Source organism: Rana temporaria, chromosome 1, assembly GCF_905171775.1.
Source record: "Rana temporaria chromosome 1, aRanTem1.1, whole genome shotgun sequence".
Lineage (NCBI taxonomy): Eukaryota > Metazoa > Chordata > Amphibia > Anura > Ranidae > Rana > Rana temporaria.
In genome coordinates, this window is record NC_053489.1 from 619,072,568 (window position 1) to 619,144,656 (window position 72,089).

The 72,089-nt window shown below is 44.0% G+C and overlaps 1 protein-coding gene across 1 annotated transcript; it reads left to right on the forward strand.

Annotated features, from left to right (window-relative positions):
• The first annotated feature begins 7,103 nt into the window (after window positions 1-7,103).
• Window positions 7,104-41,486, forward strand: LOC120924372 (neuropeptide-like protein C4orf48 homolog). Its single transcript, XM_040335295.1, has 4 exons — window positions 7,104-7,250; window positions 26,946-27,096; window positions 32,194-32,282; window positions 41,177-41,486. The coding sequence occupies exons 2-4, from the start codon at window positions 26,973-26,975 to the stop codon at window positions 41,246-41,248; spliced, it is 285 nt and encodes a 94-aa protein (XP_040191229.1). The 5' UTR covers window positions 7,104-7,250; window positions 26,946-26,972; the 3' UTR covers window positions 41,249-41,486.
• The last annotated feature ends 30,603 nt before the right edge of the window (window positions 41,487-72,089 follow it).

Here is a 72,089-nt window from a genome sequence, read left to right on the forward strand (position 1 = left end):
CACAGTGGCGACAATTGATGGCACAGTGGCTGCGTGTGTTGGCACAGTGGCTGCATGTGATGGCACAGTGATTGCATGTGATGGCACAGTGGCTGCGTGTGATGGCACAGTGGCTGCGTGTGATGGGCACAGTGGCTGCGTGTGATGGGCACATTGGCGACAATTGATGGCACAGTGGCTGCATGTGATGGCACAGTGGCTGGGTTTGGTGGCATAGTGAGGCTGCAATTGATGTTCTTTTTTTTTTTTGCTAGTCAGAGAAGGCAAGAATGGCTCAAAATAACACAAACACTTTTTTTTTATTTGCCGTTTTTTATTAACAAAGTGCTGGTCACCTCAGTCAGCCTCCTCCACCAGCATACTGGTGGCAATTGATCGGGCAAACTGGCAGCACGCTGGCGGCGATTGATGGGCACAGTGGGGAAAACTGGCAACAATTGATGGTTACAGTGGCTGTGTTTGATGGGCACAGTGGCTGGGTTTGATGGGCACAGTGGCTGCGTTTAATGGGTACAGTTGCTGCGTTTAATGGGTACAGTTGCTGCGTTTGATGGGTACAGTGGCTGCGTTTGATGGGCACAGTGGCTGCGTTTGATGGGCACAGTGGCTGCGTTTGATCGGCACAGTGGCTGCGATTGATGGGCAAAGTGGCGAAAATTGACGAGTGGCACAGTGGCTGCGTGTGTTGGCACAGTGGCTGCGTGTGATGGCACAGTGGCTGCATGTGATGGCACAGGGGCTGCATGTGATGGCACAGGGGCTGCATGTGATGGCACAGTGGCTGTGTTTGATGGGCACAGTGGCGACAATTGACGAGTGGCACAGTGGCTGCATGTGTTGGCACAGTGGCTGTGTGTGATGGCACAGTGTCTGCATGTGATTGTACAGTGGCTGCGTAGGAGGGGCACAGTGGCTGCATGTGATGGCAGAGTGGCGACAATTGATGGCACAGTGGCTGAGTGTGTTGGCACAGTGGCTGCGTTAGGTGGCACAGTGGCTGCATGATGGGCATAGTGGCGACAATTGATGGCACAGTGGCTACGGTTGGTGGGCACAGAGTGGCTGCATGTGATGGCACAGTGAGGCTGCAATTAATGTTTTTTTTTTTACAGAAAAGGCAAGCTTAAAATAACACAAAATCATTTCTTTAAACTGCTTTTTTTATTAAAAAAATTATGGTCATCTCAGTCCAATCCCCCCCCCCCCGGGGGGGGGGGGATTGGACTGAGATGACCATAATTTTTTTAATAAAAAAATGAGTTTGTTATTTGTATTAAATTATTTTCTTACTTTTTACAGTCTCTGTGTGAGTAGCAGTTAGTGAAGGCAGGCTCCTCGTGGCTTGTTCTTCACGCGCCGACACAGCTCCCTGTAGGCTGCGCGAGTCCTCCCTCTCTCATCTAACACCGCGCCTCCGGCGTGAGCCGCGTGACGTCACACGGCGCACGCAGGAGGTATCAACCAAATGAATCCTCCATGGGGGGGGGGGGGGCGAGGAAACGCAGAGGAGGAAAAGGAGCCCGAGCCAGGAGCGCAGTCGGCACAAAATTCATAGGGGGAGAGAAGGAGCAGCGCTGACATGGCTGGTGTGGACGGTGTAGTAGGCGGGTGCAGGAGCGCACTCAGCACAGCAAGCACAGCAAGTGGCGCTGGCTAATGTGGTACAGTGAAGCTGTACACTGCTGGCACTTCACCTGCGCCCCCCTCCTGTCTGCAAATGGTAGCGCCCAGGGCACCCGCTCCTTCGGCCCCTGCCTTGTACCGGCCCTGTCCAGCATTGATCACTGAACGCTTTGGATATAAGGATCTGTGTTTTGGAGCACAAGTTTTTTCACTGAACATTTATTCATGATTGTTTATTTTTCATGATTATATGCACTGGGACACTTTGCCAATATCACCTTGTTTTACTTCAACCTCAATTGGTGGATTATTTGAGACATTGTTACCATCTTAATATTGTTTTTTTCACTGGACATTTTTTCACATATAGACTTCATTTTAATGCTCATTGGTGCATGTCATTTAAATTACTTCGGATCACTTTGTATTTTTTGCACTTTAATCATTGCACGCTGCACTTTAATGGATCACTGCCTTTGGTGATTTTAATTATACTGGATTTGTTTTTTCACTATCATCTATGTTCACTATGCTACCAATTAGTAATTTTTGAGTGTATTGATGCAACATTGTGCAGTGGTTTGGCACAGTTGTTCACTGATCATTAGGTACGTATTATTATCTACCACTATTAATACCCTCCACATTTTTTGTTGATGTTGGATGGTATTCCAGGATTGACCCAGAGTGGAACACATTTTATTCACATCCATTGGAGGATTCACCACGAAACTTTCTTAATTATTTTATGGGTCTAGTGATGAGGATTATTTATTGTATTTTAGTTTTTTTTAGTGTTTTTAGCGCCATTACACCTACCATTATTCTTATCTGTCTTGAGTGTGAGAACACTTTCCGTCGTGGCTGCTATTTATTAACTTTAGTTTAGAATACCCTTGATTAGGTTGATTTGCGCATTGGTTCCCCCTCTTACAATGCTTTTTTGTACCTCTGCGTTTTTGGAAAGGATCGGGGCCTTTTATCCTGCAAAAAGCAGCGTTTTGCATGTAATAGAATTCAATGTACCCGCATCCAATGTACCGCGTTTTTACCGCGTTTTGCATTTTGCGTTTTTTTTTTTACCTGTTTATAGCTGGTTGTTAAATAAAATGTAAAAAAATGAAAATTGATGTAAAAAAAATATTAAAATGCAAAACGCAAAATCGCGGTAAAACGCGCAAAAACGCAAGTCAAAAAACGCAGCAAGCACCGCAAAAAGCACTGCAAAAACGCTCAAAAGCAACATGCATAAGTGTGAATCGAGTCTAATGCAATAGGCTGCGCACACCAATGGGCCACACGTTATCTTTTCCATATCCTGGGATTTATAGAAAAGTATAACCAAAGCAGCAAGTACCTGTCCACCCTGACAACTATGCTGTATATAGATTGACCAGCTGCATCAGATGGAAGAACTATCCCATAATGACACACATTTAGTCTGGCTGGATTTGATTCAAATCAAGTCGATTTAAATCTGGATTTAAATCATAATTTAAATCACTAGTAAAAAGTCTTGATTTAAATCATAATTTGCCATAATGGATCTGAAATGACAGGTTCTCTTTAAATGTAAGGACTTATTCTTGTTGGTAGTTAGAATCTTTAATATTTGCAAACAAAATGAAGGTTTCCCATTTAGAATAATAAGCTGTCAGGTTAGTAAATATTCCCAAACTGGGTCTCTTTTACAGCTTGCTGCCATTTTGCCATTTTGCTCCTCAAGGGAGGAATAAAGCACTTCAAGCTATGTGAAGAAAGATCACAAAGTTTATAAGCTGCTTAGAAGATTTCACTTCCATTTGTACTGCTTGCCCTTCCTCCTCACACTTAGAGGTAAAATGCCCAAGGGTGGGCAATGCCCAGGGGTGCCCATGCATTAAGACACCCCTGCACAGTGACACTGACAGCAGTGTGTAGCAGCACAGATGATGATGACACCTCACCGACACGACATGTCCCCTCCTGAGTCACAGTGACAGTCTCTCTCCATGCCAGGGGATCCCTTCAGTCCACTCAAGTCCAAACAGCACTGACAGTCCCGCTCCCGGATTGCCTTGCTCCCATCCCACAGACCTGCATAGTGGCTCCAGCCCCTCCGCTCAGCTCCCTTGCACCATGGCATCACACGACATGCTCAGACACCGCCCCTGCCAGACCCACCCCAACACACTGTGTAGCATGCACTCAGATGGTCTAAGCCAGCTCTGAATGCGCAATTCCGATCCGAACGCCATAGTCATATATTTTTTACTGGCAATCTTTTCCTGTCCCTGGCATTTACTGGCAGGAGAAAAGTGCCCGTTTATTTTAATGTCTGCTAGTAAAAATACTGATAGTTGGCAACACTGACGCCCCATGTGAGCGAGGCCAAAGGTTTTTTTTTCTGCCATAGGACCATGCAGTGGAGTATTACTTGATCCCAGCTTTTAGGCCTCGTACACACGACCGGGTTTCTCAGCAAAAAACAGCAAGAAAACTGCTTCTTGCCGAGATTCCCGTTCGTGTGTACGAGGCATTCAGGTTTCTCGTCTGGAAATCTGGCCAGAACCTGCTCTCTTTTTTCTTGTCGAGATTCTCGTTTGCCTGTTTCCAGACGAGAAACCCGAGAGTGTGTATACTTACCTGTCGCCGTGGAAACCCGCTCATGCTCGAAATGACTTTGACGCATGTGCGGTAGCTTCCACGGCATAAGTATGTTGAAGATGGCGGCGACGGCATCGAATGTGACGAGCGCACGCTCGTCGTACGCGATGACGTCACCGCGTTCTTTCTTTTCAAGAGAACCGCGGTTCTTTTGAAATTAAAGTCAGTATACTCGGGCGGCAAGAGTTTCTTGCCAAGAATCTCGTCAGGGAAAACTACGGGTTTTTCCTGACGAGATTCTCGTCGTGTATATGAGGCCTTAGTCCTGGTTCACACCTATGCAGGTTGCAGCTGATGCATATTCCAGGTGCATTTTGTTTTTAAATACAAGTTTTTGATCCATTGAAGTCTATGGAACCAAAAACACAACCTGCTGGTCCCTGGCCCTTTCCATAAACTGCACAGATGTGAACGAGACCCAGAGGAAACCATGTAACATGGACTGTAGTGTGTTTCTGCAAAACTAAAAATGCACTAAAAAACGTATCGGTGTGAACCAGATCTTATAAAGCAATAAAGTGCATCCACATTCAGGTAAAGAGCGCCCCGCATTGCATTTAATTGGAATTGAAATTTTGAATTCTGTTACATTTAACCACTTCAGCCCCGGACCATTTGGCTGGTCAAAGACCGGGCCACTTTTTGCGATTTGGCACTGCGTTGCTTTAACTGACAATGGCACAGTTGTGCGACTTGACTCCCAAACAAAATTGACGTCCTTTTTTTCCTACAAATAGAGTTTTTTTTTGGTGGTATTTGATCATCTCTGCGGTTTTTATTTTTTTGCGCTATAAACAAAAATGGAGCGACAATTTTGAAAAAAATTCAATATTTTTTTACTTTTTGCTATAATAAATATCCCCAAAAAATCGATAAAAAAATTTTTTTTCCCTCAGTTTAGGCCGATACGTATTCTTCTACATATTTTTGGTAAAAAAAAATCGCAATAAGCGTTCAGTGATTGGTTTGCGCAAAGTTTTTTTGCGTCTAAAAAAAGGGGATTGTTTTATGGCATTTTTATTAATATTTTTTTTACTAGTAATGGGGGCGATCAGCGATTTTTATCGCGACTGCGACATTATGGCGGAACCCATTGGACACTTTTGACACCATTTTGGGACCATTGTCATTTTTACAGTGATCAGTGCTATAAAAATGCACTGATTACTGTAAAAATGACAATGGCAGTGAAGGGGTTAACCTGTAGGGGGCGCTCAAGGGGTTAAGTATGACCTAGGGAGTGCTTCTAACTGTTAGGGGGCGTGGCTTGCCGTGACACGTCACTGATTGTTGTTCCCGATGACAGGGAACACGATCAGTGACAGTGTCACTAGGCAGAACGGGGCGATGTTCTTCAGCCCTGTAACACGATCGCGGGACACCGGCGGACATCGAGTCCGCGTGACCCGCGTGCATGGTCGCGGAGCTTGTGGCAGGGTTGCGACTACACGGCAGGAATTTAAAGGGGACGTATATATATATATATATATATATATATATATATATACGTCCATTTGCGCAGCCGTGCCATTCTGCCGACGTATACGTTTGTGTGGTGGTCGGCAAGCGGTTAATTAGAGTTTATCTTGAATTCTGTGTTTTTACCTAGATGTCTCCTTTAACCGGTTAACGCCCGCCGCATGTATATGTACGTCCACAGAATGGCACGTACAGGCATACATGTACGTCCCTGCCTTTCCGCGGGTCAGGGGGTCCGATCGGGACCCCCCCTGGTACATGCGGCGGTCGGAAACCCGCGGGGAGCGATCCGTGACGAGGGCGCGGCTATTAGTTTCTAGCCGCCCCCTCGCGACCGCTCCCCGGAGCTGAAGAACGGGGAGAGTCGTATGTAAACACGGCTTCCCCGTGCTTCACTGTGGCGGCTGCATCGATCGAGTGATCCCTTATATAGGGAGACTCGATCGATGATGTCAGACCTACAGCCACACCCTCCTACAGTTGTAAACACACACTAGGTGAACCCTAACTCCTTCAGCGCCCCTTGTGGTTAACTCCCAAACTGCAAACTGCAATTTAAATGCATTTTTTGCTGTGAAAATGACAATGGTCCCAAAAATGTGTCAAAATTGTCCGAAGTGTCCACCATAATGTCGCAGTCACGATAAAAATCGCTGATCGCCGCCATTAGTAGTAAAAAAATAATAATTGATAAAAACTATCCCCTATTTTGTAAACGCTATGAATTTTGCGCAAACTAATCGATGAACGCTTATTGCGATTTTTTTTTACCAAAAATAGGTAGAAGAATACGTATCGCCCTAAACTGAGGAAAAAAATGTATATATGTTTTTGGGGGATATTTATTATAGCAAAAAGTAAAAAATATTGCATTTTTTTCAAAATTGTCGCTCTATTTTTGTTTATAGCGCAAAAAATAAAAACCGCAGAGGTGATCAAATACCACCAAAAGAAAGCTCTATTTGTGGGGAAAAAAGGATGTCAATTTTGCTTGGGAGCCACGTCGCACGACCGCACAATTATCTGTTAAAGCGACGCAGTGCCGAATCGCAAAACCTGGCCTGGGCATTTAGCTGCCTAAAGGTCCGGGGCTTTACCGGTTAAGCTGCAAATCTCATATTCTCATGAACGACTTCTATTCTATAGAGCAGGTATGTTGGCAGGTTTATATTCAAATCACATGGCGATCCAATATTAACCATGGAGCTCCCTGCCTGTAGAAGAAACATATTTTAGGACTGCTAATGTGTAACTCCCACCAGAACCCCCCCTCACCCTTCAACATGTCAGATGTCTTTTGGGCACCATTGCAGAGACTGCTCGGTTGCTATGACTGATCACCATGGCAACAAGCATCACCTAATTCACTGCACACACTCACACACACACTCACACAGCACAGGGAGAGAGAGACAGCCCTGGCTCACCAATGCTGGTCTGCTAGCTGAGATTGGAGCAGCCATTTCTGATACCCAGAAGACAAAAGAAAAAGAGAGACACAGGTATTGTGCATGCTGCCACATCCTCTGACCGGCAAGCTGTCCTCTATGGCACAGGTCATCAGCCTTTGCTGGGAAATGATTGCATGCTCCTGGAGGGTAGATTCTATTGGCTTAATGCATCTGCAGGCAAGTCTGTTTTCAGCCTCAAAAACAAAAGCAGATCTTCTATGGAAGCAATAAGCCACATACATGGGCATATTTAATAATGCAAGAGCAAGGAGCGAGTATTTGGGGCAGCAACCAATCACAAATCTGCTTCTATCCATCTGCAGGGTCTAGAAAAAAAAAAAAGGATTTCCATCACCTGCGTTGGATTAGCACTCCTTGCAGCTAAGTACAATCGCTCTTTGCTGTTAAATAATCCCCTCCAGATTTATGGGCTCTTATAATACAAATTAGCGCTCTATTAGGGCATGAGCCTATTTATTATGCATGTGTTGCTTGTATGGGATTTGAAAGGGGTGGTGATGGGGAGGGGGGCTGGGGGAGGGGTTCTGCAGGCCCTGCCAGAAATGAAGTGGTTAATGAGTGATCGGCATTGATTGACTGGCTATGACACTGCAGATAGACGGTTGGCTGTTCTGCTGCATTGGAAGCGGTACGGCGTGCACTTTATACGCTGGGATTTACTGCGCTTCGTTCGTGACATTCCACATTGTTAAAAAGTAACGAGGAGATTGGATCAACGCTATTTATTTTTTTCTCACGGTGTATAGATTTGATGTGTTATATTCTAACTATGTATCATTATATCTCATTCCTCATTCACAAGCTTGACCTGTCCATGCAATGCCCTCTCTTCTTACTTATTAATGCACTTCGGGCAGTAGAGATCATGCTATCATGGGTACTTAAAGTGGCATTAAACCCAAAACCAAAAATGTATTATATTGCATTTAACCAATCATTAGATGTGGTGGCTGCATTCTTTATTTTTCAGACCCCCTTCACACTGGGGCGGTTTTCAGGTGCTTTAGCGCTGGAAATCGCCTCTGCTAAGTGCTGAAAACGCCTCCCATTCATTCAAGTGTGACTTTTCACACTGGGGCGGTACTGTATTTAGTGCTCCCAAAATGCCCTGCCCATTGCAATGAATGGACAGCGCTTCCAAAGCGCCTTAAAAGCATTGCAAAACTGGAGTTTTTAACCCTTTTTTGGGTTTAAGATCGCCCCGCTAGCAGGCGAAAAGTACAGCTAAATCCGCGCTAAAGCATTGCTAAAACGAGCGACGCTTTAGTGCGAATGACGGGTACTGTAAGTGTGAAAGGGGTCAGAGAGACACTAGAGACACTTTTGGACAGCAGCATTGTCAGCCTAGAGGAGTAGAGTGTTAGATGTACTATCAGATTTAGATACACCAACAAATTGAATTGAAACTCCAGCTAATATTTTTTTAAGCAGTTACAGCAACCTTTTTTTTTGTTCCTTTTGGGAGGCTTAAAGGGGTTGTAAACCTTCGTGTTTTTTCACCTTAATGCATTCTTCTATGCATTAAGGTGAAAAAACACCTTGCAGTGTCAGGCCCCCCCCCCCGTTTTTACTTACCCGAACCCCGAATTTCTGTGGGCTCGATCCCACTGTCCCTCTCTCCATGGGTTCTCGGCTCTTCATTGGATAGATTGATAGCAGTGCAGCCATTGGCTCCCATTGCTGTCAATCAAATCCAATGAGGCGGGCGTCCTGGTGGTGGCGCCGAGTCCTGCATTCGGCTGCTATGGACGCCGAATGCTGGACATTGGAGTGCCCCGCAAGGTAATCCCCTTGGGGGAGTGCTTCCCATAGGGGGTTATCTGATGCGGGGAGGAGCCAGGAGAGACGCCGTGGGCCCCCAGAAGAGGACGTTCTGGCCACTCTGTGCAAAACAAGCTGCACAGTGGAGGTAAGTATGACATGTTTTTTTTTTTTATCGAACCTATAGTATCACTTTAACGTTTTACATAGATATAACTGACCATCATAAGCACCCCTATCAGTAAATGGTTTGTCTCAACCCTCCAACTTCTACATCTTCAGGACAGCTAACCCCTTGTTCACACTTATGCGATTTCAGATGTGAATCGGATCGCACTTGATTTCATGACAAGGGAAATAACATTGGTTCCTATGGAGCCTGTTCACATCAATGTAGCGCAGCTGCAATCTGACTTTGGGAAAGGGTTCTATGCTTCTTTGGTTTGATTCAGTGCAATTCTGTGGTCCATAGACTTATTATTATTATTCAGGATTTATATACCGCCAACAGTTTGCACATCGCTTAACAACATGAGGGCAGACAGTACAGTTACAATACAATTCAATACAGGAGGAACCAGAGAGCCCTGCTCATTAGAGCTTACACTCTAGAAGAGAAGGTCAAGTGATACACAAAGTAATAACTGTGGGGAATGAGCTGATGGAGACAATAAAAGTACAGTTGTTAGGTGTGGGTAGGATAAGCTTTTCCGAAGAGAATGGTTTCCAGGGATCATCTAAAAGCTAATAGAGTAGGAGATAGTCGAACAGATTGGGGAAAGGAGTTCCATGGGGTGAGAGAGGCTTGGGGGGAGAAGTCCTGGAGGTGAGCAAATGAGGAGGTGAAAAGGGAGCTACAGAGTTTCCTCTTGATCTTTCCTATTGTCATAAGATTCCAGCAGGTTTTCTTCCACAGCACAGAAATCGCAGCTGTATCCAAATTGTGAATAAAAATCACTGCAGCTGCAATTGGGAATTGTATTCAAAATTGGATCAAAATCGCACTGCACCAGTATGAACCTAGCCTTATTCTGTTGAAAAACGACAGACATAAATAAAAGAAAGAAACCCTAAAAAAAGAAAGTTAATGCAGAAATTACAGAACCCCTGACCTGCAATCTCAGTGACTCAAAGTATTAAGGCAAGGTCAGCATGACAGCCAGGCAACAAGCTTTTTCAGAAGGGGCAAACAGTGGTAGCCTCAATGCTCTGTTATAATGGGCTGTGATTGCTGATCACATTCTGAAAATGCTTTTTGCTTAGAGATTTCTGGTTTAAGCATTTTTTGAATAAGTGACTGATAACAAAAATACAACAAATAAAGTAAAAGTTAGAACTCCGGATTAGACACAATCTTGATTAGGTCAGTGATTTAAAGCACCTAAAACATACACTAGGTCGATAGCCAGGCAACTTGTACTTTCAGAAGAAGTGTAATTACAGCCTTTCATGTCCCCCTTTCATACAAGATCCAGACCTTTTATCACCATAAATTTTACATGATCACTAGCTGGGAAAATAAAGTACCTTGCTCTCAGAACTAATGGTGCCCATACATGCTTAATTTTTTTTTATCTGATCAATGTGCGATTCAATCAATAATGAATCTGCAAACAATTGAATAGCAGTAAATTTCCTACCGATTGATTTATTGTAAGCTTTAACGAGCAGGGCCCTCTGATTCCTCCTGTATTGAATTGTATTGTAATCGTACTGTCTGCCCTCATGTTATAAAGCGCTAAGCAAACTGTTGGCACTATATACAGTAAATCCTATATATTAATATTATTAATAATAATAGTACAAAATTATGGTGGCCATACACACCATGATAAATGATTGACTTCTTTTCTGATTGACTATACATTAGGAATATTCTATCTATAGTTGACAACCCATTTGATTTTCCATATTGCCATGACATTTATTGCCCATTAGAACTATTGTGACCCTATGTATTGGTTAGCTACTAGCAGGTGAAAAGCCTGATTTGCAGTCATAATTTTTGCATGCCTGAGCACCTGAGATGAGAACCCTAAAAAAACAATGCCACACTGACATAAGCAACAACATAAAAGTACACCAACAGTTTGGCTAGGTTCATACTAGCCTGTGCTCTGAAAAGTGATTTGCAGTGAATCGCTTTTTAGAGTGCAGATAAGCACTTGGCTGCCCCCACTTGTGTGCCTGTTTTTTTTTTGCCAAATGCCAAGCATTTGGAATTCAGTTGTACCACAGACACATTGACTTGAATGGCTGAGTCTGAAAGGCGGTGCTGCCTGTCAACTTGACAGGCCATTGCCTGTTACCAGCCCCCTTATGCCGCATACACACCATCACTTTATGTGATGAAAAAAAACAACATTTTTAAAAACGTCAATTTAAATTTAACGCTTTGTGGGGGAAAACGTTGTTTTATGTCTTGTGAAAACGACAAAGAAAAATTGAAGCATGCTTCAATTTTATGTGTCGTTTTTCAAAACATCGTTTTTTGTTTCACAGAAATTGACCGCGTGTAGCAAAAAACGACGTTTAAAACGCAGTTTTTAAACCCGCGCATGCCCAGAAGCTAGTTATGAAGCGAGCTACAATGGAAAAAAGTGGTGAACGTAACCTCGGTTTGCTATAGCAGTGTTAAAAAAACGATGGTGTGTAGGCAACGTCGTTTTTGAAAATTGAAGTTTCAAAAACGTTGTTTTTTACTTCACAGAAAATGTCGTTTTTTTTTCATCACATAAAGTGATGGTGTGTACGCTGCATTAGAGTCTCAAAACAATGCAGTTTAACTACTTGCTGACCAGCCGCCATCATTATACTGCGGCAGGTTGACACAGCTGGTCGAATCGCCATAGGTGTACGTTGGCTGCTTTAAGACCTATTGGGGGCGCGCGCGTGCCCGCGGCGCAACACTGGAACCGATGCTCGTGGCCAGTGATCCATGATCGCTCCTCAGAGAGCCAGAATAGGGATCTGTTAATGTAAACAGACAGATCCCCGTTCTGTCAGGAATTAGAGAGAGATCTGCTGTTCCTAGTGATCAGGAACAGCGATCTCTCTCTACTCCCAGTCAGACCACTGCCCCCACAGTTAGAAACACCTCCCTAGGTAATTCTTACCCCCTTGATTTCCCCCTAGTGTTAATCCCTTCCCTGTTAGTGACACTTATACAGTAATCAGTGGCTATATTTAGCTCTGATCGCGGGAAGTGTCAAAAGACCAGGCTGATCCTCTCCCATGAGCAATAAGACTTGTTGGTTCTTCCCCACGTTTGTTAGAATACACGATGGTTGAGATATTACTTCCAGTTTCTCACGGAGCCAGATGAAATCCAGATGGAACTGTAGCCGTTTGCCTAGGGGCGACTGCTGAGAGGATAACACCCTTGCCCCACGTAGGTTGCCAAATGTAGCAAGGTCCCAGGCCTCCTTTAGTTTGATGAGAACCTCCAGAGCCAGGGACAGCTGACATCCTTCTATATAGCGTGTGTTACAAGGCACGGTGGGTGTAGTTCCAGATAGATTCATGGGAGCCAGACACTTCTTGAATGCAAAGAGATTTATTTTCTCTTGAACAGGCTGTGGGAGAGAGGGTTTAGGGCCAGGGTACCCTTAGGTAGTTGCAGTGTTAATTTGCCTCCAAGCTCCTTCAGGGGTAGTGCTACACGTGGGGGCTCGTCTGGGGTTTGAACCCGGGACCACTCACCACGTGTAGCACTACCCCCGAAGGAGCTGCTGGTTTGTTTTGGGTCTACGCTCTGGTTGTCAACCCCTGAAATTGGCTCAAAACCCTCTCTTGGCACAATTTTTATAGTGGGAATTGTGGACCCCAATAGCTTGCTGGGGGGCACAATATCCTGGCACACCACAGTGAATTATATAAATTAAAGGTTACCTTGAGTTGTATGGATCCTACAGGATGACATAGAGACTATACACAACTTTCAGCTTATCCAATGTAACTCTTTACTTGAAAGGATAAAGCAAAAGAAACATAGGTAAAACGATAAAAGACAGCTTGCAGAGCCCTGCAAGAGTCAGAAACAGAAATAACAAATAAATACACTTTAATTTATAATGGCTATGCAGACCTGTGTAAGCACGCAGCAAGGGGATTCCCCCCAATAAGGTATCCACACTGAAGTACCTCCTTGCCAAGCCTCGCCCAGCTCTCACTACTAACAATACTCACAGTGTAATAGAACCAATTACTCGATCAACGAGTATGAAAATTAATATCAACAGTATGCAACAACTAAATAGGTAGTCTTTGAGTAATATAGCTAACTAACGTGGCTTGGTGGGCCAGGCCAAACCTCGATATAAATGATCTTAACAGTTCGTGCACGTATGCGTTGGCATGCGTTGGCGTGCAAAGGAAAAAAACACAATTTGTAATCAAAGGAGAAAAATAGTAACTGGTGGAAATTTCCTGAACAGTCAAATCACAGTGATGAATATCAACAATCCACCCTCCTGCAAGGCAGTCAGTATGCTTGGGCAGGTCCCCGTCTCCAGGGCCGGATTAACAATGGGGCTGATGGAGCTGAAGCTCCAGGCCCATTTCTCAAGATAGGCCCATTTGCCCCAAAAAAAAAAAAAAAATGTTTTTTTTAATAATTTTTTTTTCTAAGATCGAATTTGGGGGGTTGTAGATCGATGACCAGAGGTCACAGAAACCCTACATTTGGGGGTAGGCATGGGAAGAGCTACCCCACAACTGGTTAAAATATGGGACGGCTATCATTTATGGTTCCGGAGATACAGGCCTGCTTGCACAGCCTGTCAGAAGCTACATACAGAGCGGCCAGTATAAATACAAGCTAACACACTACAGCAGACTGATAGGATCACAGTGCTTATAATAGGTATTTGTATATTACTCATGGTAATTAACCCCTTGCCACCCAGGCCAATTCTGACACTTCTCTACTACATGTAAAAATCATCATTTGTTTTTTGCTAGAAAATTACTCTATGGTGGTCTTTGCACTTTTTATGTTGCAGGGTACAGAGCTGCACGATTCTGGCTAAAATGAGAATTGCAATTTTTTTGCTTAGAAGATAGATCACGATTCTCTCACGATTGTTGCGGCGTAACATCATCTTTCACATTAAAAAAAAAAAAAAATGGGCTAACTTCACTGTTTTGTTTTTATGGTTTTTATTATTCATTGAAGTGGGAAAATGCAGTGTGACATAACATATTGCAGCAATAGCCATTGTATTCCCTAGGGTCTCTGCTAAAATATATATAATGTTTGGCAGTTCCAAGTAATTTTCTAGCAAATAATATTGCTTTCTAACTTAAGAAACAAGTGTTGGACTTTAAGTGGTTTAATTTAGTTACAATGTTAGTTACAATGTTTCATTTTGTTTACAAACTTCGCAGACTGCCCAGATTTGTTCTTTACACACAGAAGTGTATCCCTTTGATCTAAGAAGGAAGTGTCAGTTACAATGTTTCCTGTTAAAAACTTGGCAGACTGCCCAGATATTTTCTTTTGACAGCTGAAAGTCTCTCCACTTGTTATATGAAAGAATCAGCAAACTCTGCATTGAAGATTGTCAGGGGGGTTGAATCGAGATCACGATTTTTTTAACGATTAATTGTGCAGCTCTAGCACGGTATTTGCGCAGCAATTTTTCAAACATGTTTTTTTGGAAAAAACTGTTTCATTCATTAAAAAAAACACTAGTTAGTTAAGTTAGCACAATTTTTTTTGGTATCCTAAGCGATGCTTTACATTTTTTTAGGTTACATGTTTAGAGTTACAGAGGAGGTCTAGTACTAGAATTATTGGGCCAAATTCTCAAAAGAGATACGCAGACTTAACTGCTGTTCAGCCTGCGTATCTCTGTGCCTAACTTTGGAAACGATTCTCAAAAGGCTTTTTCCAAAGTTAGGCAGAAAATCTGACATGTGTAAAACACTTACACGGTCAGATTTTAGGATGCAGTACCGCATCCGCCACTGGGGGCATTTCTCATTGAAATCCAGCTTTGCGTATGCAAATGAGGACTTAAGTAGATTTTCAAAGCATTTCAGCACTTTGATTTCTGCCTAAGTTCCGAATTTGCCGGCGCAAAATTAGGGCTGGTTTTACAATGTGGAAAGTTAGCCAAACCTTGTAAAGGCCCATTCCAGCGACGGCATTTGGTATACATTCCTGAGGGAGAACTCCACGGCAATTTTGAAATTCAAAACCGGCATGGGTTCCCCCCCAGGAGCATACCAGGCCCTTAGGTCTGGTATGGGTTGTAAGGAGACCCCCCCACGCCGAAAAATTGACGTAGGGGGTCCCCCTACAATCCATACCAGACCCGTATCCAAAGCACGCTACCCGGCCGGCCAGGAAGGGAGTGGGGACGAGCGAGCGCCCCCCCCCCTCCTGAGCCGTGCCAGGCCGCATGCCCTCAACATGGGGGGGTTGGGTGCTCTGGGGCAGGGGGGCGCACTGCGGGCCCCCCCACCCCAGAGCACCCTGTCCCCATGTTGATGAGGACAGGACCTCTTCCCGACAACCCTTGCCATTGGTTGTCGGGGTCTGCGGGCGGAGGCTTATCGGAATCTGGGAGTCCCCTTTAATAAGGGGGCCCCCAGATACCGGCCCCCCACCCTAAGTGAATGGATATGGGGTACATCGTACCCCTATCCATTCACCTGTAGGCAAAAAGTAAAAGTTAATAAACACACAACACAAGGCTTTTTAAAATATTTTATTATTCTGCTCCGGAGGCCCCCCCTGTCTTCGTTATTAGCTCAATTACCAGGGGGGGCTTCTTCTTCCGCTCTCCGGGGGTCTTCTCCGCTCTCCGGGGGTCTTCTCCGCTCTCCGGGGGGGCTTCTCCGGACTCCGGGGGGCTTCTTCCATCTTCTCCCCTCTTCCGCTCTTGACTCGGCGAACCCCGGTTCTTCTGCAGCTCTCCGGTGCCTTCTTCTTCAGCGCTGGCTGCCTGCTATGTTTGTGTGTTAGCTCGATTTCAAACAGGCAGCCGGCGCGGTCTTCTGTGACGCCAGGGTCTTCTGGTCTTCTGTTCTTCCGATGTTGCCTCGTCGCCTGTTGTCGCTGTAATGATGGAAGCGCGCCTTGCATCACATTTATATAGGCATCACCGTCCCATCATGCTCCGGCAGGTACCCACGTGGTGGGTGCCTACCCACGTGCACCCACCACGTGGGTACCTACCGGAGCATGATGGGACGGTGATGCCTATATAAATGTGATGCAAGGCGCGCTTCCATCATTACAGCGACAACAGGCGACGAGGCAACATCGGAAGAACAGAAGACCAGAAGACCCTGGCGTCACAGAAGACCGCGCCGGCTGCCTGTTTGAAATCGAGCTAACACACAAACATAGCAGGCAGCCAGCGCTGAAGAAGAAGGCACCGGAGAGCTGCAGAAGAACCGGGGTTCGCCGAGTCAAGAGCGGAAGAGGGGAGAAGATGGAAGAAGCCCCCCGGAGTCCGGAGAAGCCCCCCCGGAGAGCGGAGAAGACCCCCGGAGAGCGGAGAAGACCCTCGGAGAGCGGAAGAAGAAGCCCCCCCTGGTAATTGAGCTAATAACGAAGACAGGGGGGGCCTCCGGAGCAGAATAATAAAATATTTTAAAAAGCCTTGTGTTGTGTGTTTATTAACTTTTACTTTTTGCCTACAGGTGAATGGATAGGGGTACGATGTACCCCATATCCATTCACTTAGGGTGGGGGGCCGGTATCTGGGGGCCCCCTTATTAAAGGGGACTCCCAGATTCCGATAAGCCTCCGCCCGCAGACCCCGACAACCAATGGCAAGGGTTGTCGGGAAGAGGTCCTGTCCTCATCAACATGGGGACAGGGTGCTCTGGGGTGGGGGGGCCCGCAGTGCGCCCCCCTGCCCCAGAGCACCCAACCCCCCCATGTTGAGGGCATGCGGCCTGGCACGGCTCAGGAGGGGGGGGGACGCTCGCTCGTCCCCACTCCCTTCCTGGCCGGCCGGGGTAGCGTGCTTTGGATACGGGTCTGGTATGGATTGTAGGGGGACCCCCTACGTCAATTTTTCGGCGTGGGGGGGTCTCCTTACAACCCATACCAGACCTAAGGGCCTGGTATGCTCCTGGGGGGGGAACCCATGCCGGTTTTTTCTTTGAAAATTGGCATGGAGTTCACCCTCTCAGGAATGCATGCTGAGCGACGCTGTCATTTTTTTTTATAATTAATTGTTTTCCCGGCGCGTCTTTTTTTTTCAGCCGTCGCAACTTTAGTGTCCCGTCGAAATTCTCAAAGCCGACCGGCGTTAATTACGTTCGCGCGCTGCACGTCGGGAAAATGACGTCACACGCATGCGCAGTACGGCCGGCGCGGGAGCGCGCCTCATTTAAATTTTAAACGCCCCCAGGAGAGGAGGACCGCCTTACGACGGCGGCACTTAAGTTACACAGCGTGTAATTTCTACCTAAGTGCTTTGACGATCAGGTACTTAGGTAGAAATTTTAAGTCAGTGTAACTTAACTGCTGAAATTTAAGTTACGCACAGTTTTTGAGAATTTGGCCCATTGTTCTCGCTGTAACGATTGTGGCGTATGTAACCTGTGTGTATCTGGTTCTGATACTACCAGTGCCTACCCAGCCACTGACTAGTATCTCTCCCCAGCCTGTCCCCACACACCCTCTCACCTGCTGACCTGTGGATGGGGGAATCACTTCTGCAGTGTTATTGTGTTCTGCCAGTGAGTACAATGATCAGTGTTGCTAACTTTAGCTGGCAGCACTGATTGTTTTAAGAAAAAAAAAAACAGGCTGGTTGTACTCAAGTTGATTAATAGATTGACTTGTGTAAAACCAGATAGCCCATACATAGATTGACTATGGCTGGTCTCTGCATAATTGGCGTAATTTCAATCCATGTATGACCCGCTTAACCACTACGCAGTCCCTAAATATCCTTCCACTCCTGTACATAGTGCTCACTGTCATACTCTCCACACTCCTCTCCTTTACATAGTGCCCACTGTCATACTCTCCACACTTCTCTCCTATACATAGTGCTCACTGTCATACCCTACACACTCCTCTCCTGTACATAGTGCCCACTCTCATACCCTCCACACTCCTCTCCTATACAGAGCGCCCACTGTCATACCCTTCACACTCCTCTCCTGTACAGAGCGCCCACTGTCATACCCTTCACACTCCTCTCCTGTACATAGTGCCTGCTGTCATACACTTCTCTCCTGTACTTAGTGCCCACTGTCGCACCCTCCACACTCCTCTCCTGTACATACTGCTCACTGTCATACCCTCCACACTCCTCTCCTATACATAGTGCCCACTGTCATACCCTCCACACTCCTCTCCTATACATAGTGTTCACTGTCATACCCTCCACACTCCTCTCCTATACATAGAGCCCACTATCATACCGTCTACATTCCTCTCCTGTACATACTGCCCACTGTCATACCCTCCACACTCCTCTCCTGTACATACTGCCCCATCATACCCTCCACACTTCTCTCTGGTACGTACTACCCTCTGTCATACCCCCTCACTCTTCCTGTACATACTGCCCATTGTCATACCCTTCACACTCCTCTCCTGTACATAGTGCTTTTTTCCGTACCCTTTGTACTCCTCTCCTGTACATAGTGCCCACTGTTAGACCCTCCACATTCCTCTCCCTCACCTGCACATACTTCCCACTTATATACCGTCCATACTCCTCCCCTATGTCGCTTACCCACAAAAACAGTTCTTTAAAATGATACTGAATATCCTCAATGTTACCAGCTCTAGAATGGACACACTTTTGTTAGTTCAACTAAAGGAAGTATCAGTTCTCATATTTGTTCTGCCCCATTATTAGTACTCATTTAATTTTGTGATTACTACTATGATGTATAGAGGAACATCGGGGATCTCAGCTACTCTAAATATACCACAAAAAGTGGCCCTGAAAATATTTTTTAAATGTTGGCAACTGTGCACTTAGGCACTGCCCAAGGGCCACCGCCCACTGGGTCAGTAGAGGGCCCCATGAGAGGCTCCTGGGATCCTGTGATATTAAAGCGGTAGTAAACTTTCCTGACATTACTACTTTTTAGAGGCCCTGTGGTAGGTAATGCCACAATGTACAAGTATGCACAGCATATTAGCACATTAGTGTACACTTACATTTTCAGACTGAGCCCTCCAGTGCTGCGATGAATCAGGCGGGGCCTGGACACTTCCATCTTCACCCGGTCTTCCTTCTGGGTTCTGTGCCATTGGTCACTTGCCTTGGCTGGGCTGCGTTCATGTAATTCCCACGCATTTATTTATTATTTATTACACCCCATTCACACCTCCGCGACAAAACGCCCGACGCCGGCCGCTCGAGGGGAGAATTCCCATTGCTGTCTATGAGATGGTTCACATCTCATAGACGCCGTACACCTGCGGCATGAAAAAAAGTCCCGGACCCTTTTTTTCAGGCGGCATTGGCGTTCGGCCATACAAAGCAATAGGAAGGATTTGTAAAAAAAAAGTTACACTATTCGCGGCAAAATACGCCGCGTACGCGGCGTTACTTGTCGCGGAGGTGTGAATGCAGCCTAAAAGGCCCCACCAAAATCCTCAGCACCAGGCCCATGATGTTCTTAATCTGGCCCTGCCCGTCTCATCTAACCAGTTCAGGCCCTGTCCTAAAGAATCACTCCGTCCACGATCTCCGATCGCAGTCCTTCAAGATGACAGCCTCCGGTTCTCAGACAAGTCGCAGGGGTACTGGAGTCCCGTCCGATCACTCCGTCAGAGGTTCTGTCTCTCCTTCTCAATGGCACTCCGCCGGGGCGTAAATAGGCCGCAATTTCAGCCTAGACTTCCGGGAAGAGACCTCGCACAGGTGTCCTCCTGAGTTGAAGAGGCGGTCCATAGAGAGTGCGCCAAGCAAGTCCTCTCCCTTAAATGGCCGTGCGGGGAGCAAAGCGCTCTGGGATTGTACAGTTGCTCTCTGGGTAATGTAGTCTATAACAAGCCAGGGCAAATGGAGTCTCTTTTCTCCCTGCACTTAATTTCCCAACATTATCTGCAGTATCAGGACAAAAGTAAGCAGCAGGTGGTTATAACACAATTCGGCCACAGGAGGGAGCTGAGATCCTTCTTGATCAGCAGATGGTAGTTTTTTATATCACATAAAAAAGGTGATATCCCGCTACATACAGGTTCCCCCAGCAGGCTAAGAAGTCCAAGAAAACCCCTGCTCATTGGCTGAGAGACCCCATATACTCCTAATCTGTCCTTGCATTGCCCTTGTCTTATCTATTGTCACCAGCGACAGAAGAGAGAAGTGCAACAAATTACAGTCTTAGGGCCCTTTCACTCTGGTGCGTCTTTCCCGCGTTTTTTGCCGTAAAAATAGCGCTATTAAAACGCCCATAAAACGCTTCCCATGCCCCCTCCATTGAAATGAATTAAAAACCGCTGTAAAAACGATTTTACTGCGTTTTTACCGCGTTTTTAATTCATTTCAATGGAGAGGGGCATGGGGAGCGTTTTAATAGCGCTATTTTTACCGCGAAAACGCGGCAAAAACGCACCAGTGTGAAAGGGCCCTTAGGGTGAAATCAATTGATCCCTTACAATTGGCCAAGGCAACTATATCTGGCAGGTAAATTCAGCAGCAACCCTGCCTAAACCTCAGGGTGCTACATATTAATTTAGTCGACCAAAATTAACACTGTTCTGAATGCTGTTCCACCACACTGTATTAACCACTTACCGACCAGCCACAGTATATATACGGCTCTCCTGCGCAATCCGACGTACCCATATCCGCGCATGTTAAAATTCTATGTTCCCCGGCCACCCGCGATTGCAGAACGGGGATCTACCAGTGTAAATAAGGTGGATCCCCGTTCTTTCAGGGGACAACTCTGAGATCTGCTGTTACTAGTGATCAGGAACAGCTATCTCTTTGTTGTCCCAGGCAGCCCAGCCCCCACACAGTTAGATCAAACCCATGGAACACAGTTAACCTATTGATCGCCCCCTAGTGTTAACCCCTTCCCTGCCAGTGTCGTTTATACATTGATCAATGCATTATTTTAGCACTGATAAATGTAATAATGTTACTGGTCCACAAAAAGTGTCACTTGGGGTCAGATTTGTCCGCCACAATGTTGCAGTCCTGCTAAAAATCGCAGATCGCCTCCAGTACCAGCAAAAACATAAAAATAAAAAAAAGTCCATAAATCTATCCCCTATTTTGTAGACGGTATAACTTTTGCACAAATCAATCAATATAAGCTTATTGAGATTTTTTTTTTTTTGCCAAAATACAGCAGAATACATATTGGCCTGAATTGATGAATAAATTCGTTTTTTTATATATTCTTGGGGGATTGTGTTATAGCAGAATGTAAAAAATATATTTTTTTCTTCAAAATTGTCAGTCTTTTTTTGTTTATAGCGCAAAAAATAAAAATGCAGAGGTGATCAAATACCACCAAAAGAAAGCGCTATTTGTGGACATCAATTTTGTTTGGGTACAGCGTCGCACGCTCACGCAATTGTCAGTTAAAGTGACGCAGTGCCGCAATGCAAAAGGGGGTAAAACTTTCCGGGACTGAAGAGGTTAAAAAAATATATATATATAATCATTCTAGCAGTACCTTAGATGATCGCACACTGCAAATATACAGTTATGAAGCTGTAAGTACAGGAATACCTAAGCACAAGAAATGCACTGCTAGTTGCAAAGAGTAATTCAACACAAAAGTGGATTTTATGCAAATTTTGGTGTGTGACACGTTGTTCCATTTGTGCTATATAAAATTGATGTTCCCTACAAGAAACACTTTTAGAGTTCAGGTCCACATCAAGATTTCAGATTCAGTTTATAGCAATTGCATCAAAAATTTGTATCCAATATAAGATCTGCGCTGTTATAAAGGAGGCTAGCAGAAAGGTTGATATAGTGTGTAGTACAGCCCTCAAAATTTCCACTCGCCTACTAGCATTTGGCGAGTGGATTTAAGCTGGGGGCGAGTGATGACAGGGCTGCATGACCAATCTCCCTCCAATCTGTGCCTACACTTAGAGTCCCGATGAGATTGGTGGCCGAAGAGGAAAGTTGCATGCTCGGGAAAAGTAGTCTGGTGAGCCGCGCACAGGCAGAGCAATACACAGGTGCTCTCCTTACAATTCTCATTAAGCCATGGGACCTAACAGTATGACCTCTCTGAGCCTGCCCCCCTCCCCCCTCCCCCCACCAATGTAGCTGGAGAGCAGAAAGTAATGAGTGAGGTGGAGGATTGCCAAAATTACCACTCTGGTGCAGCGCTCACTGAAAGTTGCCCTGACATGAGAGCGGCAGCCTTCTAGTTTGTGCAGTTTTCTTCTCCTTGTGCTCTATGCAAGTGTCCAACAGTTTAGCCTGAGCACTGTGAACAGACTGGTCTCAATGTGTGCTGTGCGCTGTCAATGTGCGCTGTGCTATGGTGTCAATGGCTGTGCAGTTGTGTGGATCTCAGCGCTGGATTGTACTCCCTCCCGCTGTGCTGCAGCTCCTCTCCTCTCTGCCAGCCTGAATAAAAGGGGGAAGTGGTGACATGCAAGCGTGGAGCCGCACACACAGGCTCCTGATGATGAGATGAATGGGAGAGAGAGAGGATGGATCAGAGTTGCAGAGGAGACAGCAAGAGAATGGGCAAGAGACCCAGTTCTAGTGCCCTGTCCCTCTGGTCTGCCCCCAGTGCCCTGTCCCTCTGGTCTGCCCCCAGTGCCCTGTCCCTCTGGTCTGTCCCCAGTGCCCTGTCCCTCTGGTTTGCCCCCAGTGCCCTGTCCCTCTGGTTTGCCCCCAGTGCCCTGTCCCTCTGGTTTGCCCCCAGTGCCCTGTCCCTCTGGTCAGTATAATATCACAATAAAAACAAAGTATACACTATATTACAAAAAGTATTGGGACACCTGCCTTTACACGCACATGAACTTTAAAGTGGATGTAAACCCACTCTTATCCTTTTTAAAGTACTGCCATAGTGCTGATCTATAAGGATATAGATGCCTCCTGCATGTATCCTTACCTGTCAAATGTCTCTCAAAATGTCTGTTATGAGACCCGAAAAACTGGAGATTCTGTGGGTGGGTCTGTTGTCTGGAGCTCGTGATGTCAGTAGACTCCCCGACCACCTCTACACTCCCCTTATCAACATGCATTTTCTCCTGTGTATTTCTTATGCCGCGTACACACTATCATTTTTCCTGACGTTCAAAAACCCGTCGTTTTTACGTCCGACCAAAGTGCAGTGACGTACAACACGTACGACGGGACTATAAAGAAGGAGGTTCCTTTCAAATGGCGCCACCTTTTGGGCTGCATACTTGATTCTAAGCATGCACGTTTTTTTTCCCTCGGAAAAGAATACACTTGACCGTTTTTCGCGACGAGAAAAAGACTGACGTGAAACACAATGAGAAAAAAGAGAGCTGGTTTCAATTTTTTTGTGGGCAGTTTTTTCGTCAAGAAAACTGCTAGGGCGCATACACACGACCGGTTTTCTCGACCAATATAAAAAATGGCAGTTTTCTCGTCGTGAAAAGCGGTCGTGTGTATGAGGCATTACACTGAACTTCTGCTATGATCACTAACATCCAGTCAAAACACAGAAAAGTAACCACATGACTTCTCAGGCTGTGCATGAGATATGTAAATCACCTGTCACTCACAGCAGGGGGGAAGAACAGACAAGGTTTTCTCTGTTTGTCTGTTTTATCTCACTGAAAAAAGTTAGGAGGATTGCTCAGAGCTGGATTAACTCGTTGTGGAAAGATTGGGCACATATGATCTAATAATCTTATACTATACATTGTGCCAGCCAAAAAAAATAAAAATATTTGGGTTTACATCCAATTTAATGGCATCCCAATCTTTGTCCATAGGGTTCAATATTTAGTTGGCCGATCGTGTGTGGGCCCCATCGGTCAGTTATCCTTCGGTCAAAAAAAAGAGAACTGCTTTAAAATTGACCGATGGACGCCTAACCGATGGGTCAAAACCGATCGTTAGTATGCAAAAGCATCGGTCAAAAGGCAGCGCATGCTCAGAATCAAGTCGACGCATGCTTGGAAGCATTGAACTTCGTTTTTTTAGCACGTCGTGTGTTTTACGTCACCGCGTTCTGACACGATCAAATTTTTAACCGATGGTGTGTAGGTGAACCGATGAAACGGTCCTTCAGTCCGTTTTCATCGGTTTTGACGTGTGTACGCGGCCTTAAGGTATCAGAATACCAAGACAACTTTGTGGGAACAGTTTGGGGATGATCTGTTCATCGAAGAACTTAACTGGCCTGCACAGATGATTTTCTTGCACTTTATCTGCACTTTTTTACATATTGTATATACTTTATTTTTAACGTGATCTTATACAGCACTTTAGGATTTATGTATTTACATTTATCTTGAATTTTATATAGATATGTGACTAATGGCTGCACTTTGTGATTAATTGTTGCCATCTAATTGTGTGGCCCTGCTGGTGATTTTCTTTATTAAACATCATAGTTACATAGTTTGATAAAGTGGAGTTTATGGGACTTTAACCACTTGCTTACTGGGCACATATACCCCCCCCCCCCCCCCTTCCCGCTCAGGCGAAATTTCAGTTTCCAGCGCTGCGTCGCTTAAACTGACAATTGCGCAGTCGTGCGACGTGGCTCCCAAACAAAATTGATGTCCTTTTTTCCCCACAAATAGAGCTTTCTTTTGGTGGTATTTGATCACTATTATTATCATTATTTTTTGCGCTATAAACAAAAAAAGAGCAAACATTTTGAAAAAAAAAATCAATATTTTTTACTTGTTGCTATAATAAATATCCCAATTTTTTTAAAAAATAAATAACAATTTCTCAGTTTAGGCCGATACGTATTCTAAATATTTTTGGTAAAAAAAAAAAAATCGCAATAAGCAACTGGTTTGCGCAAAATAGCGCCTACAAAATAGGGGACAGAATTATTTTATTTTTTTATTATTATTTTTTTTACTAGTAATGGCGGCGATCTGCGAATTTTATTGGGACTGTGACATTATGGCGGACACATCGAACACTTTTGACACATTTTTGGCACCATTCACATTTATACAGCGATCAGTGCTATAAATATGCACTAATTACTGTATAAATGTGACTGGCAGGGAAGCGGTTAACACTAGGAGGCAAAGAAGGGGTTAAATGTGTAGCCTAGTGAGTGTTCTAACTGTAGGGGGAGGGGACTGACTGGGGGAGGTGACCGATCTGTGTCCCTATGTACAAGCTATCCAGCATCGGTCTCCTCTCTCCCTGACAGGACTTGGATCTGTGTGATTAGACACACAGATCCACGTCCTTGTCTGTGTAACCGCCGATCGCGGGTGCCAGGCGAACATCGCCGCTGCCAGGCACGCGCATCGGCATCTCAGTGATGCGGCGCCCCCCAGTGGCTGGAGGCCGGAGGGCGTATATGGACGGCCTCCTGGGAATTCGGATCCACACTGCGGCCGTAGAAAGTCGTCAGGCCGGCAGGAAGTGGTTAAAGAAGCCATGGCCTGGTGAGGTCATGTAAAGTCCCACCCCCTCTTGATAGTTACATTGTTAGTCAGGTTGAAAAAAGACACCAGTTCATCCAGTTCAACCATAAATATAAATAAAAAATAATATCAAACCTAAATATACGCACAGTTGATCCATAGGAAGGCAAAAAAAAACCCAGCAAACATGATCCAATTTGCTACAGCAGGGGAAAAAAAATCCTTTCTGACCCCACGAGGCAATCAGATTTTCCCTGGATCAACTTTACCTTTAAATGTTAGTACCCAGTTATATTATGTACATTTAGGAAAGTATCCAGGCCTTTCTCAAAGCAATCTACTGAGCTGGCCAGAACCACCTCTGGAGGGAGTCTGTTCCACATTTTCACAGCTCTTATGCCCTGTACACACGATCGGTCAATCCGATTAAAACGGTCTGATGGATTTTTCCATCGGTTATCGGATGAAGCTGACTGATGGTCAGTCGTGCCTACACACTATCGGTTAAAAAAACGATCGTGTCAGAACGCGGTCACGTAAACCACGTACGACGGCACTATAAAGGGGAAGTTCAAATCCAATGGCGCCACCCATGGGGCTGTTTTAGCTGATTTCGTGTTAGTAAAAGATGATTCGCACTTTTCTGTCTGTTACAGCATGATGAATGTGCTAGCTCCATAACGAATGCTAGTTTTACCAGAACGAGCGCTCCCGTCCCCTAATTTAGTCTGAGCATGCGTAGATTTTTAACCGATGGACGTGCCTACAGACGATCGTTTTTTTTCTATCGGTTAGGTATCCATCAGATAATTTTAAAACAAGTTCCATTTTTTTTAACCGATGGATAAATAACCGATGAGGCCCACACACGATCGGTTTGGTCTGATGAAAACGGTCCATCAGACCATTCTCATCAGACAAACCGATCTGTGTACGCTGTGAAATCTCTTTTCCTCTAGATGTAAAGAGTGTGCCCTTGTCCTCAGTGTTGACCGTAAAGTGAATAACTCAACACCAAGCTCACTGTATGGACCCCTTATATATTTGTTGATGTTGAGCATATAATGTTGATTAACAATAAGCAGTGGAAGATTGGCTTATGATTGTTTGCTCTGCATATCTCTAGCCTATATAAAAATCCCACAAATTGTGTACATGAACTTCAATGTTTGTTGGAGGGGGCATCACAACTCAACCTCCATTTGTCTGTCATCCTGCCAAATAATTGTATGTAATAATTTCTTCATCTAGCAGCTGGTATCACAGACAACTGACTAACTGCTAGCCATGACCAATGACCTTACAAACTACAGTAATGAACATTATGAATGGAGGTCAGGAAGCCATTTTGTTATTAATCACGTCCATAGAGAAGAGCACAGCTGTGCATTGTTCTCTTGCTGGCAGTGTTTAACAAGATAAATTGTTGTTTTTCTTTGTAGTGGGACGACAAACACAACGTTTATACAATGCATTACAGGAGCACGACATCCTGCATTTACTCCTTGTTCCTGCTGATGATAACGGTGGGGCTGCCCTTCATGAAGCTCGTCTTAGCGGAGGAACTGCATGGGACCACAATACCGCCAGAAAGTATGTCACACTATTACTGCAATACTAAGTACAAGCAGGCAGACTTCAGGCGGTGCTCCTTGGGAGGTCTATTTAAATAAGCCTCTTCAAAAAGAAAAATGGCTTCCAGTCCAATTTGTATTAATGTGTATAACGAAGCCAAGGAAAGATGGAAAAATCTCCAAAAGGCATCAAATTACAGATTAGACATTCTTATAATATGTCAAAAAAGTTAGATTTTATTTCCATCATTTACACTTTCAAAATGACAGAAAACAAAAAAATGGCGTCTGCAAAAGTTTGGGCACCCTGCAGAATTTATAGCATGCACTGCCCCCTTTGCAAAGCTGAGACCTGCCAGTGTCATCGATTGTTCTCAATCATCATCTGGGAAGACCAGGTGATGTCAATCTCAAAGGTTTTAAATGCCCAGACTCATCTGACCTTGCCCCAACAATCAGCACCATGGGTTCTTCTAAGCAGTTGTCTAGAAAACTGAAACTGAAAATAGTTGACGCTCACAAAGCTGGAGAAGCTATAAGAAGATAGCAAAGCGTTTTCAGATGTAAATATCCTCTGTTCGGAATCTATTTAGGAAATGGCAGTCATCAGGAACAGTGGAAGTTAAAGCAAGATCTGCAAGACCAAGAAAAATATCAGACAGAACAGCTTGCAGGATTGTGAGAAAAGCAAAACAAAACCCACGTTTGACTGCACGATCCCTCCAGAAAGATCTGGCAGACACTGGAGTTGTGGTACACTATTCCACTATAAAGAGATACTTGTACAAATATGGTCTTCATGGAAGAGTCATCAGAAGAAAACCTCTTCTACGTCCTCACCACAAAAATCAGCGTTTGAACTTTGCAAATGAACATATAGACAAGCCTGATGCATTTTGGAAACAAGTTCTGTGGACCGATGAGGTTAAAATAGAACTTTTTGGCCGGAATGAGCAAAGGTACGTTTGGAGAAGAAAGGGCACAGAATTTAATGAAAAGAACCTCTCTCCAACTGTTAAGCATGGATGTGGATCAATCATGCTTTTGGGCTGTATTGCAGCCAGTGGCACAGGGAACATTTCACGAGTAGAAGGAAAAATGGATTCAATAAAATCTCAGCAAATTTTGGATGGTAACTTGATGCCATCTGTGAAAAAGCTGATGTTAAAGAGAGGATGGCTTCTACAAATGGATAATGATCCTAAACACACCTCAAAATCCACAGGGGAATAAAACCAGTGGCGTAAACTGAAGGTTTTGCCATGGCCTTCACAATCTCCTGACCTCAACATAATTGAAAATCTATGGATAGACCTTAAAAGAGCAGTGTGTGACAGACAGCCCAGAAATCTCAAAGAACTGGAAGACTTTTGTAAGGGAGGAATGGGCAAAGATACCTCAAACAAGAATTGAAAGACTCTTGGCTGGCTACAAAAAGCGTTTACAAGCTGTGATACTAGCCAAAGGGGGCAGTACAAGATATTAACTCTGCAGGGTGCCCAAACTTTTGCAGACGCCATTTTTTGGTTTTCTGTCATTTTGAAAGTGTAAATGATGGAAATAAAATCTAACTTTTTTTGACATATTATAAGAATGTCTAATCTGTAATTTGATGCCTTTTGGAGATTTTTCCATCTTTCCTTGGCTTCGTTCTGCACATTAATACACATTTTTACCTGGGGTGCCCAAACTTTCGATCCCCACTGTACATGACAGAATTGTAATGGAAATGAAAACTGAATTTCTTTTAGGGAAATTTTTATTTGCTTGTTTTAATGTTTAAAAACAGAAAACCAATCATAAATGTATAAATTTAAAGTGAACAAAAGTAAATAATAAAATAGATGCACAGGTCCACATAAGGTAAATAGTCCACAATAAAGAAAAAGATCCAACCGTGCATACTGCGCGTCACAGGTTGCCGAAAAAACCCGAACGTCGGTGCGGCTCTATACGGCGCCTGCGCACCGACGTTCGGGTTCTGTCGGCAACCTGTGACGCGCAGTATGCGCCGTTCGGAAGCCTGTCAATCACAGACAGTGCTTGGGAACGCCCACTCCCGCGGGATTGCCGTGAGGTGAAAATCGGGATTAAGAGGTATGTGCTGAGAAAAAAAAAAAACACCCACATTCTGTCGGTAGGATGGCGCGACTCCGTGTGATGTCAGAATTTTTTTTAAAAGGTGAACCTCCACTTTAAAGTGTTACTAAACCCACAACAGTAAATTCAGTCTATATATCCAGTAAAGCATGCTTGTTTTATTCAATGTGTAACTTAAGAGATTTATCATCCATATTGTTTAAAAAGGCTGTTTGATCCTATATTCTCTGATCCTCCCCTTCTTTCACAGTCCCCAAACTATCTTTTGACAGTACAGGGACACTCTGCACATGCTCAGTTTGGTGTGTATTGCTAGAGATTTTTTTTTTTGGGAGGGTGCATGTGATCAGCACAGGGCCAATTAGCACTGTCCAGATAGAGGGTCAGGGGTCCTGCAGTCTCATAAAACAGTCAGAGTAGAATAAAAACTAATTCTACAAGCTTTAACCAGACACTGATAGAAGTCACAAGACTGCTGTAACTGTTAATGAGAAAAGGTATTTAGCAGTTTATACTTACAAAAATAATTGCATTTCCATGTTCTGTGCACTGTGGGAGACCAGATATAGTAAATGCAAGGTCCTGGGTTTAGTAACACTTGATGAATGGCAGATGGATTCTGGGGTACTTATATCAATGGATTACTAGACAGGAAATCTTGTATAGCCTGGGAAACAATAGTACCTTTAGGCTCCATTGACACCATGGCATTCCATTTTGCGGACGGAATCGCCCTTGCGCCCTTGAGATCCTCACTATTTTGAATGGCACCAAACCCTGGAACGATTTTGCCGCGATTGTCGCCTGATGAATTGCGGTAAAAACGGGCAAACAGATGTGTGGCACGTCCAAAGCCCAGGAGTGCAAGAACTTCTTTTGGGCATCGGGTGTCCTGTGATTCTGTTTGCGCGTTTTTACTGCGATTTTACAGCGTTTCGTCTAACGGCAAAATCGTGCCACAATTTGGTGCTGTTCAAAATAGCGGTAATCGCAAGGGCGTCCCACGATTTTGAGGCATTTCCGTATCAAATGGTGTGAATGGACCCTTTAAGTCTACCAGTCAGCATAACTAACATATACTGTAAAAAGGGAAACTAAAATGTTTTGGCGTAACTTTATTTCACTTAGGTTTATCAATTTTTATTAAACTTTAATAGGTAGATTCAGAAAGAGTTCTGAATCTACGCCGACCTATGTTTAAGCGTATGCTCAAACAGAGATACGCTTAAACATATCTAAGATACGACGGCTTGCGCCGTCCTATCTTAGATTGCAATATTTCGGATGGCCGCTAGGTGGCGCTTCCATTGCGGTCGGCGTAGAATATGTAAATGAGTTGATACGCCGATTCACGAATGTACGCCCGGCCGCCGCAGTAGTTTTACGCCGTTTCCGTAAGGCATTAGCAGGCCTAAAGTTATTCCATCTATTAGGTGGAATAACAATGTTAAAGTATGGCCGCCGTTCCCGCCGCGAGATTCAAATTTTTTACGTCGTTTGCGTAAGTCGTCCGCGAATCGGGATTTACGTCGTTTACGTCCACGTCAAAATCAATAGGCCCGTGCGGTGTACTTAGCCGCAATGCACCCTGGGACATGTAGGCGCCCGGCGAATGCGCATTAAAATAAAAACGTAAAAAACGTGAGGTCAAGCCTCATTACCATAAAACACGCCCCCCCTCCAAGACATTTGAATTTGGCGCCCTTACGCCCGCCCGCTTTAGGCTACGCCGCCGTATATTAGCAGGCAAGTACATTGAGAATCATGTACTTGCCTAGCTAACTTACGGCGGCGTAGCCTAAACAGGCTAAGCTACGCTGCCGCAAGTTTGCACCCATGTACCTGAATCTACCTATAACTGTTTATTAACTGTTTTATATGTGTTTTTACAATGTATAAAAAATCTTATATTGCACACATAAACATTTAATATAGGGCATAATGAGTGTTCCGTTTCAAATGCTACTATATGCATTATTATACCTTCTTAGAGCCAGTCTGTCTGGACAGTCACCTGCTGACTTGGCACCATTCACAGGCAGCCCAGTGTTTTATAAATGTAGGAAGACAATGACTTTCCTAAGCCCTGTCTCTGTGAAGTACAAACCTTGAATGAGGAAACATGGAAGAATTGGGAAGGGCCTAGCTAGGACTGAACTAACCAGCAGTAAACAGGAAAAAGAAACCAAAATCACATAGTAAACATGTTATAGTGGCTCAAAACCTCCACTAGATATCGGCATACTATTGAACAGCAACAGCCTGATGCAGTTCAATACAACACGTAAAAATACATGTAAGTGGGACAGAACAATGAGTTTTTAAAATGTAGAGCACAGCAGAAGCTGTTAACCTTCAGGCTCTCTCTTCTTTTGTTGCTAATTGAAACTTACTATACAGTTGTCTGAGCAGAGTAAGCAGGTGGAGAGTCATAGGAAGGAATCACTGTTCTAATGAATTCACGGGTGTAAATTTCAGTATAAAGCAACTCTGATGCTGTTTTAAAAGACAAAAAAAACCTAGAAGGTGTTTTCATAAGTAATTTGTTTGCCTCCTATTGCTCTGATTTTCTCTGTCTGAGGCCCCGTACACACGACCGAGGAACTCGACGTGCCAAACATCGAGTTCCTCGGCCAGTTCAGCCCTGAAGCCGCCGAGGAGCTCGGCGGGCCGAGAGCTCCCATAGAACAACGAGAAAATAGAGAACATGTTCTCTATTTTCTCGACGAGTTCCTCGGCGGCTCCATCGGGCCGAAAGTGTACACACGACAGAGTTTCTCGGCAGAATCCGGCTCTGACCGAGTTTCTCGCCGAATTCTGCCGAGAAACTCAGTCGTGTGTACGGGGCCTGACAGTCTCCAGCAGTATCTCCACTTCCAGGTGTGTCAGATGCCTGTGTCCCAGTCACATAGGCTGGTATGGCTACACCAGTGCCATTCAATGCAGCATGATACTAACTAATAGCTGGATTTGAGGTCCATTTCAGAGCGTTGTTTATATTGTCGTGTTTTTCCAGGTCGGCCTTGTGTGGACTGTCATGCCTTTGAATTCATGCAGAGAGCGCTGCAGGACCTTAAAAAGACAGCATACAACTTAGACTCACGGGTAGGTAAAATACACAATACTCAATAACACTGAAATGCAATACATTTTTTCTTATAACCAGAGAGTCAACAGAAGAATGTAATGTCTTTTAAATTGTTGTTGTTTATCTTAATGCACTGCAAGTGCACTTGGAAGTAGAGTTGCTGTAGATCTGAGGCGTAGATCTGAAATAAGGGGAAGCTCTGCTGATTTTATCATCCAATCATGTTCAAGCAAAAATGCTGTTTTTTATTTTCCATGCATGTCCCCTTCAGATCTACAGCGACTGCACTTCCCAGTTCCACTTGCAGTGCACTTGTAGTGCAAAGTGGATTTTCCCTTAGTAAATAAACCCCCCTGTGTTAAAAGATTCATTGAGGCTGTAAGACATCAAAAAACGGACACTTTGGGGTTTATTTACTAAAGGCAAAACGACTGTGCACTTTGCAAATGCAATTGTACTCAACAAAGTGCAGTTGTTCCAGAGCTTAGTACATGAGCTCTGCTGACTTCTATCATCCAATCATGTGAAAGTAAAAATGCTACTGATATTGCACATAAAAGTGAACTACCTCCTCCTCTGGCAGTCACTGCTGGCACTGCTCGCTCCTCCTTCCTTTTTGTACCTTCGTAGCAAGTTGGGGGCTAAGGAGGAACCTGTGCATCTGTTCTCCTGTTGTTTTGTTGTGTTCCACGCCAGGCTATGTGCATCTACAGACACAGTACCCAGTTTCCTCCTCACAGGAGCTTGACTAACAGCAGCAAAAGCCTATGGCTCCAGTGCCCTCAGCTTCTCCTGTGAAAGCAGGAAGTGAGGGGAACTGGAGCCGGAGACAGCAATGGAGTGGTGACATAGAGCCAGGTAAGTGTTTAGGGGCAGGTAAGTGTTTAGGGGCATTTTTTTTTTAACTTTAATGCACAGAATGCATTGAGGTAAAAAAAAACATTTGGACTTTAGAACCACTTTAGAGCTCCTTTAATTGTACATATTATCAACTTTAACATACACTATATTGTCTTGGTATTTAAGTATTGGTATATTAAGTGTCTGCCTTTACACGCACATGAACTTTAATGGCATTCCAGTCTTAGTCCGTAGGGTTCAATATTGAGCTGGCCCACCCTTTTCCAAAAGCACATTTGTGAGGTCGGGCACTGAGTTTGGACATTGTTGCCTGCACTGCAGTTTCTGCTCTAAGTCATACCAAAGGTGTTCTATCGGGTCAAGGTCCGGACTCTGTGCACCCATCCATGTCTTTAGGGACCTTGCTTTGTACACTGGTGCACTGTTATGTTGGAACAGGAAGGGGCAATTCCCAAACTGTTCCCACAAAGTTGGGAGCATGAAATTGTCTCGGTATGCTGAGGCCTTAAGAGTTTCCTTCACTGTAACTAAGGGGCCAAGGCCAACCCCTGAAAAACATTCCCCCCTCCACCAAATGATTTGGACCATTGCACAAAGCAAGGTCCATAAACATATGAATGAGCGAGTTTGGGATGAAGGAACTTGACTGGCCTGCCCTCAACCCGATAGAACACCATTGGGATGAATTACACTGCAGACTGTGAGCCAGGCCTTCTTGTCCAACATCAGTGCCTGGCTCACAGATGCGCTTCTGGAAGAACGCAAAAAACATTCTCATAGACACACTCCTAAACCTTGTGGACAGCCTTCCCAGAAGAGTTGAAGCTGTTAAAGTGGCAAAGGGTGGGCCAACTCAATATAGAACCCTACGGACTAAGACTGGGATGCCATTAAATTTCACATGCATGTAAAGGCAGGTGTCCCAATAATATAGTGTATATGCAAAATCCGAAACAACATTAGAATCTATTTACAAAAATATACTTCATATGTGTCCATAAATGAAAGTTTCACATATAAAGTGACAAATATACAATTAAGATAGAGATTAAAAATTCATCCACAGTCATATACCAGTCATGTGAAGTGATGGAAATATCCTCCCTTAGATGTTTTCAAAATTGTGTCCAAAACATGTGAGACCCTCCACCTGTGATAATAGTACCCACCAGAGGGTATGATGTCCAAGTTATACAGTAGGTAGGTCATAACATGTCACCTAAGAAAATTTCTCAGATTATCAAACAAACACAGGATTCCTAGATGTTAACAGATGAATAGCTCTTCTTTTACATAGTGCTTTCTCATCAGAAGTAAGTTTCTCAAATAAAGCAGAAATGATACATAGTATAGGCCCGTATGTCTTAAAATGCTATCAAAATCACAAACTATAGATACATTTTAGTGGTGCCTAAGTTACACTAGACTTCAGCAGGCAATAAAACATGGCCGAATGCCCGCATTCTCTTCCTGTCAGATCAGTAGAATGCCAGGAGCCAGCGTGTAGCATGCATGATGACGTAGGTTAGTCCAACCCTACATGGTTCATCACTATGACTTCCTCAGGAGCGTGAGAAAAATGGTCCTGAAAACTTTACATATTGGCGTTGCTGTATAGATGATGTGTTCTTTATATGGAAATTCAGGATAGTCTAAATACGTTATATCACTTGTCAATAACAATAACATAGGAATAATATTGAGAAAAAACAAGAAACCGCGCTAGTATCCTCCCACCCTATGACCCCAGGCAGCAGCTGGCGTGCGATAACACAAAGGCAAAAATAAACAGAAAAAAGCCGCGCCAAGAAAACAGTCAATTGAAATACACAGTCTCTGAGCTACTTCATATTTTCGCCAGGGTTCAATCTGCCTACCTTGTGAACATACAACTGTTTTTAATCAATTACGGAACCAAATCACAAGCTCAGAGACTGTGTATTTCAATTGACTGTTTTTTTGGCGCGTCTTTTTTCTGTTTATAGGAATAATATTGTCGTCTAATTCAAATGCATGAAAAATATACAATATTTATCTTTAAATAATTTTTATTTGTTTACTAATAACAATAAATCAGTATTTCAAAATATAAAATCAAAGTATACAAGAAAGCTTCTTGTGTAAATAAAGGTTAGTTATATATACCATAAGTCATGTCCTATACAAATAGATTGTATAATAATGTGTCAAAATAGAATATTTACATTAAAAATAAAATAATATAAAATACACAGAGTAAAAAATAAATTACAAATATAGGATCAATAATCAGGCAGAGGTATAAATGCTAAATGTTAAAAACAAGGAGGGGGTAAAGATAGAGTAATATTTTAAGGTATTATGGAGTAATAGGGGATAACAGACTACAATCAGGGCCAAGGTCCGGCTATGTGGCTTGGCGTATCCTGAGAAAATAAATAAACATGTTTTCTTCCCCGATTTATACTATAAATAATGTGGGGAGAGGGAAAGGGAAGGGGTAGTCATAGAAAAAGGGGGGAAGAGAGAAAACTTCCAGAGAGTAATACCATGTGGTATAGTAGAAATCGTGGAACAAAAAGATTGCAGTATTTATCATATTGTATGTTTATATCAATGATTTATTTGTACCTGGTGGAAGATAATGATCTATCCATGGTTTCCATACAGATTGAAATTTGAGGATTTTGTCTAAATAAATTGCTTCAGTCTTTGCTTGTACCATGGCTTGTTTAGCCGCTGTTGTAACAAACAGTAGTAGTCTAAATTGGCGAAGGGTCAGAAGCTGGGGTTTGTAGTTTAATAGTGCTATAGCTAGGTCAGGCAGTAAAGTTATTTTAAATATTGGTGAAAGGATTTTGAATACTTTCTTCGAGAATGAGTTGGCTATGGAACAGTCCCACCGTGTGTATGTGTGCCTGGTTCTATACATCCTCTAAAGCAGTTATCAGGGTATTGATGGTTAAATTTAGCTAATCGAGCTGGAACTAAATACCTGGTTCTTCCTGGTTCTAGTGACCCAAGAGCACTGCGGACCAGGAAGTGGCAGATTAGGAAGACTGCATAGCAACAGGGCGATTCTGAGCCTTCAACAATTTACCATCTCCTTGACTGATGTTGAGTGAAGTGCTATTTATGGTTCTGACGTTTATCCCCTGTTTAAGGTCTGTTTTTTTGCTTGCTCTGGTGAGTTTAAAACCCCAAAGGGGGAGTGTGTTCTCACAAGGTGGACCCAGAATTTTCGGTGGAAGGTGCATGCTGTTATCTTTCTAGGATCACCTATGGACACTGACACTCTGCACTTTATCATCTGTTTAAAAACTGTCACTGTGGAGTTGGCCACATACTATTTACCAACATTAGCGCTGTTTTGGTATATGACTGACACAATATATGAATTGTATATATAAATATAATATAGCCTCTAGAGGTATCTGGTGATTAACTTAACCTGTTTGCAGATGACTGTAAATGGTTGAGTTAACACCTTATTAACACATCCTTGAAATAACTTTTAGGTCTCAGGGAACACCTGCTAATTATTACTCTACGGCCCCATACACACGATAGAATCCATCCGCTGAAAAATCCCAGCGAATGGGTTTCAGCGGATAGATCCTATGGTGTGTACGTTCCAGCGGATACATTTCCGCGGATATTTATCCGTCGAATAGCTTTTCAGCAGATAAAATATTTGCTGACATGCTAAACGAATGTATCCGCTGGAATCCATCCCAACGGATGGATCCGCTGGTCTGTATAGACTCACCGGATCCATCCGTCCGAAGGGATCCCCCGCATGCGTCGTAATGATTCGACGCATGCGTGGAATTCCTTATATGACAGCTTCGCGCACGTCGCCACGTCATAATCGCGGCGACAGCGCGACACGTCATCGCCAGAGGATTTCAGCGCGGATTTCCATGCGATGGTGAGTACACTCCATCGCATGGAAATCCGCGGAAATCCTCGAGAGGATTTATCCGTGGAAACGGTCCGCTGGACCGTATCCGCGGATAAATCCTCCCGTGTGTATGGGGCCTACAACTCACAGAATTATCATGAACAGTAAATTAAGATAAACAAATAATTTAAAAAATAAGGAATGGGGCAAACTTGACACATTTGACATCCAGGGCTGCTCTATACAACAAATATGTTTTCAGTAAAAATGAAACATAAAAACCAATAAAAATAATCATCGGAAAAGAAATGCTGATAATGAAAATTGTAGTGTTTCCTTACATTGATAGCCAGTGCAAAAGTGTCCCCTTACACTGGTGGTCAGTGAAATGCCCCCTTACATTGGCACAACGTAGTGCTCACTTTTATGGTCAATAGAGAAGGGTGCCTTTAGATTGGTGGTCATTGAGAGAAGGACCCCATTACACTGGTGGTTGGTGGGAAAATAAATCCCTTACATTAGTAGTTAGTGGAAAGAATGTACGTTACATTGATGATCAATGTGAAGAATGCTCCCCACATCAGTAGTCAGTGGGAAGAATGTCCCTTACATTGATGGTCTGTGAGAAGAATGCTTGTTACATTGGTCATCAATAGATTAGTCATCAGTAGATAGAGAGTCCTCCTTACAATCACAGTAGCTAAAAAATAATTGGTGGCAAAAATAATCTGTGGTACATATCTGGGAGTCCCAAATTAATCATTGTTAGTAAACCCTATCAACCTCTGGAGGAACCCTGGTTGACAAAGGCTGAAAAAGTGCACAAGTCTGTTGGTTTCTATGCTCCTGAGGAAGTCATTATTAAGAAATATGTAGGGTGAGATAAAGGGAAGGGATTGCGGGCACTGCATGCAGGGGTATAGCAGCCATGTTTTATTGCTTGCTGAAGTCTAGTGCAACTTACACATGACTAAAATGTGAGTTTGTCTACGGTATGTGGTTTTAATAAGGCTATCAATAAATACTGCATTACACTATGTGGATTTTTTGCCTTATTTGAGCTATTTACATTTGATGAGGAAACAAGTGTGTAGAGGAGAGCTACTGTATGTGTCTATTAACATCTAGATCCCTGTATTTGTCTGATGATCTGGCAAATTTGCTTGAGTGACATGTTATGACCTACCTAAAACTTGGAAGCCATACCCTGCAGGTGAGTGCTCTTCTCCCAGGTGGAGGGTCTCACATAGTGTGGTGTGAACACAATTTTGGAAACATGTAAGGGAAGATTTCCATCACTTTACCTGGCTGTTATATCATTGTGGACACATTTTCATCTGTATCTTTAGTGCATATTTGTCACTTTATATGAGGAAGTTTCAATTACGAACACTTATATGAAGGATGTTTATGTTAATTTAAAAATCATATAGGATATTCGCTCTAATACATACAAATTACAAATGAGCAGCTGCTTAAGCAATCTGTGATACTAGATGCAAGAATTGTAATAAATATATGAAGCAGTGCTAGAAAATTTAACTCAATATTGTGAAAACACAAAAATAAATCAATATAATGACATCAAACTTATTAGATGAAGAAATCACACCAATTACTGTATGTAAATAAGTGTCCATAAGAGCCCATGCACAAAGGCTAAAAAGGAAAAATATATGTGAAACAAGAAAGTCCAAAGGAAACAAATAATCCACGATTCATTTGCTCCACCAGTGTCCCTGCAATCACAATTCGTAGTGCTTCCATCACCAGGTGACACCAAGTATTAAAGCCTCTTCCCGGATCCTGTGGACCATCATATAGTATGGTCAAATGCCCGTGTTACATCTCCTTATGGAGGGAAACTCCAAAGCGCCTAGTGTGATCCAGTTAGGGTTGGTTCATCAGCAAGACCCCCCGGAGAAGACCCCCGGAGCTGACTAATAAATTATTTTAAAACCCTGTGTTGTGTGTTTATTTTATTGACACTTTTCCTCCAGGTGAATGGGTAGGGGTTTGATGTACCCCCATACTCATTCACCTAGGGTGGGGGGCCAGTATCTGGGGGCCCCCTTATTAAAGGGGGCTCCCAGATTCCGATAAGCCCCCCGCCCGCAGACCCCGACAACCAACGGCCATGGTTGTCGGGAAGAGGCCCTGTCCTTATCGACATGGGGACAGGGTACTTTGGGGTGGGGGGGGCCGCAGGGCGCCCCCCTGCCCCAGAGCACCCAACGTTGAGGGCATGCGGCCTGGTATGGCTCAGGAGGAGGGGGCGCTCGCTCGTCCCCACTCCTTTCCTGACCGGCCAGGCGGCATGCTTGGATACGGGTCTGGTATGGATTGTTGGCGTTCCTTCTTGATTGACAGTCTTCCGAGAGGCTTCCGACGGTCGCATCCATCGCGTCACTCGTAGCCGAAAGAAGCCAAACGTCGGTGCGGCTCTATACTGCGCCTGCGCACCGACGTTCGGCTTCTTTCGGAAAATCGTGACGCGATGGATGCGACCGTCGGAAGCCTCTCGGAAGACTGTCAATCAAGAAGGAACGCCCAGTCCCGCAGCCCATACCCGGAAGCGACGGAGAAGATCTCGTAAACGGGTAAGTACGGATCATATTTTAAAACAAATAGCCGATTCCCCTAGACAAAACGAGCAGGAATCTAAGGCTAAAAAGTGTTCGCTATGGGTGAACCTCCGCTTTAATAATGAATGGCCAACCCTCATGCCGCGTACACACGGTCGTTTTTCGGCATGAAAAAAAAACGATGTTTTTCAGCATGTCCAAAAAACGAAATTTTTCCAACTTCATCATCAAAAACTATGTTTCCCACACACCATCGTTTTTGAAAAATGATGAACAAAGCGCGGTGACTTACAACACGTACGACGGCACTCTGAAGGGGAAGTTCTATTTGCCTTTGGGCAGCTTTTAGCTGATTCCTTGTTAGTAAAAGACGATTTGTGTTTTTTTGTCTGTTACAGCGTGATGAATGTGCTTACTCCATTATGAATGGTAGTTTTACCAGAACGAGTGCTCCCATCTCATAACTCGCTTTTGGGCATGCGCGGGTATAAAACGGCGTTTTAGCCCACACACGATCATTTTTTACAACCCAAAAAATTACATTTTAAAAAACAACGTTAAAAAATGCAGCATGTGCGAAAAAAAAAATTGTAGTTTTTCAGAAGCCGAAAAACGATGTGAAGCCCACACACGATGATTTTAAATGACGTTTTTTAAAAACGACCGTGTGTACGCGGCATCAGTCTTGCAAGCAAAATTACCTTTTAAGGACCTGGTCAGCTTTCAATGACATTCCTTTGGTATGAAGTCAGCTAAGGTAACCAGAATAACCAGGATTTTTAGAGGATTTCTTAGATATTGTGGGACAACTAGACAACTTTAATAAGGAAATATGAAATGTGCAATTTCCTCATCAGTGATGTGCAGTAAAATGTAAAATTTTCCTGTGTGTTAAAGTCATGCAATAGTATGAAAGGCCTTAGATCACAAATAATAATAATAAAAAAAAAAAAATGTTACCCACAGTAAGTAATCTGCACCAGAGCCATGCTTGGGGTGGATGCCCCCTATAGCCATGTTGATGGTTTCTAAGATGCTGGCAGCCAGGCTGCACAGCATTATTGGTTGCTATGATGCAAGTGCATGGATGATGTGCAACAGGGACCACCTACAACTTCAGCAACCAAGGACACAGTAGGCAAGGGCTGCATAGTGTCTTTGGTTGCTAGGATGCAGGTAGCTGGGCCAAACAGCGTCTTTGGTTGTTATAGTGCAGGCACCCAATGACGCTCTGCAGACTGGCCACCAGCATCCTAGCAACCAGCAACTGTGACATTAGACAGCATACCTGCACAATAGCAACCAATTATGCTGTGGAGTCTAGGCCCTAACATACACAGGGCTGAACATGCACAGAGTATTCAGTATGAACTCAGTTCTCAGTGCCGCCCCCAACGTGTGCTGCCTGAGGCGGCTGCCTTGGTTTGCCTTGATTAGCACTATAACCTGCAATTGAAATACATTAGTTGGAATCTGACTGTGGGCTACCACTGATTTTTATTTACCCTTTTTTCTGTTTATCAAACTCAATGTGATCCTCTATAACACAAGTGTTTTTTTCTTTCCCTCTTTACCCATTTAGACAGAGACGCTTCTTCTAAAAGTGGAGCGGAGGACTCTATGTGACTGCATATCTGTGGAGGGACTAAGCTGAAGATGAACAATCAGCCTCAAGGACGTCCATCTTAACCCTTCTGCTGCTGGACAGGGCTCTGCAACACATTGCTCCGCAGTGTGGGCCAGTTCCCTCTGGCAGCGTAAGTGTTAAATGCAGCTTATATCATGAATTAAAAAATACACATGACAAATCCATCCTAACACTGAACTGTGCATGTGTGCGAGGAGGAATTTGCGTGGAGAAATTCTTAATAAAACTCATAGGATTTTTTTTATTATTGTATTCCTTTTGTTATTGTGGGGTAAAACACAATTTTGATTAGATTTGCATTTGAATGAATATCACGAATATTGTAATTAAAAGCACACCACACCCAAAACTGATATTTCAGGTAGAAATGGAAGATGGTGGAGTTCAACAGCCATATTCTTTCTCTAGGGGACTCCAGTGAGATCTTTTTTTTTTTTTTACCATCAACTTTTCTGGTTTAATTTTCCTTTTCCCCCCTCTACTGTATAATATTATATATATATATATATATATATATATATATATATATATATATATATATATATATATACACACATATACTTATAAATTCCATCAGATTGATTGCGACTCCTTGTAATATTAGCGGCACAGAAATCCCACCACTGGAGTCCCCATGAGGTATAAATGAAATGTTGGTTTTGGGTGAAGTGATTCTTTTAAAGCTTTGTGACGTCCCTTTTGAATATCGAAAGCCTATCCTCCACCTTTCTGGCAAGTTCATTCTGGTAAAATACAAGGCAATGAAATAATAAAAAACATAAACAGTATTATTTGTCTTGCAACTTTATGCTTGTACAGGCTCTTGAAGTATCCCTTGAGAGAAAAGACTGTTCAGATTTTCCTTTTTGAACTAGAACCATAGAAAATGTTATCCGTAGGAGCATTTTATACATATCCGCACGTAATGCTAAGCAGCCAGACATGGCAACAAGTAAAATGTGAACATCTCACATCGATCACAAGGGATACTTCTAAAGCCTGTCTCAGGGATCTCAGAAGCAATTCCATTAGTCATTACTGTTGTCCAAGTTTATTTTACTGTTTTACAAAATAAAATTTTACAGAAAGATGGAGTTCAGCTTCATTATACATTTTACTTTTCTTCTAAGCACTGAAATCATCTGCCAGCTCACATGTATTGTCCAAAAACTGCACTGTTTGCATCTGCTGAGACTCTCTTTGCTTGTGAGCATTTTTCACCAATACCGAGCACCAATATATTTGTTCACTGATGTCTTAGTGTATACTAAAAGTAGTGGGGATGGAAGGATGGTAGCTGGTAAGGAAGGAGTGTAGTGAGGATGGAAGGAGATTAATGGGAACGAAAGAATGTTGGTGAGGATGGAACAAGATTAGTGGGATGGAAGGAGGATAGTAGGGATATAAGAAGGGTAATGTGAATGGAAGGAAGATAGTAGGGATATAAGAAGGGTAATGTGAATGGAAGGAAAATAGTAGGGATATACGAATGGGAATGTGAATGGAAGGAGGATAGTAGGGATATAACAAGGGTAATGTGAATGGAAGGAGGATAGTGGCGATGGTAAGAGGATAGTAGATTGAGAAGGAGGATAATATGAATGGAAGGATAGAGGGAAATACCGCTTCAGGTGAGTCTCCACTGTTCCTACTGCCATTGCACACTGATGGGTGCTGGCCCTGCAAGTCCCAATGTGAAGAAAGTCTGGCTGGCCACACTTCCATAAAATCACCTTTATTGAAAGAGCTATGATTAAGCACCAAGAATGGCGTGAAATGTGTTGGCTGTAAGCTATACCCCTCATTTCTACATTGTGGACAGCCGTTGTGAGGGAGGCAACTGACAATGGGGATGGAAGCAAGGTCGAGGGGAGGAAGGCAACTGACAGTGGGGATGGGAGGAAGGTCGTGGGGAGGAAGGCAACTGACAGTGGGGATGGGAGGAGGGTAGTGGGGAGGAAGGCAACTGACAGTGGGGATGGGGGGAGGGTAGTATGGAGGATGGCAACTGACAGTGGGGATGGGAGGAGGGTGGTGTGGAGGAAGGCAACTGACAGTGGGGATGGGAGGAGGGTAGTGTGGAGGAAGGCAACTGACAGTGGGGATGGGAGGAGGGTGGTGTGGAGGAAGGCAACTGACAGTGGGGATGGGAGGAGGGTAGTGTGGAGGAAGGCAACTGACAGTGGGAATGGGAGGAGGGTAGTGGGGAGGAAGGCCTGATTCACACTTGTGCAGGTTGCATATTGCAGGTGCATTTTGTGTTTTTTAATACACATCTTTAAACCATTAAAGTCATTGGAACCAAAAAACAGAAAAAAAACCCTGACCCTTTCCATAAGATGCACATATGTGAACTACATGCATTGGAAACCATGTTAAATGGACTGTAGTGTGTTTCTGCAAAACTGAAAATGCACTAAAAAAATGTATAGGTGTGAACCAGGCCAAAAGGAAGGTATCGGGGAGTGAATGAGTAGGGTAGTTTGGATTAAAGGAACTGATAGTGGGGATGGAAGGAGGGTAGTGGGGAAAGAAAGTAGTGGGGAATGAAAAAGGATAGTAGGGATTAAAGAAGGCTAATAGGGATTGAAGAAGGATAGCAGGGCTAGAAGGAGGATGGTGGGAAACTGGGAATAAAAGGTGGGTATTGGGGATAGAGGGAGGACAGTGGGGATGGAAGGAGGGTAGTGGAGATTGAAGGAGAGTGGTAGGAATAGAAGGATGGCAGGGATGAAAAGAGGATAGTGGGAATGGAGCTAGATAGTAGGAATGAAAGGAAGATCGTGGGGTTGGAAGGGAGATAGTGAGGATGGAAGAAGGATAGTGGAGATGGAAGGAGAGTAATGTGAACTGAAGGAGAATAGTGGAATGGAAGGAACTAGTTGCATACAAGGAAAGAGTAGCGTAGTCTAAAAATTACAAATGATTTTCAGGTGATTGTTATTACACATGAATATTTTCCGGCTTCATTGAAAATCTAACTGCTAGCTGATCTGAGTTAGTCCCATGTCAGACTAGCGAGCAACTCACCAGCAGCAGGTTAAATAAACGCTTACCTTGTTTTACTGTATTGCCCCCCTCACTAGCCAAAACGCTGCGCCCTCAGCTTGTCCAGCCAGTGTTGTTGTAGAAGCAGATAAGTGGTTCCCTTTCTTTCCTAGCCATCCTGTCACTGGCAAGTTGCCTCCAGTACCACGATTGCTTGTTTATATTAGAGGAAGGGATCAAAGTAGTACATGTGTACCGTTGTCACCGTTGGGTGAGGATCTTGGCCGTAAGGCCATACCTCTGCCTTTTAAATCAATCTCATAGTAATATAAAGACAAATGTGTCTTAATTAGTTTTTAAACATTTTTCCTTTATTTAAAGTTTAACTAAAGGTAACAATTTTTAGTTTTGAATAGAGTGGAGAGGGATAAAAACACCCGCTAGGTGTTTAATTGCCATCTGTACCAGCTAGGGAGATTCACCATTCCATCTGTCCTGTTTACCGTTATGGAAAATGAAAGTAAAAAAAAACATTTTGGGTTGTCTCCTTAAAATGGTTGTACACCTTGTACATCCACTTTTACCTACAGATAAGCCTAGAAATATGCTGGAAATATCTCCTAAACCTCCACGGTTTAGGAGATATTTACAATAGAGCTGTGCGCCGATGTCTATGGCGCATGCGCCACAGACAACGGCGCAGGCGCACTTTAGAAATGGCGCTCGTACCTTTTCTACAGTGGGTCATGCCATGACTGGCGATGCATAGTAGTCCATTATGCTTTACCTTTGCAGGGCAATAAAGAGGAAGTAAAACCCAGTAAAACACAGTAAGAGAGGGGAAATCTTCCAATTGGAACTCTAGATCTTGACCCTGGTGACAAACAATCCCTTATTTTGAAAGAATTTCCTCTTACTTCCTGTTTTGGTTATGGGACAGAAAGTGAAGGGAAATCTTCTAGGGCTGGGGAAATTAAAGATGAATTCCTCGATTAATGTTAAATTTTTCACCGGACAGCCAGGACAGTGAGACTTACACACGGTCGGTCCATCCGATGAGAACGGTCTGACTTGATTCTGAGCATGCACAGGTTTTTAACCGATGCTTTTGCATACTAACCGTTTAATCGGTTTAGACCGGTTAGGCGTCCATCAGTTCAAATTTAAAGCAAGTTTTAAAAGTTTTGACCAAAGGATAACTGACCGATGGTTTTGACCGAAGAAACGGACCTTCAGTCTGTTTCCATCGGTTTGGACCAACCGTGTGTACAGGGCTTTACCCTACTGGATGCGAGCAAACTGCACCCATTGGATTGAGGTACCTTTGCATCTGTGGAGCAGGAGGATGCATCAGGCTTCATCAGGGGAAGGGGGCAAAAATAACCATTGTTTTCCTGCCCTAAGCAGTTTTGTGCAGACAATTCTTTGTGTATCGGCAACATCTGTTCCGTGCGAAAGACTGTTCAGTTCTTCAGGGTATATTGTCAATAAAATGCGATCATGTCTGCTTCCAGAAAATGTAAAAACTCTGGTATGTCTGCGTGACTGGCTACTTGCCTATTATAAAGTGACTGACAGTGAATATACTAGATTCGTCTTATAATTAAAGTTAAACTAACTTTCTACGTTTTTCTTAAAGTTTAATAAGAAAAAATTACTTACGGCAGTGCTACAGTTTGAATTTAAAACGTATATGTGTGAGCTGTGAAGTTAAGTCATGGATTGTGGAAACTAACTAGTGTCGGGTGATTGTATATAGCGTATACCACATTTACCACTGACTAATGCAGAGCTGCAATGCAAGGAGATCAGCTAAAAGTACGGTAGTTGGATCTGTATGTGCATTATAATTAATCGAAATTAATCAGTAACAGCCCTAAAATCTTCCCAATGGGACACAGATGGCAAAAATAACCCTCCCTTATTCCATCCAAAATATTTTTTTTTTTTTTTGCCTTTAGTTCTACTTTAAACCAATCTCTACCCAGTTACATAGTAAGGCTCTATTAACATATACCGGTATGTTTATCAGATTGCTTTTGAACAGCATTTAATTCGCAGAACATGTGAATCAGACCTGCTTTCAATGGAGCCAGGTCACAAATATGCAGGCCAGTTGCAGGGCAAATTTTAAAAGGCTTCTGCGTGTTATTCAGTCTAACCTAACTCTGCACCAAAACCGGACCCGCATATATGCAAACCTAGCCTTAAAGATTCACAGATCTCTACCAATTTGTAGCCAATCACATCACTAGAAAAGTCCTCAAGACTATATTTTATGCGTTGATAGAGGCATTCCATCCTGTAGTTGCAGAGCATCACCAGTTGCATACTATCTTGTATGGAAATCAAAGCAATAAAACATTCACAGGGCTATACCAGCATTTTGGAATTACACTTGCATTTTTGCCTGATGGGTTTTTAATTGAAATCAATCGAAATGTACCTTTATGCATGTGTTAAAATGCACATCAATGCCTCATGATGCACATTTAGGCATCATAAAGCATGTAAACACACATTTATATGTTGATATCTAATACAACCTGCATTGCAACGCACATTAAACATGCACAACCACTCATGAATATATGCATTTATATATTTTTTATGGCCTTCCAATGATTTCAATAAAACACCCATGGGGGGGGGGGGGGGCATGCAGAGAGCTAAATTAAGCTTTAGCCAGTATAACAATATAACACCAGCAGTGACAGTCCATCCAATCAGAGCTTCAGAACACAGCTAGACCCCCCCACTTGTAGCCAATCATAACAGAATATATTAATTTTGAAAATGAAGGGCCAGTCCACACTTGGGTACTTACCGTACATTTTATAGCACATCAAAACTGCAGCATTCCTTAGTTCCACAGGGTTGTTCTACAATCCCTATAGGGCACAATCAGAAAGCATGACAGTTTGGTGTGTTTTCCATCTTGAACGGTAAAAGGCATTCACAACACCAGGAAGACACTGGAAGACAGGGGGGTCATTTTTGACCTGCAGCTTCATAGTATAAATAGGCACTAAAACACAATTTGGGAAGTATTGCTTCTTCAGATGTTAGATGAGCACTGTAACATGACTTTGTGAATGCAATATATGTACTGCTATAGTTTTTATATGATATCGGAATTGCATGCATTTTCTGTGAGGGTGAATCTTTAACTATTCACCCCTTAATTGTTCACTGTAAAAAAAAATCTGAGACATACAGAGAGTACAAATATCTATCTTTATCACTTTTTATTATAGAGAGGATACATTTACCTTGTTCTATTATGTTGTTTACAGCAGTGTATTATGTAATTTTGCATTGAATATGGAACAGATTAGACGGCTGATATGAAGGCACGAGCACGCTTTATGGCAGGGAAGGTTTAAAGCAGACCTGTCCCCATTACAGCATAACACAAGAATGCCTGAATAAATGGGATTAATTATATTACATTGACTATATGTAGCAGCTGTATTATAAATATGAATGGCAGGCTAAGTACAAAGAACTGCCACAGCCCCAACACACAGAACAGCCCTGCCTGGTAGGACAGTGATTTTTCTCTGCTGCAATTATTAACACTCACAGCATTGGTGTGCGCAGCCTATTGCATTAGAGCACAAACACAAAAGTGTGTATATCAGCAAAGCAGTGGATGGTGTCAGTAGAGCAGAGACTGGTGTCAGTAGGGTAGTGGACAGTGTCGGTAGTCTTTTTTATTTTTATTATTTTTTAACAATTTTTTATATTATATAAAGTTAAAGTTATCAGAAGTTATCATGCTGATAGCAGAAGAACGGAGCAAGAGACAGCTACTGGACTTAGTGCTTTGAAGAGAGATAAGAAAACACTGCAGATATATGCGCCCAGCTCAAATTTCATGAATCGGGTTTACATCCACTTTAATTAATAAAGTGCTGCATTGTTTTGTTGTCTTTTATATATCTGCCCAAAGTTCAGCTTTAATGGCAACTTTAGGCTTGTCAGTGTGATGCTGCCATCATTTGTGCAACTACCCAATTACGTAACCAGAGAGAGTATGCTTACTACACTACAAACTCTGTACACAAACCTCACTACAAGGACCTCAACATACTTGGCTGGCTTTGATTGCTCATATGAAGTTTAGTGTAATAGTTCTCACTGTGGTATTTCATGTATGAGGGAGGGGTGGGGAATTTTACAGCTGACATCACTCATGGAACTATACAATGAAATTCTACTTCCCCTCAGGCTGCAGTATTAATGGCAAATCTTTTTCATTTTGCATGACAGGTCTGCTTTACATCCTCCATTAGTCACTCCTGTATGCTGTATATGAAATATCTATGTGAACCCTTTATTTTTTACCTGCTGCAACTGTGCAATGTTTTTGAATGACTGGCAATGCAACCAATAAACTGAACTTGGACTAAATTCTATTGAATGACATGTCTTCTGCACTACACTATGGTCCTTCTTAGAAAAAGAGCCTAGAGCAGTGGTTCTCAACCTTACTATTGCCGTGACCCTTAATAAAATTTCCCAAGTTGTGGGGACCCACTAACAGTAAAATTATTTTCGTAGCGTGGGTTGTCAGCATCCAAGGCAAGTCAAGTAATTTGCATCCCTAACTCACGAACAATTAGTGCTCCCTGAGTCCTTTCCACTTGTACAGTATTAAAACCCCTTATGGTAAATTTTAGGATGTACCACTCTTTCTAGCTCTCTCAGGAGATAGGGTCTCCTCCAGCCCCTTCTACTTCACATTCCTCACCAGTCAGCTGACCTCTAGTCTCTGCCCCCCAGCCATGCCATGATCTGAATGGGTGGCTGTGAAGAGGCTGAGTGGGCGGCTGCGGGCTCCAGGGACAGCCCAGGTGGACTTCCACAGGCTCCAGGGACAGCCCAGGTGGACTTCCACAGGCTCCAGGGACAGCCCTGCTGGGCAGCCGCAAAAAGGCTGGGAGAGTGGTATGGGCTTCAGGAACAGCCCAAGATTTGGTGACCCCTGGCAAATCGTCATTTGACCCCCGTGGGGGTCCCGACCCCTAGGTTGAGAACCACTGGCCTAGAGGAAGAGTCTAGTGGAAGACACAAGACAACCGATTCGATTAAAGGCCTGTTCACACTAGCCACACGCTAAAATGTTCTGTTTTAGGATGTGGATTAGTGTCCGTTTTGTAGGGTAGCACTAGTTACAAATAAAAAAAACTTTATTGAATGTGTACAACATTGCACTGTTTTCAAGTCTCCACATTGCATTGTGGTGACCTGCAGTGCCATCGGTGTTAATTTTGACGTCAAATTTGTTTTTTAGTCATAGTCTTTTGACTAAAATGCCTATTTAGTCTTAGTCGTATTTCAGGTATCTGAATTGTTTTAGTTTTAGTAGTATTTTAGTCCACTAAAATCTCAAGTACATTTTAATTGAACAAAATCTCCAGTACATTTTAGTCAACTCAAATCTCTTGGGTTTAGTTAAATTGTAATGCATTATTTAAAGTGATACTAAAGGTTTGATATATAAAAAAAAAAATAACATACAGTACATGTCAGACTTACCTCCACCGTGCAGCTCGTTTTGCACAGAGTGGTCCCGAATCCCCATTTCTGGAGCCCCCCGGCAGCTCTTTTGGCTCCTCTCCACATCAGACAGCCCCCTCTGGGAAGCACTCTCCCAAGGGGAATACCTTGCGGGCGTGTTCCTGTGTCCAGCATTCGGCGTCCATAGCTTGGCACCACCCCCAGGGCGCCCGCATCATTGGATTTAATGGACAGCAGCGGGAGCCAATGGCTGTGCTGATATCAATCTATCCAATCAAGAGCCGAGACCCCCGGGCAAAGATGTGGCATGTACTCGGCGTGGGACATTCCAGGGCTCAGGTCAGTAAAAAGGGGGGGGCTGGGGGCCGTTAATTGTCAGATGTTTTTTCACCTTAATGCCAATGGCAACCCTAGGGGGGCCAGAGGGGGCCCTGACCCCCCTCAACATTATGCTGTGCCCGACCATCTTTTGTATTTTGCTCGGGCCGCCTCTGGAGTAACAGTCTCTCCTGAGAGGGAGAGCATCCCCAGTCAGTTCTGCACGGCATTCCTCCCCCCTCCCTCTGCTCGCTGACACTGCATATTGTGAGCGCTCACACAACCACAGCCGCCCGATCTGCTCATTCCCCTGCATCCTCATTGGCACGGAGAAGAGCGAGTTGCAGAAAGGACTCCATGAGCACTGTGGGGGAGGGGGGGCCCAAGCCTTCATCTCAGTTACTGAAAAAATAGACTGATGTCTCCCGTCGTTAGGACAAGAGGACAGGAGAACCAGCCTGTAAATTCCGAGAGTGGTGACTGCAAGCTGAGCCGAGTGTCAGTCTATGACACTCTTTTACATCTTAGCGAGTTCAGCCATCTCCCCCCCTCACTCTCCTCACATACGAGCAGGGAGGAATACAGCTCCTCCTCCTCCTTTCAGACCCGCCCACACTATCCCGGTGTGCTGTATCTGAAGAGAGGGGATGTTTAGGCAGGAAATATGAAAATTAGCAGCATTCCTGGCTGTGTGTGAATGATGCCTGAGATTCTAGCCTGGACCGTGGGTAAGTGTGTGCACTGCAGACTGCAGTACACTGTAATTACTGAACTGCATTATCTCCATCCCTTCTCTCCCCCATCTGTCTCCCTCCCCTTCTCCTGTTCTTTCAAGACATTCGCAATTTACTTTCACTTTCAGTTAGGCAGGTAATATACGGTGCAAATTTCTTTCCTACATCCACAGATTGCAGGAAAGAAACTTGCATGATTCCCCCATCAACACAGACAGTGCTGACAGGGGAATATCCCTCCTGCCCAGCAATTATATTCTCCTGACAAACAGTGATTATCACTAGTGGCTATACAGCAACCACTGGTGATAATCATAAGAGAATCTGCTCATTAATGGTTCAAATCTCAGCCCGTTCCTGCTGAACCAGCTGAGATTTAAACTGTCAATGGCTGGTCTTAGCTCTTAGGCAGCCCATACATTGATCACTTTTTTTAATTCAACTATTAGGTGGAATTGAAAAAAAATAAGAAATTATCCATATTCCCCCTCTACACATTATAGGTGGATGGGGGAATCCTCCGAGTGTTGACCAGTGCTGGAATAACCAGAGTTGCTGTCCTGTCCCGGCTATTCACAGCGCCGGTCTCTGTCTCCACGGCAGCGGCGGCAGCACATTGGAACCCAGTGCTGGTTACTTTATGGGGCTGATGTACAGGAGGGCCAGCACAATTTGTTGTTAGAGATGGGCTGGGCATGTTCAAAATTCCACATGCCAGAGCCTGCCAGGAAGCCCACATTGCACAGCGCTAATCACAGGCAGTGAGACATTTCCCGGTCCGCAGCTGCACAGATTATGCAATGTCTCACTGCCTGTGATTAGCACTGCGGAGTGTCGGCTTCCTAGCGGGATTGGGCATGTGGGATTTCAAACACACCCGAGCCCATCTCTATTGTTGTAGACAGTTGAGCTCCCTGCAGGTTGCTTAACAGCAGTGGAGCCTTCTCTGACAAGCTGATCGGGATGCAATCCAGGTGATGCTCCTAGTCAAATCCTAGTGTTAAATATCAGTGATTTTATTAATCAAAGCCAACACTTTACAGGCATAGAGCCCACATGGCTGCAGAACATACGTTTGATTATATATATATGTGGTTGTACTCTTGGTGCTAATAATTACTGTGTTTATTAGATCTGACTGGGAGCATCACCTGGATCACATCCTGATCAGCATGTCAACAGAGAAGGTTATACAGCATTACTGCTGCTAGGTGACCAGCTGGGGGCTCGGCTCTCTATAACCAATAGCCTTCCCCTGCATGCACCCATAATGTCACCAGCACTAGTCCTAATAGACTGCCGCCGCTGCCAAGGAGACAGACGCCAGACCAGCGCTGATAATAGCAGGGACAGGACAGCTGGGGAACCCCACAGTGGCAGAACACCAGGCCCCGGTGGCAAGACAACCTTTGCAACCCTGAGGCCCTGTACACACGATCGAACATGTCTGCTGAAACTGGTCCGCAGACCAGTTTCAGCGGACAGATCCGACCGTGTGTACAGCCTAGCAGACAGGTTTCCAGCAGACAAAAGTTTTAAAGCATGCTTTAAAACTTATCTGCTGGAAACCCGTCCGTCCGACATGTCCGCTGGTTAGTACGCTTAACCAGCGGACCGAAATCTCCCGCATGCGCCGAATGGATTCGACGCATGCGTGGAAGCATTTTACTTCCTGGTTTGCGAACGTGGCGGCGTCAACGTCACCGCCACGTCACCGCGCTGTCTGTCCGCAGGGATTTTGGTTTGATGGTGTGTACAACCATCAGAACAAAATCTCCGAGCGGACATGTCCGATGAAAACGGTATGCAGACCGTTTTCATCGGACATGTTCGCTCGTCTGTACAAGGCCTCAGAGTTCTCCCACTGCTTTGGACCCTTATATTTTCTTGGTGTGCTGGTGGCATATATCTCTTGTTTTCTGCCACCCTGGGGGGCCCCAGTATAGTAGGAAGGGAGCTCACTGCAAAACATGTGAAAGGGCCCATTGTGGGATCGTAGTAAAGGGCCCCAGGATATATATATATATATATATATATATATATATATATATATATATATATATATATATAAAATTGCATTTTATAGTTGGCCCCCCTACTTTTGTCCCTGTCCCCCATGTGCCCCCCCCTAAATATGAAAGCTGGAGACGCCACTGCTTAATGCATAGGATGGAGATCCCTATGAGACCTCTTCTTATTAGGGGAACTGTGCCCACATTTGTGCAGGGCACTGTGGTATACATAGTCTATTGGACCCACTAAGTCTTATCTGAAATAAAGGATTTTTACCTTCCTCCTCACAAACGTCTTAACTTGTACACTAAGCTGCACATGCACAGCATCTGCCTGGATGAATGAACTCCAATGCTCATGTGCTGGAGCTATATCATCCCAGCCAGAGCAATCCTACCCGGAGGTTGGGGATGTAAATGGACACAAGCCTAGCCTGTCCAAAAGACTGCATAGACCTTCTGGGAGGTAAAAGCTTGGGGCGAATGCAGGCGCAATAACAAATGTGACCTGCATGCAGAACAGGTGTCAACACCCATCTGAAAGAAGCCTAAATACAGTAGAAATTCAGTGTTTGGGTTTATATACACTCTAAGTGGCATTTTTAAATACCATTTAGCGGCATATTTGTCAGTGAGTATTGTTTTGCACATTTGTGAGCATCCTCCATATGTTTAATTTTGTTAATTGTCAGGTACGTGTGACAGCTGACAACAAATGTTGTAGGTACACTCATCCACTAAAAGAGCTATCCATAGTGCGGAAGTATGGAGTGTCTGCATGTGCATGAAATATATCAGTCTAAACACTGGCAATGATACAACGTCATATTTGGATAATACCATGAACTTATAGGAGCGTTCACTAGGAATTCCAATAACCTTTCCATGGGAGCCCACCTAAACAGAGAAATTCAGACGCTTAAAGGGGTTGTAAAGGTAAATGTTTTTTCACCTTAACCTCCCTGGCGGCATGATTCTGTCTGGAATTACGTACCAAAAGCGGTACAATTATTTGCAATGAAATTTGGCGTTTTATACTGTAGGCCTGTAATTCTTAGGAATAACTCACTGAAATCTGACCAAACAAGAATCTAATAGGCATCTCGGGTATGACATTTTTTTAAAAACAAAATTATAAATTATAATATAATAAATAATTATAAATAATTATAACAAATAATAATATAATTCTAATAAAAATTATTCAATAATGTAATCAACTCAAAATCACTGAAATTTTCTCAGTTGCAGAATTGTCGCTGTCATTATTATTAATTTTTTATGACGAATTTCCCCACAAATCGCTATCGCACAATTCTGCAAGTGATTATAATTTATTATCGCTGTTTTCTAGCTGATCTAAAACCATTTTTGACATAAAGGGACACTTTTGGTTGCTATGGACAATCTACAGTTTGCAAGGAGAAAGAAATGTTTTTATTATATAAAATGACATGCATGACACAGGACAGACCACTAGGGACAGGGGGGGGGTGTTTTTTTTTTACATACAGTACTGTAATCTATAAGATTACAGTATACTGTATGTAAGGTGTTTGTTTACATTTTTGAATTTGGCGCTGATCTCCGCTCCCGTGCGTCGTAACGAGGGCGGGGCCGAGTGATACAGTCGGCGGCTATGCCCGCCGCTGTATCACGGGAGCGTGCTCGCAAAAGCTTTCCACCATGCGAGCTCGCTTGCATGAAGGTAAAAAGCTTTTGCGAGGAGGAGCCGAGACAGCCGCCAAGGGACCCCAGAAGACCGGATTCGGGGACACTCTGTGCAAAACGAGCTGCACAGTGGAGGTAAGTATAACATGTTTGTTATTTAAAAAAATAAATACATTTGCCTTTAGTGTTGCTTTAAGGCTGTATATGTTGTGGGCAAAATTAAACAGCATGACGCATTTGGCGCTGAACACAACCGATTCAAGTGAAAAGTGGGCTGGCATTTTTAGGATTATACCAGACAGTGAGGAGGTAACATATCAATTCCCTGCTGCCTGTCGAATGCCCTCTGAAAAGCAATCCATCACTGATCGCTCTTTAGAGGGGCAGCAAAAATAGAAAATAGCCACAAGCACAAATCCCTAAGAAAAGCATGATAGGATTTAAAGTGTAACTCCAGGGAAAAAAAGAATAATAATTTAGAAGCTAGATTGGGTCAACATAGTTACCACCAATGAAGGGTATCTTACGAGTATGGGGTTGCAGGGGATGCTGAAGTTCTCATTTGTATTCTGTGTCAGATACAGGGTGAGCTTTGATCTTCAGGGCGCTGCTGCTGTGGCAGTTCTCACAGCAAGCCACTTGCTCAGCACCTCGTCAATTTAGAAAATGTTACACATTCAATAGGGGAGACTCGCTAAAACTGGAAAGTGCAAAATCAGGTGGAGCTCTGAATAGAAATCAATCAGCTTCCATTATTGTCAAAGCTTAAAGCGGTTGTAAACTGCGGATGTTCAAAAGAAAAAAATAACTGCAAGGCAATGGCATAATGTGCTAGTATGCAAGCTGAATTTAGAAGCTGATTGGCTACCATGCACAACTGCACCAGATTCTGAGTGCTCCAGTTTTAGTAAATCTCACCAATTGTCTTTTTGCTTGCCTTAAAATAATTTTGTCCCTCCCTCACTCTGTAGTTAGGGGATGCCCTATGCAGTTAGTTCCACCCTACTACTTCATGCTTTAGCCTCCATTCACCACATGTACTGTATTTTGCTGGAGCTAGACGTGGTATGATTTTTTTGACCTTTCTGATGTTCATCTATGAAGATCTGCACACCTTTTTGCTTAAAGCTTTGTACGAGCTGCAATATGTCATTTAGATAGAGTCATTGTCTGCCAAGCTGCTGAGACAGTAAGTAATAGCTATCTCACCACAACTGGATCAGTTATAGAGCTAAAACTTTCAGTGCTTAGATTGCGGAAGCAGGACAAAAAATGGTGACTATGCCCAAATAGCACTTCACTTTTTTTAAAAAGAAGCCTTGGAATATATCTAGTGTGGCTGATTGCAACACAGAAGCCAACAACCATGACAGATCAATATATACGTTATCATTGATAAAACATTGATTTACATTTTTGATTTCTTTCTTTATTGTTGTTACTGTAACCTTTTCACTTTTCTTCCCTTTCTCGAGAAATAAAAAAAAAATTGGACAGTGGTTGTAGCCTTCTCCTACTACTACTCTACTAAAAAAAAACATGTTTTCTTTTTTTCTGTGTTGCTGTTAGAGAGTTCCCCTCACTTCCTGCCTGCTAAAACATTGCCAGCAGAACAGGAAGTGAGGGTTAAACAATCTATCGGAGCCCTAGATAGCAGTAAAAACCTTTACCACAACTTGTGGTGACAAAGAAGTACTGCAGGGAATAGTTCTGGATTGAAGGTGGGTATTGCAGCCTGGGCAGTGGCGGCCCATCCATTAGGGGCGCACGAATTCCGCCCCTCTATCCATGCGTCCGGCCACCTGATAATACAGGGCGCCAGACTATGGATTCCAATTGGGGGGGTTGTGTTTTTTTTAAGCACGTGATTAGAGCCAGAGGCTCTAATAGGCTTTTAAAAAGGGTGGACTAGGGGCACACGGCACTGTGCTCCAATCTCACCCACTTTTGTGACAATAGCAAATGAATATTCGCTATTTTCACAGTAAATCTCCTCCCCGCCAATCAGGAAGCGGGTCGTGAGATTGGCCAATACGTCAATAGCGCCTAGGAGGAGATGCACGATGAAAGCCGCCGTGCTGGAGATGAGGGCACTGGAGCCGCTGCCCGCAGCCCGCCACTTTGATGGGATAAGTGCCAGACCGTCCGGACCCGGGGGTAGTGCCGCTGACAGCCGCCCCGTGGGGGCGGGGTGGTTGTTTGCCACCCCCCAAAAAAACACCAGCCGCCACTGAACCTGGGCGGACTTTTTAATGTGAAAACCTCCAGGGGGTCTGTTTTATTGAGAAAAAAAAAAATGTCCAGACGATGATCATTTCTCATGCATAGCATGCACTCTCTCAAGGCAGTTGTATCAGGAATTTGGCTGAGTGGAGCATTCATGGTTAAGGCCATAGACCCAAATGACTGAGAGCAGTGGAATCATCTCAGTTACTTTTGAACCAGATACTGCAATATAATAAAAATAAATAGTACAGACCAGAATGTCAATCTATCATAATAATTGAAATAATAGATAAGAAAAAGGCAAGTCAGGTTTTATTCTCCTTGACTTGAAAAGAAAACCACACAATGAGATAAACAACAGCTGTGTTTTCATGTCTGCAGTCTAATCTGAAAAGCTTAATTGTATGTCTCTGTAAAACAATAGCTTGTAAGTGACATAAACTGACTAAATAAATAACATAAATAAGAGTACACAGGAAAACATACTCGCTGCATCCGAAATCATAAACATCAACAAAATCTAAAATCTGGAACAAGAACCTAGGGTTTCCTTACTTTCTGTTAAAATGTAACTTCAAGCAGCATGAAGAATCAAGTGTGAACTGTTAAGTGTATACAGTATACGAGCCAAACCTAGATATGTCAGATATTCACTGATATCACTGTATGCTGGCTGTTAGGGTCTGGGGTACTACTTTGTGTTCAAATAAGGGGTGAATGCTACAGTGCCTGTAGCTACTAAGTTGAGTGAGGGTATTATTGGAGTGGAACAATAAAACACCATTTGCACAGATGATTGTTTTGATTACTTTATTGTATTATATTTTTAGTAAACATATTTGTTACTTAAAGGGGTGGTTCCCCCGAAATTCATTTTTTTTTTTTTTAAATCCTTTCTCCCGCTTGGTACATGTACAATAATGTACTCACCCATCCCAGGAATCTAGGCGCCAGCATTCTTAATTCATCAGAAAGTAAACTTTATAAAATACAGCGACGGACGTTTCCATCTTAGCTCCTGGCATTCTGAAGCCCTATGCTGGAAAGAAATAGACACGCCCAGCCCCACTCAGACAGACCAGGAAGTGCCTGCTTCACAGACCATAAAGAAAGGTAAACAAACGTTTTAAAAAGTTTTGTTTGGCGAACGGTTTTTAGGCTAACTGTGGCCTTTTGTTTAAGGTTAAGTTGTTAGATAGGTGGAACCTCCACTTTAACTTTATACTATTTCTATTATACTATTACTGTCAAGTGCACCATTGTGCACGTGACAGCCTGACAGGCACTCTTTATGGAGACATCAGGGGTCTATTAAAACCCCCTAAATCACCCCTGCACTCTGTCCAAGCAGATTAGGGAAAGTTTCCAATCTGCTGTTTAACTGGCCACAGCCAGCTGGGATTTGTTATTGCAGCCATTAGCTTGTTTTATCCCCATTACTGCAGCACAGTGGTGTGAACGGACCCTTATGCCGCGTACACACGATCATTTTTCAGCATGGAAAAAACGTTGTTTTTAAAAAATGTCATTTAAAATTATCGTGTGTGGGCTTCACATCATTTTTCAGGTTCTGAAAAACGACAATCTTTTTTCTCCAACATGCTGCATTTTTTAACGTTGTTTAAAACTACGGGGCAGATCCACAAAGAAATTACGCCGGCGTATCTATTGATACGCCGGCGTAATTTCAAAATTCCCGCGTTGTATCTTTGTTTTGAATCCTCAAAACAAGATACGACGGCATCTCGGCTAGATCCGACAGGCGTACGTCTTCGTACGCCATCGGATCTAAGCTGCAATTTTTCGGCGGCCGCTAGGTGGCGTTTCCGTCGAAATCCGCGTTGAGTATGCAAATTAGCTATTTACGGCGATCCACGAACGTACGTCGGCCCGGCGCATTTTTTTCCGTCGTTTGCGTTCGGCTTTTTCCGGCGTATAGGGTAGTTAAAGCTGCCATACTGAGGCGTACTCAATGTTAAGTATGGCCGTCCTTCCCGCGTACAATTTTGAATTTTTTACGTTGTTTGCGTAAGTCGTTCGTGAATAGGAATTTGCGTAGAAATGACGTCACCGTCGTAAGCATTGGCGGGTTCCGGTTTAATTTCGAGCATGCGCACTGGGATACCCCAAGGACGGCGCATGCGCAGTTCCAAAAAAACGTTGTTTACGTCGGGTCACGACGTATTAACATAAAACACGCCCCCATTAGATCCATTTGAATTCCGCGCCCTTACGCCACGATAGATACACTACGCCGCCGTAACTTATGACGCGGATTCGTTGTGGATTCAATTTAAAAAAGATAAGTTCCGGCGGGGTAGCGTATCTTAGATACGCTGCGCCCGGCGAAGATGTTTGTGGATCTGCCCCTATGTTGTTTTTCAGGTTGTAAAAAATTATCGTGTGTGGGCTAAAACGATGTTAAAAACCCACGCATGCTCAGAAGCAAGTTATGAGACGGGAGCACTCGTTCTGGTAAAACTACCATTCATAATGGAGTAAGCACATTCATCACGCTGTAACAGACAAAAAAGCGTGAATCGTCTTTTACTAACACGGAATCAGCTAAAGCAGCCCAAAGGCAAATGGAACTTCCTCTTTATAGTGTCGTTGTACGTGTTGTACGTCACCGCGCTTTGCTAAAACATTTTTTTAAAACGATGGTGTGTGGGCAACGTCGTTTTAATGATGAAGTTGGAAAACCGTCGTTTTTTCAACATGCTGAAAAACAACAGTTTTTTTCATGCTGAAAAATGATCGTGTGTACGCGGCATTATGGTTACAATGTTGTAGACTGTATTATCAACTCTAAATTAAAACGAATACCCATTAAGAAAATAAGAAATCTATTTTGGCACACAACTCTTCGCTATAAGTAGCGAGAGAAAATTGGTCATTGAAAGTAATTATACATTCATTTATCCCTACTTGTAGTCATTGTTGATGATGCGGGAAAGTCGAAGAGTGGTACAATTATTGTTCTGATAATGTGCCAATCCAGACATCTTATCCATTATACATATTTATTGATGATCCTTACTCATGCCCATTAGAATAAGAATTTACTGAATGCTTCATACATGAAGCTCTTTTGAAGAGGCTAGCTTCTGGCATAAAATGTAAAGTGTTCTTCAATGTGATTATGTAATATCATTTTTTAGCGCTAGTGATTCATCCCTTCACATTTAAAGCTTTTGCTTTTTATCTGAGGTCAGTGAAATTTATGCTGCCATTGGCACAGAAATGGACTCAGAAGACCATTTGCAAAGGCATTCTCAAGTATCCTTACCCCATCTTTCTTATCATTATTAAAATATGGGGCACATGCACAAGGTTTTCTTTTAGATGTAGCGCACCCCTGCAAGACTCGCTAGTTTGGTAATCCTTCTGGAGTAGCAACCATCAGGGATTATTCAGAGGGATCCCTGGTGAAGTGTAAAGATGATGGGGCGGAAAGACTAACAATGTACAGTGAAGTTTGTGGAGGAGGAGGAGTCCTGGAAGTAACAGTCTGCAGGAGGTTGTGCAGAGGCGGAGTAAAGTGGAGACTGTAAGAGTCCATCATTTGTTCCAAGCGCAACTGATTCAACAATTCTTTAATAATGATGGCAAAAGTGATCTGTTCTTTGGGCATCCCATACCCTTTCTCCAACCAAGTTATATCCCCCAAATAAAACAAAAAAACAAACAAACGCAAATGACTGTTCATTATCCACAGAAGAGTGATGTATGGAGGTCTGTCAGCAGGGTGAACATGGTGGATGATAGTAACTAGTAGCAACCATCCACTACACACTGATAGGTGAAGATAGTTTGAAACAAGGGAGGGAGTAGAGAGTAGGAATAATTCTATTTCTATTAAATGTCATAGGACATGTGATATAGCTGTAGCACCCTGCTCTCAAATTACTGGGCGCTATGTTAAATTTAGTGGGTGTCTGAGCCGATAATGTGGCTCAGACTGTATGATTTATTCTAAATTAGCCTCTGTCCTGGCAGGGGCTGTGCCTAATAGAATTGTCCCTCTGTTGCCTGTAGGTGGTGATATCCCCCACAGGTCAGTGAAGGAACACAGGCAAGCCATAGGTCATTGAGTATCTTTCCTCGGGAACAGCCCAGTGGGAGTGCTGCCCCCCCACTGTGCATGCCGGGAAGGGATACTTAAGGGGCAGACGCCATATTTTGGGGTCCTTCACCTCGTGGCCCTCCTGGCGCGAGGTGTGTGTTGTGTGATTTCCAGGCCTCGGGACCACGTTGGCCCGAGGTTGCATCACTACTAGTAGGTCCAGTTATGCTGGACCCTTGATTTTATTTCCATCATTTACACTTTCAAAATTACAGACAACAAAAAAATGGCGTCTGTAAAAGTTTGGGCACCCTGCAGAATTTATAGCATGCACTGCCCCCTTTGCAAAGCTGAGACCTGCCAGTGTCATGGATTGTTCTCAATCATCATCTGGGAAGACCGGGTGATGTCAATCTCAAAGGTTTTAAATGCCCAGACTCATCTGACCTTGCCCCAACAATCAGCACCATGGGTTCTTCTAAGCAGTTGTCTAGAAAACTGAAACTGAAAATAGTTGACGCTCACAAAGCTGGAGAAGGCTATAAGAAGATAGCAAAGCGTTTTCAGATGTCAATATCCTCTGTTCGGAATGTAATTAAGAAATGGCAGTCATCAGGAACAGTGGAAGTTAAAGCAAGATCTGGAAGACCAAGAAAAATATCAGACAGAACAGCTCGCGGGATTGTGAGAAAAGCATGTTTGACTGCACGATCCCTCCAGAAAGATCTGGCAGACACTGGAGTTGTGGTACACTATTCCACTATAAAGAGATACTTGTACAAATATGGTCTTCATGGAAGAGTCATCAGAAGAAAACCTCTTCTACGTCCTCACCACAAAAATCAGCATTTGAACTTTGCAAATGAACATATAGTCAAGCCTGATGCATTTTGGAAACAAGTTCTGTGGACCGATGAGGTTAAAATGGAACTTTTGGCCGGAATGAGCAAAGGTACGTTTGGTGAAGAAAGGGCACAGCATTTAATTAATAGAACCTCTGTCCAACTGTTAAGCATGGGGGTGGATCAATCATGCTTTGGGGTTGTATTGCAGCCAGTGGGACAGGGAACATTTCACGAGTAGAAGGAAAAATTGATTCAATAAAATTTCAGCAAATTTTGGATGGTAACTTGATGCCATCTGTAAAAAAAGCTGTTAAAGTTAAAGAGAGGATGGCTTCTACAAATGGATAATGATCCTAAACACACCTCAAAATCCACGGGGGATTACATCAAGAGGCGTAAACTGAAGGTTTTGCCATGGCCATCACAATCTCCTGACCTCAACAAGAGCCGTTGCGTGACAGACAGCCCAGAAATCTCATAGAAATGGAAGACTTTTGTAAGGAAGAATGGGCAAAGATATCTCAAACAAGAATTGAAAGACTCTTGGCTAGCTACAAAAAGCGTTTACAAGCTGTGATACTTGCCAAAGGGGGCAGTACAGTATATTAACTCTGCAGGGTGCTCAAACTTTTGCAGACGCCATTTTTTTGTTTTCTGTAATTTTGAAAGTACGGGCGCTACACTAAAGTTAGTGGGAATGGGAGGCTCAGTTTTACTCCCATTCACAAATTATGGAAATTCAGGCTGCTGTCAATTCCAGAATTTGTCCTGTAGGTCAGTCTGCGCTCCAGGGGTGCGTTGTCACCCCTGGGCGGCAGGAGGCCCTGAGTCAGGCCTGTGGCAGAGGTCTGTTTCCTCCCAGTGATCTGCAAGTGGCGCTCCGGCTGCCAGGCCTGAGAAAATGGCCTGTCCCGGGGCACTTTACCCACCCTGATTGGGGTGGCGACGAATTGAGCTGCACCATTGCTGAGAGCAGGCTTGCTCTCTCTCTCTCCTAATATCCAAGGCCTGATACCAAAAGTTCCTCTACGCTCATCAACCTTCTCTATCGTGTGTCATGTTGATGTTGGGCCTTGGAATAAAGCATTGAAAAACTGAATTGATGTTTGGACACTTACTCTTTATTTACATTGACAGAAGTCACCCCTAGACCAAGTCAAGAAGGTAACTTAGAAAGCCGGTCCCAAACTAATCAGCAGCTCCTTCGGGGGTGATCGCTACAGATGGAAATAAAATCTAACTTTTTTTGACATATTATAAGAATGTCTAATCTGTAATTTGATGCCTTTTGGAGATTCTTCCATCTTTCCTTGGCTTCGTTATGCACATTAATACAAATTTTAGTTGGAGGTTTTACATCTTGTGTGGAAATTGGAGTTCTTTCAGACTTTCTTTTCATAGACAACGAATGTTGAGGTAACACGCAGGCCCGAAATCAAACCAGCAGCTCCAACGGGGTAGTGCTACATAGCAATATCTATTTTTTTCTGTTATTGGTGTAAAATATGTTTGACAATGCTTTCTCACCAATACTTGTTCGCTGGTTTTAATGGTGGAGGGGCCACTTTTAGCCTCAAACTGCAGACAGACTGACACAAGATATGGGATGACCTGTACTGAGATGCAAAAGAGTGCAAGTAATGATTGGCAAAATCTGCTTTGACACACTGAGAAGTTAAAATAATTTACTGCAATCCTCGCCTTAAATTACTGAGGTAATGGTGGCCAGGTGTAACACTGACAGCTTTGTTGACTGTTAAAGATGGCTGCTGTCCTCTTTCTGATGTAATGGTGACCTTGAGTGAGACTGACAACTCACTCTGGGATTGTTGTTGACTGTTAAAGATGGCTGCCATCCTCTCCCTGAGGTAATGGTGGCTGCTGGTGAAAACTGGCAGTTTCTCTGAGATATTGCTGACTTTTAAAGATGGCTGCCATCCTCTCTCTGAGGTAAAGGTGGTCAGAGGTGAGACTGGCAACTCACTCTGAGATTGTTGTTGATTGTTAAAGATGGCTGCCATCCTCTCTCTGAGGTAAAGGTGGTCACAGGTGAGACTGGCAACTCACTCTGGGATTGTTGTCAATTGTTAAAGATGGCTGCCATCCTCTCCCTGAGGTAATGGTGACTGCAGCAGCACAGAAAAATCCACTAGGCTTAGTACTCAGATCCCTGTGTCCTTCCTCTTCTCCAGTCTGATGCAAAGTTCAACTCTCTCCTAGCTATAGACAGATCCTAGAAGCAGTACATCCCTCGTGCTTCTTTAGATGTGACAGAGCATAGCTATATCTGTAGGGCTCCTTTAAATGTGTCAGAGCCTAGCTATATCCGTAGGGCTACATTAAATGTTTCAGAGCCTAGCTATATCCAATGGGCTCTGTTAAATTTGTCAGAGCCTGGTTATATCTGCAGGGCTCCATTCGATGTGTCAGAGCCTAGCTATATCTTAAGGGCTCCCATAGATTTGTCAGAGCCTAGCTAAATTTGCAGAACTCTGTTAAATGTTTCAGAGCCTAGCTATATCCACGGGGCTCCATTAGATTTGTCAGAGCCTAGCTATATCTGCAAGGCTCCATTAGATGTGTCAGAGCCTAGTTATATACGCAGGGTTCTGGTAAATGTTTTTAGAGCCTAGCTATATCTGCAAGGCTCCATTAGATGTGTCAGAGCCTAGCTATATCCGCAGGGCTCCGTTAAATGTTTCAGAGCCTAGTTATATCTACAGGGCTTTGTTAAATGTTTCAGAGCCTAGCTATATCCACAGGCCTCCGTTAGATATGACAGAGCCTAGCTATATCCCCAGGCCTCCGTTAGATATGACAGAGCCTAGCTTTATCCGCAGGGCTCTGTTAGATGTGACAGAGCCTAGCTATATATGCAGGGATCTGTTAGATGTGACAGAGCCTAGCTATATACGCAGGGCTCTCTTAGATGTGACAGAGCCTAGCTATATATGCAGGGCTCTGTTAAATGTTTCAGAGCCTAGCTATATCCACAGGGCTCCGTTAAATGTTTCAAAGCCTAGCCATAATTCCTCAGGGCTCCATTAAATGTTTCAGAGCCTAGCTATATCCGCAGGCCTCCGTTAAATGTTTCAGAGCCTAGTTATATCCACAGGGCTCCGTTAGATGTGTCAGAACCTAGCTATATCCGCAGGGTTTCGTTAGATGTGTCAGAGCCTAGCTATATCTGCAGGGCTCCGTTAGATGTGTCACAGCCTAGAAGCAGCTAGGAGCCAGGACTCCTTTAGATGTGAGATAGTATAAGAGCAGCACATTTTCGGTGCTCCTTTAGATGTGACAGAGCCTCGATATATGTAGCGCCTGGTTACTTTTCAGAACCGGTGCTAGTATAAATTTAGAGGGTCAGAGAGTTAAGTGACTCTGACCAGGTTAATCTGTTTAAGTTTGGAGCTTCTGTCCCAGCTTTGGCTGTGCTGTGGGTTCATGCTGTTGTTTTTGGGGTGCTGGTCCTACCCCAGGCCGACAGGTGGCAGGTGGCAGCAGTGGAGTCAAAGGTTTGGATACTTTTTCCCAGCAGCCTTTTTCCCAGCAGGAGGAGTGTTCCACGCTGTGCATGCTGGGGAGGGGAATTTATGGGGCAGATGCCATTTTCTTCTTCCTGTGTGGCACCCACCTTCAGGGTAGCCATACCACGGCACCCTGGCAAAATGGCTTTCCGGGCCGGGGTGTATGTGCTATGCAGTGTTCCTGGTTCTGGGACCATGTTGGCCCGGAGCATTTAATCTGTGGATAGGGCCCATTGATCGACTGGGTCCCCAATCTGATGAGGTCCTGAGCTATCCGTCCTGTTGGAGGAAGCTGTCCGGTGGAGAGTCTGCCTGAGAAGTGCCAAGAGAGGCTGGTGTTCCAAGAGGGGTCTGACCATCCATCGGGGACCAGGGAAACCGGGTACTGAGACATGGTCGCCTATCAGTCGGTAACCTAATCAAAACTACCTGAATTAGATGTGCTGAATCTGTTAAGGAGGATTCCGGACCATTATTATCTCCATTATTTTCAACCATTGGGAGGGTCTGTGGCAGAGACTTAACCCCAAGTTCCAAGTGACATTTTGGTGGCCAGCTAGAGTGGTATAACAGAAGTTATCATTGGAAGCAGGACTGTTTCCCATCTACATACACCTGAATCTGTTATTTTTTATTTCTGCTATCTCTTTATTCTTCACCAAGTTCTACAGTTTTTACCCGGCTGGGTAATTAAAGCACAGAAAAGACACCTGTTGTGTGGACATTCAATTTACTACAACTCTCATCAAGTACCCTAGACGGTGGAGAAACAGAGGTAACATGCTACCCAAAACAAACAGCTCCTTCAGGGGTAGTGCTACACGTGGGGGCGTCGTCCGGGATTTGGCTGTTACCTCAGACAATGGAACTGAGCTATTTATCCCACCATTGAGTGCCAGGAATTTTTGTGGTGTTGGACTATGCTGTTGAGGAAGGAGTTAACTTCTGGTAGTGAAAGTCTGGGCGCACCTACAGCGGAGTGACGTGTGCCTGCAACCTTCCCAGAAAAGAACCCAGAGTGGGAGGAGTTACCCACCCCTGCATGAGACGTTGGGCGAGTTTGGCGCCAAAGGACAGAGTGATTGCCCACCCACGAGAGAGGATCATGCAACATGTCTGTGCCCTCGACGCCATTCGAGAGATTGAAGTCAATGTGGGTGTGATGGTCTGGGAAAGCTTTAGTAAATCAACTGTTATTTTTCTTCTGGAATCATTCAATTTATTTTGTCCAGGTAAAACAATAATGACCATCAAGAAGTCAATTTCATGGATGGCGAAAAAGCCATTTATTGTCAAATTCATTCAATCTGCTCCTAAAGAGTGGACAGTAGGGCTACTCTATTTCCAAGTCCCCAGGCTTTCATCGAGGTAGAGGTGCACTTCAGAGTGTTGTCAAAGCAGCACATTATCTGATGTCTCTAGGCTCTAGTGTTGTTTTGTACACTTCTCATTTTTATTACAGCCCAATTCTGTCCAGTTTCTGTTGCAGACACACAGCATGTCACCAAAAATAGGAAATGTGGCAGAAATCTTCCTTGTGATACAATAACACAGACTCTAACCCTTCTCCACGCTACAAAAAATTGTGTTTTTTTTAATACTGTGTAGCGCCCCTTTACTTTCAGAAAGTACGCTATGTTAAATTTAGTGGGGAATGAGAGAGTTATGTTGCTCTCATTCTTGATTTTGTCAAATTTGGCTGTCGCCAAATCTGGATTGTTCTGTGGGATGCAGTTTCATCTCTGGGCGACAGGTGGCGCCAGAGAGGTCCAAGCGGAGCCGCCTCTTCTCAGCAGCCAATTGGAAGAGTTTTCCCTCACGGGGCATGCTGGGGAGGGGTATTTCTGTGGCGGAGGCCGTTGTTCTGGGTTCTTCGCGGGTTCCTGGTTCAGCACCCACCTTTAGGGTGTGCGCACATCACGGGCCCCACCACTATGGCCTTCCTGGCCTGGGGTCGCGTGCTACGCGGAGTTCCTGACTCTGGGCCCTCCTGGCCTGGAGCAGCTGATGCTACCAAGGGGCCCCAGTGACTTGCTGGGTCCCCACTTCTATTGAGAAGATCCCAGGCTGTATGCTGTTCGATGGGGGATCGGCTTGAGGAGAACCCGGAGGCAGGTTATCCAAAAGGGCTTGAACGAACCATCGGGGATCTGGTGACCGGACATTGACAGGTACACTTACACTGTCAGCCGGTGACCCTAACGTAGTTTACTGGGAGGATTCGCTCTATCGTTTAACTCAAACTTGCACTAGGCCTGTGGCAGAGGTCTCAACATTCAATCAGAGCCAAGTCTGTGGCAGAGACTTGTTTCTCCCAGAAACTTCAAGTGATGCTCTGGCTGCCAGGCCTGTGGCAGGGGTCTGTCCAGGGGCACTTCACCCACTCCGACTAGAATGGCGACGTACTGACGCAACTACAGAAGGCAGGACTGCTTTCTTTATCCAAGCCTGATACTGCAAAGTTATTCTATTTTCATCAACCTATCCTGTCTACCTCAAGTTGATGTGTTGGTTGTGTTGGACCAAGAAATAAAGCGTTCAGAAAACTTCATCTACAGATTGGACATTTGATTACTGCTCTACTCACTACCTTCACCCCTAGACACTACATAGAGGTAGCTTAATACGCTGATCTCAAATCAATCAGTGGCTCCTGAGGGGGTAGCGCTACAACTGTTTCAGTCTTTGTTTAAAGCACATGTGCCAAACACAAGGCCTGCCAGGCCATTTCATGTGCCCCTCGCACCTCTCTTGCAGCCATGGCAAGTCAACCCCCCTAGTCTCTATCCCCATCTTGTCTTAGCAGTCGGCAGCAAAGAAGGAGGATAGAACTCTCCTGTCAGATCCTGCACTTCTCCTTGCAGCCATGGAGAGGCTCGTCTCTGCTCTCCGCATCTCTTGCAGTTGGCAAAATGGTTTTCAATTTTTTTTACAAAAAAAAATAAAAATATCTGAAAGTGTGGCTTGCATTTGTATTCAGCCCCCCTGAGTCAATACTTTGTAGAACCACCTTTTGCTGCAATTCAGTTGTAAGTCTTTTTGGGGATGTCTCTATCAGCTTTGCACATCTAGAGAGTGACATTTTTACCCATTCTTCTTTGCAAAATAGCTCAAGCTCTGTCAGATTGGATGGAGAGCATCTGTGAACAGTAATTTCAAGTCTTGCCACAGATTCTTAATTGGATTTAGGTCTGGACTTTGACTGGGCCATTCTAACACATGAATATTCTTTGATCTAAACCAGGGGTCTCCAAACTTTTCAAACAAAGGGCCACTTTATTGTCCTTCAGACTTTAGGAGGGCCGGATTGTGGCCAGCAGGGGCAGAAAATGTCCCGGGCCCAGCATCAGTGAAAATATAAATATGGCCTCAGGGTTGGTGGTCAATAGGAGGAGTATTCATACTATTAGTAGGAGGAATAGTATTCCATCATTGGTATCAGTAAAATATATAGTGCCCCATTGTTGGTGTCAGTGGGAGAAATAGTGCCTCATATCAGTAGAAGGAATTGTGCCCCAAAGGACGCATAAAGGCTAGCAAAGGGCCACATCTGGCCCTCTGGCCGCAGTTTGGAGAACCCTGATCTAAACCATTCCATTGTAGCTCTGGCCAGTGGCAGTGCGTCCATAGTGAGCACAGGAGTGCTGCCCCCTCTCTCCTGCACCATCACTCAACAATAAATAGATTCATGCATTGCATGAGGTCAGGCACTGATGTTATACGAGAAGGCCTGGCTCGCAGTCTCCACTTTAATTCATCTGAAATGGGTTGAGGTCAGGAGGCCAGTGCAGGCCAGTCAAGTTCCTCCACCCCAAATGCACTCATCCATGTCTTTATGGACTCCCCCCTCCTTGCCTGCTTTGTACAGCTCTGTACAGAACTTTAATCAATCTTAAAATTATCTTAAAGTTATGAGCTCTGCTTTGTTGTCTTTGAATAAAATACATTATTCTCTGTACTACCAGTTTAATGGTGGCCCTCTGTATTTGTTTTTACAATTTAGATGTATTACTTAACATACTATGGCCCCTATGGCATTTAAAGTGTGTTTGAGATGCGTTTGGAAATACTTACTGGCCGAGGTGATAATACAAAAATCCATACGATAAAAAAACCAACAAAGAGGCGGCGCCTGGCAAGCGTTTTTTAAAGCAACGCAAACACATCAAAAACGCACCATTAACAAGCCTAATGTGTTGGGTGCGTTAATGGATACTCAAATGTCTCTGCACATCTGAAGGAACCCTCTATCTGACTTCCTTACATGTGTAGCGCTACCCCCTCAGGAGCCGCTGCTTGTTTTGGGATCGGCGTATTTAGTTACCTCTGTGTGTTGTCTAGGGGTGAAGGTAGTGAGTAGAACAATAAGCGAATGTCCAGTTCGTAGATAAGGTTTTCTGAATGCTTTATTTCTCGGCCCAACACGACCAACATCAACGTGAGGTAGACAGAAAAGGTTGATGAAGTAAAGGAACTTTGCGGTATCAGGCTTGGATGAAAAGAAAGCAATCCTGCTTTCAGCAATAGTAGTACAGTTCGTCGCCACTCCAGCCAGAGTGGGTGAAGTGCCCCCGGACAGACCTCTGCCACAGGCCTGGCAGCCGAAGTGTCACTTTAAGGATGCTGGGAGGAGCAGGTCTCTGCCACAGACCTGGCTCTGATGGGGCCTCTGCCACAGGCCTAGAACTTGGATGAGCTAAATAGTTGAGCTTATCCTCCCAGTAAATTGTGCTAGGGTCACCGGTTGACAGTGGAAGTGTACCTGTCAATGTCCCGGTCACCAGATCCCCGATGGTTCGTTCAAGCTTTTTTGGATAACCTGCCTCCGGGTTCTCCTCAAGCCGATCCCCCACCGAACGGCGTACAGCCTGGGATCCTCTCAATAGAAGTGGGACCCAGTAAGTCACTGGGGCCCCTTAGTTGCATCAGTTGCTCCAGGCCAGGAGGGCCCAGAGTCTGGAACTCCGCGTAGCGTGCGACCCCAGGCCAGGTAGGCCATAGTGGTGGGGCCCGCAATGTGCGCACACCCTAAAGGTGGGTGCCGCACTTGGAACCAGGAACCCGCGAAGAACCCAGAACAACGGCTTCCGCCACAGAAAAACTCCTCCCCAGCATGCCCCGCGAGGGAAAACTCCTCCAATTGGCTGCTGAGAAGAAGCGGCCCCGCCTGGACCTCTCTGGCGCCACCTGTCGCCCAGGGATGGAACCGCATCCCTAGAACGCAGTCTGACCCACAGAACAATCCAGATTTGGCAACAGCCAAATTTAACACAATTAGGAATGAGAGCAACTTACCTCTCTCATTCCCCCACTAACTTTAGCGTAGTGCCCTTACTGAAAGTAAAGGGGGCGCTACATATGCAATGCCTTGATAAATATTCAGCAACACAACCTTTTACAGAGTACAAATCCACTGGTGCAGGAAGTCCTGTTCCCAGGCTGTGACCACACAGCATATAATGAGCCATCACACAATGATCTTCTTCAGCATACAGTTTATTTAGAACAAAAGCAATAACTTTCAGCAGTTATGCTCTGTAATCCCATTATACTGTATGAATACTGCTGAATCCAATTAGCACTCATGAGCCCTAACAGAAGCTAACATTGTACAACACACAGCAAATCTGAATATCACGTCAAATATCTCATCTTCTGTACAGGCTCTGTACAGGCATGTGAACTTGTCATTTATGTTTTGAAATGTTACTTGTAGGCCTTTTACTAAAATTTACTTGCACGCCGTTCTTATGCATCAGGTAAAATACCAACAAGTGATATGGATGAATAGTCCAAAGTAGACATCAGTAGGTCACCCAAGACAGCTTTAAAGGAGAAGTCCAGCCTGAGCTTATTCGACTGGGCTTCTCCTATGGGTCACAGTAGTGCAATTCATTTTACACTCCATTTTACACTCCTGTGACCCATTTTCAGCAAAGATGGGCTGAAGTCTGCTCTCTGCTGACATCACCAGGATCAGTCCAGTCACCGCATCATCCTGACTTCGGAAGTCTGGATCCGCCAGGTGCCTGGACTGATAGGCGTCTCAGCCTCTCAGCAAGTCGCTGAGAAGGCCGCGCCCTACCCCTCCACAGCTCATCGATCCAGTAACTGTGGAGGAGTAGAGCAGGAGAGATGCTGACTGACAGGCAGCAGGTCTCCGCTCGGGGAGGTGAGAGAACCGAGCCACCAGCGGTGTTCGATCGCTCGATTCTCAGTGCAGAGATGCCGGGGGACAGAAGCAGCATCGGTCAGATGCTGCATCCACCTAGGTAAGTATGAATATGGGATAAAAAAAATCCCATACTTCTCTTTAAAAAAATGTGTGCTCCCACCCCTCATTGCAGAAAGACATGAGTCTAGCACTGCATATAGATGATCTGGTACCCTTACAGAATGAGAAAAACATGAAGCCATTTACTATACCAGTCCATATGCATACTTCAAGAGAAAACCCCCCAAAAAAGGATGGGCCTCTTCTAAAAATACCAACTCAGAGAAGCACCTAACTCTTCCACACTTCTAATGCCAAGATTGGATAAGGGCAACCTATCTGCCCTAGTTGAGCTTTTGACTAATGTAGCCGCCCTTGGTAGATTTACTAAAAGAAGTGCATACACAATCTGGAGCAGCTGTGCATAGTAACCAATCACCTTCCAATTTGTATTGTCAAAGCTTAAAGGGTTTGTAAAGGTTCACTTTTTATTTTCTAAATAGGTTCCTTTAAGCTAGTGCATTGTTGGTTCACTTACCTTTTCCTTCCATTTCCCTTTTAATTTTTTTTTTCTTTGTCTAAATTTCTCACTTCCTGTTCCTCCTCAGTAAGCTTGCCCCCATCATCCGAGCCATTCTGGCTGGGGGCTAGTCAGCGTGCTCGCCCCCTCCCTTGGGACTACATCCCTGTGAACACAGCGTCTCCCCGCAGGGATGTAGT

What these genes read in the sequence shown, in the direction of transcription:
- LOC120924372 (XM_040335295.1), top strand. Translation starts at nt 26,973, where the DNA reads ATGCATTACAGGAGCACGACATCCTGCATTTACTCCTTGTTCCTGCTG. An exon ending in GACCACAATACCGCCAGAAA is followed by an intron (nt 27,097 to 32,193) that starts GTATGTCACACT and finishes GTGTTTTTCCAG; the next exon opens with GTCGGCCTTGTGTGGACTGT. An exon ending in CATACAACTTAGACTCACGG is followed by an intron (nt 32,283 to 41,176) that starts GTAGGTAAAATA and finishes TTACCCATTTAG; the next exon opens with ACAGAGACGCTTCTTCTAAA.